Source organism: Odocoileus virginianus, chromosome 5 (assembly GCF_023699985.2).
Source record: "Odocoileus virginianus isolate 20LAN1187 ecotype Illinois chromosome 5, Ovbor_1.2, whole genome shotgun sequence".
Taxonomy (NCBI): Eukaryota; Metazoa; Chordata; class Mammalia; order Artiodactyla; family Cervidae; genus Odocoileus; species Odocoileus virginianus.
In genome coordinates, this window is record NC_069678.1 from 15535944 (window position 1) to 15608032 (window position 72089).

At 37.8% G+C, this 72089-nt stretch overlaps 4 protein-coding genes and 1 pseudogene across 4 annotated transcripts in view; 3 read left to right on the forward strand and 2 right to left on the reverse strand.

Annotated features, from left to right (window-relative positions):
- LOC110144153 (olfactory receptor 10R2) overlaps nucleotides 1-2181 on the forward strand; it is a 5233-nt gene extending 3052 nt beyond the window's left edge. The window contains exon 2 of the mRNA XM_070467143.1: nucleotides 1234-2181. Within this exon, the coding sequence (XP_070323244.1) occupies nucleotides 1234-2181 (948 nt within the window). The remainder of the gene's footprint in view (nucleotides 1-1233) is intronic.
- A 19540-nt stretch (nucleotides 2182-21721) lies between these two features.
- Nucleotides 21722-24671, reverse strand: LOC110122609 (olfactory receptor 10K2-like). Its single transcript, XM_070467590.1, has one exon. The coding sequence runs from the start codon at nucleotides 22795-22797 to the stop codon at nucleotides 21766-21768; it is 1032 nt and encodes a 343-aa protein (XP_070323691.1). The 5' UTR covers nucleotides 22798-24671; the 3' UTR covers nucleotides 21722-21765.
- An 8792-nt stretch (nucleotides 24672-33463) lies between these two features.
- Nucleotides 33464-34479, reverse strand: LOC139035005 (olfactory receptor 10T2-like; annotated as a pseudogene).
- A 6951-nt stretch (nucleotides 34480-41430) lies between these two features.
- Nucleotides 41431-42449, forward strand: LOC110122608 (olfactory receptor 10K1). Its single transcript, XM_020870111.2, has one exon. The coding sequence runs from the start codon at nucleotides 41508-41510 to the stop codon at nucleotides 42447-42449; it is 942 nt and encodes a 313-aa protein (XP_020725770.2). The 5' UTR covers nucleotides 41431-41507.
- Nucleotides 42450-59337: 16888 nt separating this feature from the next.
- LOC110122607 (olfactory receptor 10R2-like) lies at nucleotides 59338-62587 on the forward strand. The gene has a single exon (XM_020870110.2). It carries the CDS (start codon nucleotides 60365-60367, stop codon nucleotides 61331-61333), a length of 969 nt encoding a protein of 322 aa, XP_020725769.2. The 5' UTR covers nucleotides 59338-60364; the 3' UTR covers nucleotides 61334-62587.
- Nucleotides 62588-72089: the final 9502 nt, after the last annotated feature.

Genomic DNA, 72089 nt, shown 5'->3' on the forward strand with positions numbered 1-72089 from the left:
TTCAAAAGTGACTGCATAATATTATACTTCCATCAGCAAAATGTGAAGGTTTCAGCCTCTCTGTCTCCTTACCAGCACCTCTTAGTATCTATCACTTTCATTATAGTCATCTCAGTGCATATGAACAGTAATCACATTGTGGTTTTAATTTGCATTTCCCTAACGGCAAGTGATGCTGAGTGTATCTTTATATACCTCCTAGCCACTGATACGCTTGGATGAAATGTGTATTGAAAACAGTTTGCCCATTTTTAAACTGCATCCTTCTCTTATTTTAATTATGAGTTATATGTATATTCTGGATGCAAATCCCTTATCAGATACATGCTTTGTGAATGCATTTTTTCTGTATGATGTTCTCTTCATTTTCACAATGGTACCCTTTGAAGTGTATATATCTAGACTCTCAATTCTAACCATTATCTATATGTGTATCTATATGCCAATACCATGCTTTCTTGACTACTCCATCATTAAGGTAAAGCTTGCAGTCAGAAAGTATTAATCTCCCATCTTTGCCCTTCATTTTCACAATTATTTTGGTTATTATAGTTCCTTTTCATATTTTGTGATTGCTTTGCCAATTTTTTAGTCTATGATGAATATATGGATCACTGTGCTCATAATTGTCTCATAATAATGTTGAATCTTCTAATCCATGAACATGGTTGTCTTTTCATTTATTTGGATCTTTTGTTTTTCTCAGCAATGTTTGATGGTTTTCTGTGCATAGATGTTGCTCCTCTTTTTGTTAAATTTGATCCTAGTTGTTTTATGCCATTAAAAAGGATTTATTGTCTTTACTTCATTTTTGCATTTTGTATGGTGTGTTCCTACTTGTAGGAGGCAGAATTATGCCTGTTTCAAAGATGTCCACGTATCAATCCCAGAAACATGCAAATGAGTTAGGTTACATGAAAAAGGAGAATTAAGGCTGGAGATAAAATTAAATTTGCTAACCCTGTGACCTTTAGCTAGAGAGATTTGTTTATATTATTTGGGCTTGACCACGTAAACACAGTGTTCTTAAAAGTGAAAGGCAGAATCAGAGTTGGTAAAAGAGATATAATTTTCCTGGGTTTGAAGAAGGAAGAGGGGGACAATGAACCAGAGGCTGCTAGGAACTAGAAAAGGCAAGATCTTTCCAACATCTCAAGAAAGGAATATAAGCCTGTATACCCTAGATTTGTATATTTATGTACTTGAATGCATTTACTTCCCTTTTGTTTTCAGGTCTTGGCAGAAAACCTCACCATGGTCACCGAGTTCCTTTTACTGGGTTTTTCAAGTCTTGGTGACATTCAGCTTGTTCTGTTTGCGGTTTTCCTTTTTCTGTACTTTGTCATTCTCAGTGGCAATGTCACTATTGTTAGTGTCATCCGCCTGGACAAAAGCCTCCACACACCAATGTACTTCTTCCTTGGCATCCTCTCAACATCAGAGACCTGCTATACCTTCGTCATCCTACCCAAGATGCTCATCAATCTTTTTTCCGTGGCCAGGACAATCTCCTTCAACTGTTGCGCCATCCAAATGTTCTTCTTCCTTGGTTTTGCTATTACCAATTGCTTGTTATTGGGAGTTATGGGTTATGATCGTTATGCCGCCATCTGTCACCCTCTACATTACCCTATCCTTATGAGTTGGCAGGTGTGTGGAAAATTGGGAGCCCTCTGTGGGATTGGTGGGTTCTTGGCCTCACTAACAGTAGTATATTTAGTTTTCAGCCTCCCTTTCTGTAGTGCCAACAAAGTCAACCATTACTTCTGTGACATCTCACCAGTTATTCGTCTGGCTTGCACAAATACAGATGCTCACGAATTTGTCATATTCATCTGTGGTGTTCTTGTACTCGTGGTCCCATTTTTATTCATTTGTGTTTCTTATATCTGCATTCTGAGGACTATCTTGAAGATTCCCTCTGCTGAAGGCAGACGGAAAGCCTTTTCCACCTGTGCGTCTCATCTCACTGTTGTCATTATTCACTATGGCTGTGCTTCCTATATCTACTTGAGACCAACAGCAAACTATGTGTCCAACAAGGACAGGTTGGTAACAGTGACATACACTATTGTCACTCCATTATTAAACCCCATGGTATACAGTCTAAGAAACAAGGACGTTCAAGTTGCTATTAGAAAAGTGTTGGGGAAGAAAGGATCCCTAAAATTGTTTGATTGATATATTATTATATTTCAGATTCTGTAATAAATATATCTCTCTGACAAAGAATGTATTTCCATATCTTTTTGACTGAGCATTTCTGTTTTTTGAGAAAAGTTGGCACATTTTCTTCTCTCAGCTTTTGTAACTCAATTGCAATATTGCCATTGAAAAGTTCAGATAGAGCTAATTATGTGATGCTAATGGCTATTTTTATTTTAGAATAAGATGTTACTTTTAGGTTTATTGAGTTTAGAATGTTACTAACTATAAAAATAATCATATATTTGACCTGATCAATGTTATGACCATAGTGAATAAATTAATCATTCTAGTCCACATATTGCAACAGACAGTATTTTTTAAAGCAATATCCAAACATGAAATTAGCTTCATGAATATGAGTGGGGGAAGACTTATTTACAATTTAAGGAGTTAGCAGCATATCTAAATCCATTCACAGACCCAATTCGTTGAGAGTCTTTACTCACGGCCAACCTTATCTAAACCATTTCACTCTATATTACCATTTAATCTTTTTGCATTGTACATTTGAACATTACAATGTTCCTTTTTACCTGTTTTAGAAATTATTTAAATCCTTCTGGCACAGATTTTATGTTTTGTAATTTGAAAATAATGACAGGATAGATTAATTGGCATTCTTGCATCTACTCATAGATATACTCATCTACTACAGAATATGTAGACATTAGGAAATAAAATTCTATAAGTCCAGAAATTGCAGCAATTAAATAGAAAACTCCAGAAGTAGACTTTACACTGAATGCCTTGATCAACTTTCATAAAATGTGGGTGAGTTTTGTGTACCGTAGTCTGACACTAAAGTGATTTTTTCAAGTTTTTATCTGTCCTGCTTTATGGGTTTAATTTTCTGTTATCCTCTTCATGTGGGGACCTCCTGAAAGACTTTTAAATTTAACTCATCTTTTTCTTAGTGTTTCTAGAAGAGAGAGAAATTGTTTTTCTTTGGAGTCAAGTGTGCCTTGCTGTCGCTTCAGTCCTGTCTGACTCTGCAATCCTGTGGACTGTAGCCCTCCATGCTCCTCTGTCCATGGGATTCTCTAGGCAAGAATTCTGGAAGAGGTTGCCATGCCCTCCTCCAGGGGATCTTCCCAATCCAAGGATTGAACCCATGTCTGGTCTTGAAGCTGCTGCCCTGCGGGCAGATTCTTTCCATTGAGTCACCAGAGAAGCCCTGGAGACAAGTGTGCTTTTTGCTTATTCTTTATGTCAAGTCAAAAATTGTGTTAAACAGACAAGGAAGATTTTATTCAAGATTATTTTGGTAATGGAGAAAATACTTTAAGTCTGAATTTGGCAACGCTGTCACAACCAATAGGGATAAGGTTTTCAGTGGCTGAGATGAAGTAATGGAAAAGTACTGGAACACCTTACACCATCTGTGTTTACTACCTGATTTTATCAAAAGGAAAACTAAACATCTCATAGCTTTATTACAGGATGCAATTTTGTGCTTGTAGCAGGTATTCACCAATGTTGGATTCCTTTCATCCCATGCAAAATGGGATATTAAGAACAATGTCTTCCTTAATGATCATGTTTCAAATGGATGCTCCCAGGTCCTTGAGAAAGACATTTCTGGGTTGTTAAACAAACTAGAGAATTTTTAAATGTGTATATATCAGAAGAACAGAAAAGTAATTTACAACTGCATGTTTTCTAAAGCATATGCTCTAAGAAAAGGGAGATCAAGGGTCTAGAGTCAGGAAGAAGCCTCCCCGAAGTTGAATCAAGTTGAAGGCAAAGTTAGGCCTGTCCTGGTCACCTATGCTCTGGGTCCTTATAACACATGCTGCTCTATGTACATTTCCCTGTGGGGACAGAGGGTCAACAGAAATTTTGATACTCTGTCTATTGCCAGAAATTAACTATCCCTTGTCTTTGACCTAGAGTCCTCATCACCTATGGAGTTGTAGAAGACTATCTTTTTAGCTTGCAATGAGTGCAAAATCTCATATTTTTACAGTTCTTCACACCACATCTAATGAACTTAAGTAAACAAAATGATAGTATTTGGAAGGTTTGTGGACTGCTCATGTATATCAAGAAAAATTTGATGATCAGAGGTTTTGAAGGAACTAGAACAACTGCAAAACTTTTATTCATAGGATTTTTTTTTTTTTTTGGCAAAGTAATGTCTCTGCTTTTTATTTTTTTTATTTATTTATTTTTTTCATTTATTTTTATTAGTTGGAGGCTAATTACTTTACATCATTACAGTAGTTTTTGTTATACATTGAAATGAATTAGCCATGGATTTACATGTATTCCCCATCCCAGTCCCCCCTCCCACCTCCCTCTCCATAGGATCTTATAAATCATCTCTTTAGGGAAGTCATTCAATGATTTTCTGGCCTCTCTTTTTACTCATGTTTTTAGTCCTGAGTTAAAGAAAATGGTTTGCCTGAGTGAGGTAACAAGTCCAAACTTGTGGTCAAAATGATAACTTTCTGTAATTCCTTTCTCTGATGGGTTTACATAGAGTCAAACAAAATTCCCTAAAAGTGGGATGCTAAACAAATGAAATTAATAGATCTCTATTAAATTTGACTGCAAAAGTAGTGTATATAAGTATATATATGTAATGCAGCATTGTGAGTAAACTATGTACTCCAATACAAATCAATTAAAAATAAAATAGCAAAACAAAAAAATATGCTTGACTTTCAAGCATGTACACGTTTGTTTGCCTATAAGGAGATATCTTTTTCTTTCTATAATTCCAAAACTATCCATTTTCAGTAAAATAAATTAATATGTCCTGAACACTTACTAAGTGTTAGACACCATTTTAGTTACAGGATACATTAGCAAGCAAAAATAAAGAATCTTGCCTTCATGGCTTTTATATTCTATTGCAGGGAAATGAAACATAAACAACAAACAGGATATATTAGTAAATTATATGTTAGAAGATCATGTATTCCATGGGGGAAAAGGAAGGCAAGGGAGCAGAGGTGTTGGTGACGATGATTTTAACAGGGTGTACAAGATCTCATTAAGAAGGGGCCATTCAAGCAAATACATGAAAGAAGTGAAGAAGAGCATTATGACTGCATAAATTGTCCCTCTTTTTTTGTCACTTTTCATCAGCTAATATCCAGTATACATCCGTGAACAAAAGTATCTCTCAGGGAGTTGGGGGATCCACACCAAAGGATCCAGGGAGAGTTTTTCCCGCCTGTGCACTGGATAACAGGCAGATAAACCTTATTATGGGTTGTGGAACTCACAGGTGTCTGTGGATTGGTTTTGGCCCCTCTTTGTTGCAGCTGGGGAGCACCTGCAAAGCCCTGACTTGGGCATATAGCTGAGGATAAAAGAGCCTTTGTAGAGGTCCTGGTTTACAGAGGAAAGATGCTAGCACTCTGTTAAAGCAAAAAAGCAAAGCAAAGCAAAACAAAACAAAACAAAAACCTACAAAATACTTGCGCTGAATATGTAAGAAGACCTTTTTCAGTGCCACCCCTCCTCTAGGCGGCACAGCTTGGAACTAAACTAGCTGGCAACAACTCTCCTGAGGACAATGGGAGTGAAACGACTGAGTGCCCAGGTTCCCCAGCTGTGTAGGATGCTGCTGGCGGAAAGTTTTTCTCTCCTAGAGCACCCAGGGTACAGGCAAGACTTTCATGACTAGATGGGGAGAGGGGATCAGGAAAGGCAGATACAAATATGAGACAGCATTTAAGGGATCTGGTTTCTGTTGACTGTATTCAAGACTCTAGCAGCAAGTCCACATACAAGCTTTTGGAAATCTCACTTGAAGATCTCCACTAACTGACCCATGGGTACCCTAAATACCCAAGTACCAAGCCCAAATCTCATCTGACTTTTCAGCCAGCTCCTTTTGAATGATCCTGAAATGGCTGTGAAAGTGAGCCCTCACAGACAGAGAAGGCAAGCAGAAAACTGTCTATGGGCAAGGGAGAAAGCACAAAGTTGGGCTATAGCACCACCTTCAGGAAAATGAAAGAGATTTCCAATATCTGATCGGATGTGCTAAAAGATCAAGAGAAGATGCAAAATTAAGAAAAGAGAACAGCATTGAAACATGTATATTATCTAGGGTGAAACAGATCACCAGCCCAGGTTGGGTGCATGAGACAAGTGCTCGGGCCTGGTGCACTGGGAAGACCCAGAGGGATCGGGTGGAGAGGGAGGTGGGAGGTGGGACTGGGATGGGGAATACATGTAAATCCATGGCTAATTCATTTCAATGTATGACAAAAACTACTGTAATGATGTAAAGTAATTAGCCTCCAACTAATAAAAATAAATGGAAGAAAGAAAAAAAAAAGAATGGGACATGGAAAAACAGACTGGTTCCAAATAGGAAAAGGAGTACGTCAAGGCTGTATATTGTCCCCCTGCTTATGTAACTTATATGCAGAGTACCTCATGAGAAATGCTGGGCTGGAGGAAGCACAAGCTGGAATCAAGATTGCTGGGAGAAATATTAGTTACCTCAGATATGCAGATGACACCACCCTTATGGCAGAAAGTGAAGAAGAACTAAAAAGCCTCTTGATGAAAGTGAAAGAGGAGAGTGAAAAAGTTGGTTTAAAGCTCAACATTCAGAAAACTATGATTATAGCATCTGGTTCCATCACTTCAAGGCAAATAGATAGGGAAGCAGTGGAAACAGTGGCTGACTTTATTTTTCTGGGCTCCAAAATCACTGAAGATGTTGATTGCAGCCATGAAATTAAAAGACGCTTACTCCTTGGAAGGAAAGTTATGACCAACCTAGACAGCATATTAAAAGGCAGAGAAATCACTTTGTCACCAAAGGCCCATCTAGTCAAGGCTATGGTTTTCCCAGTAGTCGTGTATGGATGTGAGAGTTGGACTGTGAAGAAAGCTGAGTGCTGAAAAATTGATGCTTTTGAACTGTGGTGTTGGAGAAGACTCTTGAGAGTCCCTTGGACTGCAAGGAGATCCAATCAGTCCTGGGTGTTCATTGGAAGGACTGATGTTGAAGCTGAAACTCCAATACTTTGGCCACCTGATGTGAACTGCTGACTCATTTGAAAAGATTCTGATGCTGGGAAAGATTGAGGGCGGGAGTAGAAGGGGATGACAGAGGGTGAGACGGTTGGATGGCGTGATTGACTCAATGGGCATGGGTTTGTGTGGACTCTGGGAGTTGCTGATGGACGGGGAGGCCTGGCGTGCTGTGGTTCATGGGGTCGCGAAGAGTCGGACATGACTGAGCGACTGAACTGAACTGAAATGGTGATGTACTATGAGTCAATATTTGCTTTTCATATAAATTAACTGCTTGGCCCAGCATCATTTATTAAAACAAAACATCACTTTATTTCTCCAAAAAAAAAAAAAAAGAATTCTGCTACATACAACACAATGGATGATACAAACTACAATATTGGATGAACCTTGAAAACACACTAAGTGAAAAAAGCGTCATGTAGGACCACATCATATGTGATTCCATTAATATGACATGTCCATAATAGGCAAATTTATAAACAGAAAATAGGTTAGTAACTGCCTAGGGAAGAGAGTTGGGTGGGAAGATGGGGGCATGTAGGCTAAAGGTGTGGATTAATTTCTTAGGCTATTAAAATGTTCTAAAACTGATTGTAGTGATGAGTGTATAACTATGTGAACATACTAAAAGCCATTGGATTGTACTCTTTAAATAATTGACCTTTATGGTACATGAATTATATCTCAACAAAGCTGTTAAAAGAAGAATTCTGCTACATGAGGGAGCATGGAGCAGATGTTCCCATGCAAGGTCAGGCAAGTCCTATGTATAAGTAGGACCAGCAAATGTATTTTCCACCTGAAGACAGTTAGTAAGCAATGGGGAGATGTCAGCTCCTTCAAGTGCCAAAGCAGCAATGTACAATTTCAAGATATGCAAAGAGTCAAGGAAACATGACTTGATCAAATGATCACAGTAATCCTCTAGTAACTGAGCCCAAAGGTACAGAGATATGTGATCTGTCCAATAAATAATTCAAAATAACTTTTTTGAAGAAACTTCATGAGCTACAAGAAAACACAGAAAGACAATTCAACAAAATCAAGAGAGCAATACAGAAATGAAATGAGAAATTTAAAGGAGATACACATCATTATAAAAGAGAATCATACGAAATTCTGGTGGTTAGGAATTTAGTGAACGAAATTAAAATGCAATAAAGGACATCAACAGCAGAGCTGATCAAACAGAAGATGGACTCAGTGAGTAAGAGAATAAGAATTTTGAAATAAATCAATCAGAGAACCAAAAAAAGTATGAAAGAGCAAAGAAAGCCTACATGATCTAATGGACATCAAGAGAACAAATATCAGAATCATTGGATTTCTAGAAAGACAATATGAGGAAGAGGAAAAAGTTTATTTAAATAAATAATAGTTGAGATCTTCTCAAGTCTTATGAGAGATTTAGACACCCAAGTTCATGAAGCTACATCCCCTCATTATTTCAATTCAAAATATTGTTCTCTAAGACACATTAAATAAACTTCAAAAAAAATCAAAAGCACAGAGAGAATCCAAAAAGCAAGAAGAAAATAAATATTTCAACCTACAAAATAATACCCATTAGTCTATCAGCAGATTTCTCAGAAGAAACTACTGACCAGAAGAGGGCAAGGTGGTATGTTCAATGTGCTGAATTAAAAAAAAAAAAAAAAGAGAGAGAGAGAGAAAGAAAGAAAACCAGCCAAGAGTACTCTGTCAGGGTTATTCTTCAGAAATAAAGGTGAAATAAAGATTTTACCAAATAAACAGCAGCTGACGGAGTTCATAAATCATCACTAGATCTCCCTTACAAAAAATGTTGAAATATTGAAAGGAGTTCTTTAATCTGAAGAAAGGAGATGCCAAAGAGTGTTCAGATTACCATACAATTGTACTCATTTCACATACTAGCAAGGTAATACTCAAAATCTTTCAAGCTAGTCTTCAATAGTACATGAACTGAGAACTTCCAGATGTACAAGCTGGATTTAGAAAAGGCAGAGGAACCAGAGAACAAATTGCCAGCATCCACTAGATCACAGAAAAAACAAGAGAATTAAAAAAAAAATCTAGTTCTGCTTCATTGATTATGCTAAAGCCTTTGTGTGAATCACAACAAACTCTGGAAAATTCTTTAAGAGATGGGAATGCCAGACCACCTTACCTGTCTCTTGAGAAGCCTGTATGCAGGAAGAGAAGCCGTTAGAACCAGACATGGAACAATAGACTAGTTCTAAATTGGGAAAGGAGTATGTCAAACCTATATATTGTCACCCAGCTTATTTAACTTATATTCAGAGTGTATCATACAGAATGCTGGGCTGGATGGTTCACAACCTGGAATCAAGATTGCTGAGAGGAATATCAATAACCTCAGATATGCAGATGATACCACTTTAATAATAGAAAGTGAAGTGTAATTAAAGAGCCTCTTGATTAAAGTGAAAAAACAGAGTGTAAAAGCTGACTCAAAACTCAACATTCAGAAAACAAAGATCATGGCATCTGGTCCCATCACTTCATGGCAAATAAATGAGGAAAAATTGGAAACAGTGACAGATTTTATTTTCTGGGACTCCAAAACCACTGCAAATGATGACTGCAGCCATGAAATTAAAAGATGCTTGCTCCTTAGAAGAAAAGCTATGACAAACCTAGACAGCATATTAAAAAGCCAAGACACCACCTTGCTGACAAATGTCTGTACAATCAAAGCTTTGATTTTTCCAGTAGTCATGTACAGATATAAGAGTTGGGCCATAAAGAAGACTGAACATCAAAGAATTGAAGCTTTCGAACTGTGGTGCTGGAGAAGACTCTTGAGAGTCCCTTGGACTGACTGCAAGGTAATCAAATCAGTCAATCCTAAAGGAAATCAAACCTGAATATTCATTGGAAAGACTGATGCTGAAGCTGAAGCTCCAATACTTTGGCCACCTGATGTGAAGTGCTAACTCATTGGAAATGAGGATACTGGGGAAGGTTGAAGGCAAGAGAAGAAGGGGCAACAGAAAATGAGATGATTGAATGTCATCATTGACTCAATGAACTTGAGTTTGAGCAAACTTGGTGAAGGACAGGGAAGCCTGGCGTGCTGCAGTTCATTGGGTCGCAAAGATCAGACATGATTTAGAGACTGAACAAAAGTTGAATTGAAAGTGTGATAATTAGTAAAATGAAAATACGTGAAAATATACAGCACAATGGAAAATGTAAATATCATCAGATTTAGAAATTTTGAATTTTGTAATATGATGTGTTAACCATTCAACTGTTATATAAAGGCTAAAAGAGAAGAGAATTAGAATGAGTATGACTACTATCATTTCTTCATGAATATAAAATACAAAAGCATTAACTTTGACATTAAAATTTAAAAGGCAGGGAGTAAAAGGATAGAGGTTTTATGCAAGTCGAGGTATGTTGCTATCAGTGTGAGAAAGGAAATATCATAATTTTAAAAATGGGTAAAAGAGTTAAGTAGACTGTTTTCAAAGAATACATGCAAATCACTAGTTATATATAGAAAAAAATAAGAAGTCAATAGCAGTAGTGATTGAGGAAATGCAAATCAAAACCACAATGACATATCACTTCACATTCTAATAATGCAGACTGGTTCTAAATAGGAAAAGGAGTACATCAAGGCTGTATATTGTCACCCTGCTTATTTAACTTATATGCAGAGTACATCATGAGAAACACTGGGCTGGAAGAAGCACAAACTGGAACCAAGATTGCTGGGAGAAATATCAATAACCTCAGATATGCAGAGGGCACCACCCTTATGGAAGAAAGTGAAGAAGAACTAAAGAGCCTCTTGATGAAAGTGAAAGAGGAGAGTGAAAAAGTTGGCTTAAAACTCAACATTCAGAAAATGAAGATCATGGCATCTGGTCCCATCACTTCATGGCAAATAGATGGGGAAACAGTGGAAACAGTGTCAAACTTTATTTTGGGGGGCTCCAAAATCACTGCAGATTGTGATTGCAGCCATGAAATTAAAAGACACTTACTCCTTGGAAGGAAAGTTATGGCCAACCTAGACACCTTATTAAAAAGCAGAGACATTACTTTGCCAACAAAGGTCTGTCTAGTCAAAGCTATGGTTTTTCCAGTAGTCATTTATGGGTGTGAGAGTTGGATTATAAAGAAAGCTGAGTGCTGAAGAATTGATGCTTTTGAACTGTGGTGTTGGAGAAGACTCCAGAGAGTCCCTTGGACTGCAAGGAGATCCAACCAGTCCATCCTAAAGAAGATCAGTCCTGGGTGTTCATTGGAAGGACTGATGTTGAAGCTGAAACTCCAATACTTTGGCCACTTGATGCAAAGAACTGACTCATTTGAAAAGACCCTGATGCTGGGAAAGATTGAGGGCAGGAGGAGAAGGGGACATCAGAGGATGAGATGGTCGGATGGCGTCACTGACTCGATGGACACGAGTTTGAGTAAGCTCTTGGAGTTGGTGATGGACAGGGAGGCCTGGTGTGCTGCAGTCCATGAGGTCGCAAAGAGTCAGGCATGACTGAGCGACTGAACTGAACTGAACTATTATAGTATGTTAATTATCTCAGTAAATCTGATTCAGTTGTAAATACAGACTTGAAAAAGATGCATAAATATTTGTAGAATAATTTAAAGATTGATAATAGATTATATATCCACCTATCTCTCATCTATCATATTTCTCTCTCTAAGTAATGCATTTTTGTGTGTGCATGTGTATATATTCATAATCAGTTTTACTATAAAGAGTGGAAATTCAAGGAAATAAAGTTGAGGAAGAGAGGACATTTCAGGATCTTTGTTACATATTGACACTTTTTTATTCTGAGGAGCATATATTATTTAGATAGTTTGACATTTATTTTTGAATAACTGAATATATTTTAAATAAAAATGTCCTAAGTAACCACTAAGAAATTTGCTGTTGGAACAGAGAGCTAAGGGTATTGTTTTTCACTGCATCTAAAAAAATAAAATTAGTTATTAGTTTAATAGAAATGGGGGACATTTTTGAACAAGAAACTTTTTATTGAAATATATTTAATATATAAATCTCATAGCCTCTTTTTTAATTTTTTAAAATTTATTTGCTTTTAATTGGAAGACAATTGCGTTATTGTGTCGGTTTTTACCATACATCAACATAAATCAGCCATAGGTATATGTATGTCCCTTGCATCTTGAACCTCCCTCCCACCCCTATGCCTCCCACCCACAACCTATGCCTCTATGATGTCACAGAGCACTGGATATGAGCTCCCTGAATCACATAGCAAATTCCCACTAACCATCTAATTTTGCATACAGTAATGTACATGCTTTAATACTACTCTGTCAATTCACCCCACCCATTCCTGGGGCATTTCAAAATGAAGAATTGTGTTATGGGTTGGATTATGTTCCTCTGAAATTCATATGGTGAAGTCATAACCACAGGTACCTCAGAATATGACTGTCTGGGAAAAACAAGGTTTTTAAATAGGCAATGAAGCTAAAATTAGGTAATTAGAATGGACCTTAATCCAGTATGACTGGCATCTCTATAAGAAGAGGAAGTTTAAATACAGAATTACATAGGAAAGATGACTGAAGACACAGAGAAGATAGCTAAACACAAGTCAAGGAGAGAGGCCACAATAAACCAACCTGATGACATTTTGAATTGGAATTCTAGCTTTCAGACTGTGAAAAAATGAATTCTGTTATTTAACTAGCCAGGTCTATGATACTTTGATATAGCAGCCTTAGCTAACTAATACGGAACATGTGGCATAAATACATTTTGCGTATTTAGGAACTTGATTGGAGGAGCAGGTGTGAGGAGACAGGAATTTGAGGACAGTTCATGGAGGATCTTAAGACCAGCACAAAATGTCTATTTTGTTGGTTGTAAATTGTGAACTTTTGAAGCTTTGAGGAAGAGAGGAATTTGATCTGAAATTTTCTTAGGTTGAGAGCTCATGATGATGCTCATGCATCATCAATTTAGTAGTGGAGAGACCAATAGGAACAGATTTTAGGAGCATTTTAGTGACCCAGGAAGATCAATTACTACCAGATAATTATGACACAACTGTTCATCTTTCTACTTTACTCAATACTGTTCAAAATAATCTCATCTTTATCTACTTTAAATGAAGACATAGATCAACAGAGCAGAAGACACCCATATCCTTATTTTACAATGAATAGTCCGTGGCCCAAACTAAGAAAGTAATTTGCTTAGTAATTTTCTAGGTCAAAGAGGTCACACATTAAATGTGTCCTCTTTCCTTGCAAATTCTCACTTTGTATCACCCCAAACAGTGTGGGCAGTGAGGGGGAAGCAGGGGTGCTGGTTGGTTTATGAGGTCATCCTCAGAACTGACTTCTATGTCATCGCATGGGAAGGGGGTCATGGTGTCCAGGAGGGTGTGTGACAAGATATGGGAAATAGTCTCCACGATTGTTGGGCAATGTTAGTGTCTTAATCACAGCAGGAGGCAGTAGGGACTGGTACTGGACATACCGCTGGAGTGAAAATTCAAATGAGCTCTAGGAAAGGGGTAAGAGTGGTTTCTTTGCCATGTATTTACCTACAGTGTGATAAAATAATTTATGTAATCTCTATTATATCCCATGTTTACAAATGTGGTAAGAGCCAAAAATCTTTACTTAGCTTATCTCAAAAATTTTAAAGTAACAATTCATACACACTTACAGACATATATATTCCTCTATATATGTGTATTCCTGGAGAAGAGCATGGCAACCCACTCCAGTACTCTTGCCTGGACAATCCCATGGACAGAGGGGCCTGGTGGGCTACAGTCCATGGAGTCACAAAGAGTCAGACATGACTGAAGCGACTTAGCATTTGTGCATATATGTGTAAAAAGGTGACTTGGGGGGATTTATGATTAATATTATGCTTGAAACTTGGGAATATTTATCATATTATCAAACAATATTTGAGTGGCATTAATTTGAATTTAAAGATGAAATTAGGACTACTGGTGTGTCTTCAAAGTTGAAGCACCCTCTCCTTGTATACAGAATCTCTATATTTACCCAAGTTTTAATTTGTATCCCTCAAAAAAGTTTCTTTTCAAATTCATTTTAATAGGTTTCAACTAGAAATTATGAAATGTTTCTAGGTGCTTTGCAAGGTAAACAATTAAAGTTCTCTATTTTGCAAATACTTTCCTTTAATCCTTTCACACAGATCTATGTTGAACTTCCAAAGGAACTCATGTATCCCAGAACTAACCCTTTTCTTTCATTTGTAAGCTGTTCAGGGATTTACACCTAAATTTTCCTGTGGGCACACACAGTTTCTATCACATCTTCCTAATCCCCCAGATCACTCTCTGTAGAGTTCACCTCTACAAATTCCTTCTGAGCTGTTGAACCACTGATTGTTACCAATGATGTCTCTTTCATTTCTTGCCAAGCCCAGATAGATACACCTGCTCTGTAGCTGTGTTATCAAATTCCTTAGAATGATTATGACATTTTGTTTTGATACAAGTTTTTTTTTTTTTTTCTCCATCTTACTAATAAAGATTCATCAGGGAAAATGAGCAACTTTCTTGGTTGGGACAGAGGTTTAAAAACTGATATTTAGCCTCCAAAAAAAAAATAATAAAAAAAAAATAAAAACTGATATCATGCAAAAACTGAAATTAGGCTTGAAAAGATTTTCCATAGGGGAAAGTGCAAGATAAATGAAATGGTTGGGAAGTTATCTGAGAAAGTATAGAAGATTTTGAGGGGGAAATGTTGGAAGAAGTATAGGAAATTACTTCACAAGCATTGAAGGAGTTTCAATTAGTGCATGAAAGTTGAATTAGTTAGTACAGAAAGGATGAGGGATATTTTGCTGGAAAATGGGGATTTTTAGAACCCTGTTTTTACCATGAGCTGGTCACCTTCTTCCTACAAGTTATATGTGTTTGCTTGCTAAGTTGCTTTAGTTGTGTGCAACTCTGTGCGACCGTATGGACCGCAGCCTAAGAGGCTCTTCTGTGCATGGCATTCCCCAGGCAAGAATGCTGGAGTGGGTTGCTGTGCCCTCCTCCAGGGGGTCTTCTTGACTCAGGGATGGAACTGGTGTCTCCTCTTCCATCTCCTGAGTTGGCAGGCAGGTTCTTTACCACTAGCGCAACCTGAGAAGCCCTTTTACTGACTGTATTTCTGGTCACTTGTCTCATGCCCTGTTGTGCCACAGTCACATCTTAATTACAAGCAAGGTAGGAAGAGGATGGCTCTATACATATAAAAGTGTACATGTGTGCTTTCCTAAGGAATTATCTTCTCAAATGAAGGATGTCTGGGAGAATTGTACATAACTAAGCTAGTTCAAGTAGAATGAATCTTTTATTTTACAATGGCTGGTTTTCTCAAAATGTGTGAAACTATTAGTAGCTCATTAAACTCATCAGAAAAGGCAAAAAGGCAGTCAGGAATTTAGAAAACAATAATACACTGAAATTTGCTCTCAATATTTCTACCCAATCAACCAACCAATTCTCAATCTTTGTGAAAGCTAAGTTTGTTTTATTTTTGAAAAACTTTTTATTTTGTATAGGAGTATAGCCGATTGACAAGGTTGTGGTAGTTTTAGGTGGACAGTAAAGGGATTGAACCATACATATACATGTATCCAATCTCCCCCAAAATACCTTCTCATTTAGGTTTGTTTTATATCACTGATTAGGGAACCAAAAATCTGTGTGTCTTTCACTGACTTATGTGGAGTATACATTCTCAAAGCAGGAGAATCATTGTGTTTGCTAGGCACAAACTTATTTATCTTTCTCAATGTAGATGTCTATGTGGGTTATTCAACTGCTGTCAACTGTAATTTACTCCTCTATGTATAACTTATGTTGATATCTTTAAAATTACATTTTATTGAATCATAACTGATTCAACTGTTCAATGGTAAAGAGTGTTTTAGAAAATCAGTTCTAACATACAAGGCCAGCCTGATAAGCTACAAATCCAATTTACATGCAACTGTATTATATCATGTGGGTTCCTAGTTGGTGCCAGTTGTAAAGAACCCATTTGCTGATGCAGGAGGCCTAGGAGATGCAGATTTGATCCCTGGGTCTGGAAGATCTTCTGGAGGAGGGCATGGCAACCCACTACAGTATTCTTTCCTGGAGATTTCAAGGACAGAGGAGTCCGGTGGGCTCCAGTCTATGGGGTTGCAGATAGTTGGACACAACTGAAGTGACTTAGGACACAAGCATGCATATTATAATCTGGCCGAGATCACACAGAAACTCCCTAATTCATCCTCAATTTAGGATTTTCCTGCAGTGTATTCAAAAGAGATATATACATAGGATATGTGGGGAAAGAGCAAATTAGCCACGATGGTGTGGTCAGGCTCACTAGCCTCACGGTCTCTTGCTCTTGCCCTTTGTCTTGTAGTGTAACAGCTGAGGTCACTTAGAGCACTGCACATGTGTGCCACGAGATACTCGCTTGGCCACGGGCTACTTTGTGTGGTATGCATATACCAGCTCCACCTAAACAGTGGTGGAATTACTGCTGTGTCATGGCTATGTCCATTGGGTCAGTCACAAGAGGAGAGAATACAGTGTCTACTGCTACAGTTTCTGCATCAGCCAGGAGAGAATTCTGTTATGGCTGCTCTGCCAGCCAGAGGAGAGGTTGTTGTGTTAGGTTATGCTATGGCTGTTGCCAGGACAGGATAAATGTGTCTGCAGTTCCAACGGCTCCTCAAGACTTCTTCCAGTCTCTTAGCTTGAGCCTTGCCTACCCTGGGTTCAGCAAACAGCGTGCACAGTGAGATACAAAGAGGCAATTGGCTTCACAAGCAGGATCAGCAATACAACTGGTGTAGCTGGCAGGATACCCAGCAGGTAGGGAAGCCTGAGGCTCTGCTGGAAGGAGGAAGCCACTGGCCGAACACAGTATGTGGTACCTTGTGGCTGTGATCCTCTAGGTGTGGGCTCCATTGGAAGATTGGGAGGCAGTTGACAGGTCACCGGATAATACCGAAACGGCGTTAGAAGTGGTGAGTTCCCATTTCCCAAACAAGGCAGCATGGACTGCTGCTGGCACTGTGGGGTGGATCTTTCTGACTGCCCTGAAGGAGAATATGGATAGAGCTCTACATAATGCCATGCCAGGGAGAAATGGGCAGAGATGCTTGGAAGAACTAGAGCAACGTATCCTGGCATACAAAGCTTCCCTGGTGGCTCAGATGGTAAAGCGTTTGCCTGCAATGCAGGAGACCTGGGTTCGATCCTGGGTTGGGAAGATCCCCTGGAGAAGGAGATGGCAACCCACTCCAGTATTCTTGCCTGGAAAATCCCATGGATGGAGGAGCCTGGTAGGCTACTGTCCGTGGGATCGCAAAGAGTCGGACATGACTGAGCGACTTCTCTCTCTCCTTTCTCTATCCTGTCATTAGAGCAAGAACCCCGTGGGCCTGAAGAGTCCAGCATCTCTAGCAGTGAGGCGGTAAGTGACAGTGATGATGAACATTATGAGAACGTGGATTCCTGCTTGGCAGCAAGGCCTATGGTACAGTGGAAAATGAAGCAGGAACAGCCTATAGCCTGGTGGAGGGGCATCCTCCAGGGGCCCCCGATGTGACTGAGTTCACGATGAATTGACCATATTGAATTGGTTGACTTGGGTAAGCAATTTCGGCAAATGCAAGGGAAAACCTTGGCAGCTTGGCTTTGCAACTCTGGGGCACAGGGGTGGGCCTGGCACCTGTTGAGGCTTTTGTGGGTCTTTACTGAGAAAAGTAGAAGGATGGCATGCAAGACTATTTTGAAAGTGTGAAGACCCCGAAGAGGGCCTGAGTGGGCAAGGGTACTATCTGGGTTATGGGGATGCAAATGTGGGCTGATTTGTGTGGAGATATGCTCCAAAGGCTGTATCCTATGTAGAACACTGTACTGTAAATACTGTATCCTGTGATGTAGATTTAGGCTGTGTCCTGTGATGTAGGTTTAGAACAATGTACTGTAAAGGCTGTGTCCTGTGATGTTCTACTAACCTCTGATTCTCTTGCAGTTTTAGAACAATATGAAAGCATTTGGTATCTTGTGGGTAGGCTGTGAATGCCACAAAAATCCCCTCCTTGAAGGGGTTGGCCCGGTGCCTACGGGGGTTTTGCGGGTCCTTAATAATAAAAACTCCTCAGGGTTGGAGCCGCCCCTGTGGAGGCTTTTCTGCAATTTGGAGGGGTGGGGTTGGACTGGAGTTGGCCATGGATATAAGGTGGGTGTCTCTTCAAAGGGGAAGATGGAAACAATTTGGGGAATGGGCCACCGTTCGGGGGGGCTGAAGGGAAATGTGGACAGGACTGAAAGATTGGGTCCCGGTCCGTGGGGGCTTTACGCCGCGATGAGGGCGATGGGCTGGGCTGGAGGGAGGGAGACTGAAGGACGGAAGAAGGCCCAGTTGCGGGGCTGGGGCTCAGACTAGGGTGGCTGAAGTAGGGAAGGGACCCAGTGGTGGCCGGCTGGGGCCTTGTAGGAGGGGCGAGAACCATCTGAGGGTGTCTCTTTTGTCACTGTGAGGGCGGAGACTGAGGCATGAGCTCCAGGTGATCCCTGGCGTTGGGTTTTTCTTTGTGTTGGGGATGTGACTGTTTGTTTAGTCTCTACTGCTGTTGCAGGATGCAGGTTCAGGTGGCGGCATTGTGCACTGGGAGGATTCTGCAGAGGGTGGAACCTGCACTGTGGGACGAGGAATCCTGAAGGGGTGGGGTGTAGGGAAAGAGCAAATTAGCCAAGATGGCCTGTCCAGGCTCTCTCACCCCATGGCCTCTCACTCTTGCCCCACGTTTTTTAATGTAATAGTTGAGATCACTTATAGCACTGCGTATGCACATCACAAGGTTTATGTAGCAGCTGAGCTCACTTACAGCACTGTGAATGCATGGCACGAGGTACTCGCTTGGTCATGGGCCCCTTTCGGCCTTATGCATGCATGAGCTCCACCTAAGTAATACCAGAATTATTCCTGCATCACAGCTATGTCCATTGGGTCAGCCACAGGCGGAGAGAATAAACAAACCAATTTATTATTATTGGCTGAATTTATACCTGAAACAAGTGCAGATTTCTCTGTAAGCTCAGCTGAAATAAATGACCTAGTTTGGAGGCTGAAGGGGCTTTCCTTTCTCACTCAAGCCAATCCCAAATTCGACGATCTTACCTCTTTCCTGGAAGTTAGGTATGAATAAAGAGGGGAGCTAAAATTAACCATGGGTCAAAGTTGTGTGAGAGAGAAAGGGACTTTGTTCATGTGTCCATGGAAAGAGGAAGGAGGGCAAGATGTTTAGTTCTAACCCATGAGCACAGGCTCAAGGCCAAATTAATTTTACGGTCATATAGGAAAAAAAAAAAAGGAAGAATAAACTGCCAAAAGGAGAATCATTCTAATATACATGACCTCTTCACACACAGTGATCCTTCCCACTTGTGAGTGTTATGCTATCTGACTCAAAATGATGGCATCCATAAGTCTTGGAAATGGACAAAGCAAAAGGTGGGAGGCTTTCTTGTTCCTCCTCCTTCAACACCGTATTACAGAAGGATAGGGACTAACTACACCGTATGATATAAAGGCCATTTACATCACACTTCTCAGTATATTTTTTAGATGGATGTTAGTGAGTCTACAGTTTTTTTTTTTTAATCTTGTATTGAAGATGAATACTTGTGCATTCTAAACTCTATTAAGAAAGTCATAATCTTCACAAAGGGTCATGCAAGAGCATTGTAGGAGCATTAAAACAGAAAGTGAGTGATGTGGGATCAGTATTAATCCTACTCACTAACAGGAAAGGCATTTTAATTTTCTGAGAGTCAGTTTTCTGATCTATAAAAAGTAGATTATAATATATACTTCCTAGGTCTGCTCTAATGTTCAAGTAAGGTGACATTTTTAAACAGAAGCACATAAGTACATATTGAACAGTTAACACATTTTAAACTGATTCACATGAGAGGTTATCAGTTTATTTTCTTTTTGTGAGACAACTTGGTAGGCTGGAAGTCTGGGATGAACAATGGGACTAAAGAAAAGATGACTTGATGGCCAAATTATATTTGCTTTGGTCTCTGGGGCTTCATAGGTGACACTAGTGGTAAAGAACCCGCTGGTCAGTTTAGGAGACTTTGATTCCTGGGTTGAGAAGATCCCCTGGAGGAGGAAATGACAACCATGCCAGTATTCTTGTCTGGAGAATCCCACGGACAGAGGAGCCTGGTGTGCTACAGTCCACGCCATCACAAAGATTTGCACATGACTGAAGTGACTTGGCATGCACTAGGATCTTCAGGCCCCTCCTTCAGGAAGTTTCAAGCTTCAGAGAAATGCAGTAGGCTTGCATTCTTAGCAGACAAGTTCAGCATCCCACATTAAACCAGGGCTTGTGAATAAAACATTCTAGTTTCTACCCTCTTCCTGCAGTCTCTGAGAGCATATAACATTGATGAGGAATCTTGTGCAAGAAAATAATAAGAAATGGAATGATTCTGTCAGAAGACCTTTATTTACAAGTCAATCTTGGAAACAATATATAAAGCAAGGAGGCAGCTTTCTCCAAGGAGCTCACTTATGTAAGAACATATGTAAAATGTTCAACTCAAAATCTGGCCTGAAGTGCACATGAAGATCCCCAAGCTTCATGAGACAGATGGTGTTTACTCTTTACACAGACTTTTCTATTTAATGAGATGGTTAAACTTAGCCTGCTTTTCTTGCTCAGTCTGTGTGATTTTAGGTCTTCTCTTTAACCAATGTCCTTGTGAATACCTTTAAGGAATTCTAACTAAATTCAGATTTGTACTGGTGCATAAAAAAATAAATTAAAAACAGCTCTCAATACATTAGAAACATAGAAATGGTTAACTTTTTGCATAATTTACTTATTTGAACATTAATTGGCCATCACTTATGCACCAAAAATTGTAACTTTACAAATGCCGTCTCATTTAAAAATTGTGTCGTAAGCTAAGCCAAAGATATTGCGGGGTGTTTGTTCCTTATAAAGACTGAATATTATTTGATGATTTTGTCTACTCACTCTGCTTTATAAATACAAATAATGTTTCCATCTATAGGTTAATATTTACTGGAGAATAGAATAAAAAATTAAGATTTGAAAAAATGATAAAATGATAAAAACTGTGATCTGACTATACTAATAGCCAGAAAAGGGGGCAATAAAGAGAAGGATCTTTCTGGGTTGCTAAACCAGAGAGTTAACATTGTACAGTGTTTTGTACACTTACAATCTGGCTGAGATTGGGTAATAGTGTTTGCAAGAGTATGGAATTCTGATTCTATATGTATTTTCCTACAGTAGCCATCCAGTATTTTTCTGTCAATCAAAAGGACTTCAGTAGGCAATAATTTATGTGACCATGACAAGATACTATTTTTTTTTTAATTTTTATATTTGGAAATAACTGAGAAATATCTATGTTCTTGAACACTGCTCATTACTTGATCAGTTTTACTCAGGAAGTTTTTCCCCACATACTTAAAAATGCAGAATCTAGATTAATGTCATGATAAACAAATTGTTCTTCCCACAACTCTTTGAAGAGCTGATTTGAACTCTTTATTTCTCAAACTGTAAATCATAGGATTGAACAATGGAGTTAGGATTGTGTAGGATACTGATATGAGAACATCCTGGCTAGAGGAATAGTAGGATTTAAGCCTTAAGTAGATAAAGGAGGCACAGCCATAGTGGACAATGACAATAATGAGGTGAGAAGCACAGGTGGAAAAAGCTTTGTACCTGCCTAATGTGGAAGGAAATTGGAGTATGGCAGAGATGATGAGAATATAAGATACCAAAATCAACAGCAGGGGGATAACCAGGACCAATGCGCAGAGCATGATAATGACCATCTGACTAAAGTGGGTATGGTAAGATGCTACCTTCAGAACAGGAGAGATGTCACAGAAGAAGTGGTGTAGTTGGTTGGAGGAGTGAAAGGGCAGGTTAAATACCAAGGATGTGATGATCTGTGCAACAATAAAGCCACAGGCACAGGCAGCAGCCACAAGTCCTGCACACACCCCGAAACCCATGAGCACTGTGTAGCGCAGAGGGTCACAGATGGCCACGTAGCGATCATAACCCATGGCTGCCAGCAGGAAGGAGTGAGAGCAGCCTAGAAAGAGGAAGGAGAACATCTGGATGGCACAGCCCAGAAAGGAGATGGCCTTCTTCTGGGCCAACAGGTCAACCAGCATCTTGGGTACAATGACGAAGGTATAACAAGTCTCAAAACAGGAGAGTACAGCAAGGAAGAAGTACATGGGGGTACGGAGGGCTCTGTCCAGCACAATGGTGGAAACGATGATGGCATTGGTGCCCAGGGTGAACAGGTAGACCAGCAGGAAGACAGCAAAGAGCAGCGGCTGTAGCCCAGCCAGAGAGGAGAAGCCAAGGAAGACAAACTCTGTCACCAAGGTCTCATTGACACACTCCATGGAAGACACATCATCAGGAGACAATCTGAGAGAGAAGACAGTGCCAAGAAAAATCCCTGAAAAATAAAAGAATCCCAAGAAACTGATGATCATAGAACATGTATTCTCAGGTTTTGAGTGTACTCATTATTCTCCTTCCTGGTTTTTGTAAGACATAAAGAAGCATCTAAAATTATTCAAAGCTTGCATCCAACTTTGAGTTTCCCCAAAATTTTTAACATCATAGGAAAACTTTCTTGACACTTCTTTTATACAGATGTATAAAGGTTTCAGGAAACCCAGTGACACCTCCTGATTTCTGGAGAAAAGTGCTGTGCTGTCCCTGATGTTTTCTGCTTGTATAGTTATACCGCCCCATCTCCCCAACTCAAACCTTATGAAATGCACACATCTTTTCTTCCTCCATTTATTCCGATTCTTTGTTCAGTGCCTAACACAATGATTTTTACTGCTTAGAAGGTACATTTATTACTAAATAATTACTATTATCTTTCTAATTCCTGGATCCTCAATTCTCAGGACTATGAATCAGTTCAGTTCAGTTCAGTTGCTCAGTCATGTCCAACTCTTTGTGACCTCATGAATCGCAGCACGCCAGTCCTCCCTGTCTATCACCAACTCCCGGAGTTTACTCAAACTCATGTCCATCTAGTCGGTGATGCTATTCAACCATTTCATCCTCTGTCATCCCCTTCTCCTCCTGCCCCCAATCCCTCCCAGCATCAGGGTCTTTTCCAATGAGTCAACTCTTCGCATGAGGTGGCCAAAGTATTGGAGTTTCAGCTTCAGCATCAGTTCTTCCAATGAACACCCAGGACTGATCTCTTTTAGGATGGACTGGTTGGATCTCCTTGCAGTCCAAGGGACTCTCAAGAGTCTTCTCCAACGCCACAGTTCAAAAGCATCAATTCTTTGGCACTCAGCTTTCTTCACAGTCCAACTTTCACATCCATACATGACCCCTGGAAAAACCATAGCCTTGACTAGACAGACCTTTGTTGGCAAAGTAATATCTCTGCTTTTTAATATGCTATCTAGTTTGGTCATAAGTTTCCTTTCAGGGAGTAAGGGTCTTTTAATTTCATGGCTGCAATCACCATCTGCATACATTTATACAAATATAATCTTAAATTTTATCCTTGCAAACACATGTAAAATTGAGTACTGTAGGAATAAAATGAATTTTGAATTTAGATTGATATGAGCTTTAATCCTGATTCTGGCATGTTCTTGTGGTAAGATCATAAATTTTCTAAGTCCCACTTTCTCATTTGTGTGATGAGAAAAGAAATTCTTGCCTCCCAGGGTTATATAGAAAATTAATTGGAATCATGTATTAAAAAAGAGGCATCCAATACATAGTGCTTAATAAATAACTCCATCTAATCACTTTTTTGTTGTTCTTCAGTAATTAGAAATATTTTCATCAAGGATAAAATGAGCATTTATTTAACTCATGGCAAGTTGTTGTAGCTGCTTTTCTGTACTTTTTCAGGGGTGCAGAGGGGATTTAAGAGAGATTGCCATTCCTCTGAGTTCTCCAAGCTTGAGTAAAAGTAACTTGGTCTTACTGGAGTCCCGTTCTGCACTGGAAGGGAGGCAAGGTGACTGATCTTGAAGTTCCAAGCAAATTCTTTGGTATTTGGTTCTCTGTAGTCTGAATCACACAGGCAGGTTATCTATACCTTGCAGAGAGCATAGGAGGTTTCCCAAAGTTCCTATTTTGGAGGGTGGGGTATATAGGATAAATTTAGAAGACAAAATTGTATTGCATAGTCAGACTTAGTCACATATGAATAACAATTTAGAAGTTTCTCATTGTGGATACTCTATAAATCAATAATGCATACATTATGCATGTTTTAGCCTACATATTTAGAAATCAAAATCAGCTCTTTGAAAATGAAAACATGAAACTGTTAGTCTCTCAGTTGTGTCTAACTCTTCAAGACCTTATGGACTGTAGCCCACCAGGAATCTCTGTCCATGGCATTCTCCAGGCAGGAATGCTGGAGTGGGTAACCATTCCCTTCTTCAGGGGATCTTCCCAACCTAGAGACTGAACCCAGGTCTTCTGCATTGCAGACAGATTCTTTACCATCTGAGACACCAGGGAAGACCTTTATTGAGTTCTTAAAATTAGAGATGAAGCACAGGCTGGAATCAAGATTCCTAGGAGAAATATCAATAACCTCAGATATGCAGATGACACCACCCTTATGACAGCAAAGAAGAACTAAAGAGCCTCTTGATGAAAGTGAAAGAGGAGAGTGACAAAGTTGGCTTAAAACTCAACATTCAGATAACGAAGATCAAGGCATCTGGTCCCATCACTTTATGGCAAATAGATGGGGAAACAGTGGAAACAGTGACACAATTTATTTTGGGGGGCTCCAAAATCACTGCAGATGATGACTGCAGTCATGAAATTAAAAGATGCTTGCTCCTTGGAAGAAAAGTTATGACCAACCTAGACAGCTTATTAAAAAACAGAGACATTACTTTGCCAACAAAGGTCCATATAGTCAAAGCTATGGTTTTTCTAGTAGTCACGAATGGATGTGAGAGTTGAAATATAAAGAAATCTGAGTCCTGAAAAATTGATGCTTTTGAACTGTGGTGTTAGAGAAGACGCTTGAGAGTCTCTTGGACAGCAAGGAGATCCAACCAGTCCACCCTAAAGGAAATCAGTCCTGAATATTCATTGGAAGGACTGATGTTGAAGCTGAAACTCCAATACTTTGGCCACTTGATGCGAAGTACTGACTCATTTGAAAAGACCCTGATGTGGGAAAGATTGAAGACTGGAGGAGAAGGGGATGACAGAGGATGAGATGATTGGATGACATCACTGACTCAATGGACATGAGTTTGAGTAAACGGGAGTTGGTGATGGACAAGGAGGCCTGGTGTTCTGCAGTCCATGGGGTTGCAAAGAGTCAGACATGACTGAGTGACTGAACTGAACTGAACTGAAAGATTAGAGTAGATTACTTAATAATATCCATATTTTATGATTTTATAATTTTTACTATATTTTAAGCATTAAAGTTATAAATATGAATAAAATAATTTTTACTTTCTCATGGAAGAGATAATAAAATAGCCATATTGTAAGACATACTATCATAAATATCATCAAGGAAAAAGCGAAATATCTTGGAAATCTTGAGAAAAAACAAGCAACTTCATGGAAATCTTTGAAGAGCAAATGGCATTTGAATATTTCCTATAAATATTTTGATAAAAATATGGACTGAGTGTCAGTGTCACTCTTTATGTAAACCTTGTGATATAGCTGACTAATTTTCCTTAATGTTGATTAGCACCTCAGAATTGAACAAATACCTGTCATTTTGTTGTCAAGCGTAGAGATACATCCTTTTTACAAAGGAAATATCTAAATTTACACAGTTCTGTGAACTGAGAGACACTTCTTTCTTCTCTTTTTCTTTCTTTTCTTTCTTCACCAAAACTGTCACATTGAGGTCACAAACTCAAAAACAAAGAAAAAACCCTTTTCAGTTAACTTCTTTGGGGATCATCATCCCAAATATTAGTCCATCTGTATTGCTTTTAACATTTCCAGGAAGAAAAAATAGGATATGATTTTGGTATCAGCTTGTCAACCAAAATTTAAATCCATTATATAGAAATGTAACATGAACTATCATTTATCACATGTTTTTCCTAATGCAGAAAAGGTGAAAATACCATTATATTTGGTCTCTCATTTGGTCCTCATCATGATCTCATGAGGTAGGTATTACTTTTGACTTCTTCCCTATAACAGAGAATAATTTGAGAATCAAAGTGTTTGGAGGCTCCTTTCAAATTCACACAGCTAGTGGAACAAGCACCAGACTATGAATATTCTGACTGGCATAGGAGAAAAGTGTGTGTGTGTGTGTGTGTGTGTGTGCGCATGCACACGCGTGTGTATTGGTGAGAAAGGAAGAAATAGTATTCTGTCACCTCCTTACATAGTATAGTATTTTAACAAAAGGATTCTTCCCTAGAGAAGGAAATGGCAACTCACTCCTGTATCCTTGCCTGGGAAATTCCATGGACAGAGAGCCTGGTGACCTGAAGTTTATGGGGTCTCAAAGAGTTGGCCACGACTGAGCACATCTGCACATACTGTGATCTAAAGTAGTTGTTTCCTTTCTGTATTCCTACCAGAAGAGTTTGGGACTTCCAGTTCTTCCATATCCTTACTAATATGTTTAGTCTTTTTAAACTTTTGATGTTTTTAAAAAGAAAAAAAAAAAAAGAAAGGAAAAAAAAGGATTCTTGCTACAGTTTTGTTACAGGCTCAAGTCCCAACCCCACTGTGTGTTAGCTATAGGACTTCAATATGTCTGAAGTATTTTCCTCTCCCTTATAATAGGGTTCATTCTGATACAAGCTAACTTAATTTTCAAGGTTTGTTCAAAATGAATAAGAGAATATCATTGCAAAGCTTAAATATTACATAAATATTAGTTCTGTAATTGTAATTTAGAGTTGAGAAGGGGACAGTTTTGAGAATATTTCTCTCATATTGCTTGGTATACTCCATTGATTTCAGGAAGGGTATATAAGATAAAGATGATTTCCATTCCTAGGACTGAGGAAGGCATATTGCATTTTTGTCCTTGTTTCTTCCTCAAGAGGATCTCCAGAAAACTGGGGTCATAAATGTTATGTATAGCTGTGACAAAGTGAAAATGTTTAATTGCTCATTCATGTCTGATTCTTTGTGACCCAATGGACTGTGGCTCTTCAGGCTCCTGTGTCCATGGAATTCTCCAGGCAAGAATACTGGAGTGGGCTGCCATTTCCTCCTCCAGGGGACCTTCTTGACCCAGGGATTGAATCCAGTCCACGTCTCTTATGTCTCCTGCATTGGCAGACAGGTTCTTTACCACTAGTGCCATGCTAAGTGAAATAAACGAGACACAGAAGGACAAATTCCATTTGCAAACGTTACCTAAAATAATCAAATTCACAGAAAGAAAAAGTCAAATAGTGACTACCAGGGCCTGAGGCAAGGGAGAGAGAGAGGAAGTGGCTGCTCATTGGTGTTAATTTTCAGTTATGTGAGATTAATATGTTCTAGAGATCTGCTATATAATATTGTACCTATAGCTAACATTTTGTTATTATATACTTAAACATTTACTAAGAGGGTAGATCTTGTGTTTGTTCTTACTAAAATGAAACAAAAGTTTTGTGAAGAAAATGTTGTTGAGTGTACTTCTTGAATTAAATCAGAACCAAGACTGTGTCTATGTAAATTTAGGAAGAGCAATGAGATAATTTAAAATATGTGTAAAACTTATATGCATAGTTCTATAAAAGTTCATCTTAAAATGTCATTTATCCTGATTAACATTATTTGGAGTCCTCATTCCTGGCTATGGCTATCTCTGTCTTTCACGGTCACTGCACCAGTGTGGGTCCCTCACCCTTTTCTGTCTCTTACCTGAGCTGAGAAAGCACAGGTCCTGCTGGGGATAGATGTTTACTCTTATTCCCCATCCATTGTTCAGTTGCTCATTGCTGGAGGTGCTCAGTCCACCGTGTTGTCTGTTATTCATAGATGGGCCCCCATTTGCCTCTCCCGCTCCGTAAGAAAAGCCAGAGGCACATTGACTACAGGAGCTAGAATCCAGTTGAAATGGGAAATGGGAAAATATCAAAACAGGGCAGAGGCTACTGATCTCTACTCAGGGGTAGAGATATGATAATGGTCTGGGCACTTAGACCCAGAGCCGAATCAGATGTAACTAGTTTCTTCTTGACATTTTGTGCCAACTGACCAAAGGCCACAAGTCATATCTGATAGTGACCACAGAACTGTTGGCACTTTCATTGCATATATTGGCAATCGGAAGTTTCTCTGTGGGTCTCCTGATGCCAGAGCCATTGCCTTGGAGACGTTGCACTGGGTTTAATTAAACAGCTGAATTGATTGTGGAAAATAGAGGCAAGTTATCAAATGCCAAATTGCTCCAACTTGTACTCAAGCATTAGGGCTTGGGGAGTGGAAGGCTCTAAGCCACTCTCAGATGCAGCAATTTTCAAAAATTGGCTATTTTAAATTGATTTCTCAATTTTTATGTTACCAAAGGATTGAAAAGGTGTAATTCATGATGATGGGTACATTATAAAGCATGTTCGTTCAGTGTAAAATGTGCTTTTGCACTTATAATTGGGAATATAGCCTTCTGTCAGGCTGAGAGGACAAACTGAGCAATGTTGCTTTTACAGTAAAGGCCCAGGTCAGGAGAAGTTGAAAGGAGGTTGATTTCATCATTAACCACTGAGTTCATTTTTTCTGCCTCTTTATTCCATTATCCAGAAACTAATATAGCATACTCTTACACATAGGAGACACTGAAGGTGTGCTAAATGTTGGGTGAATAAATAGTCACAGGCAGCATTATCCCAATTATATGAATGACCTCTTAGTTTAAACAAAAATATCATCATGTATTTTCCAGTTTCCAAAATTTCTGGTTTCCACTTGCCTGTGGCTAAGCTAGAAATGATTAATTTCAAAAGCAACGTCAATAAAAAATGTCAATAAATGTTAAAATCCCCTAACAATGGCTTGATGCATAGTAAGAACTCATCAGCTATCTGATAAATTGAGAAATAATGATATTGAGAACAAACATGAAAACAAAGGAATAACAAAAAATAAGTGAGATAGAGAAATAATGTCCGAAAAGAAGAAAGAAAAGTGAAATTTTAGATATCTGATTCTGAATGCCAAGCATTTTTTTTGTTGTTGTTATTGATGTCCATCATTTACTCCAAATGAAAGTAGTTGTTTTTTTTAATTTTTTAAAAGTTTTTTTTTTAAATTAAGGTATGATAGAGATGGGAAAAGCTGTAAATATTTAATGCAAACTACTTGATGAATTTCATATAAGTACACACCCATGACCAAACAACCTTATCTGCCTCCTGTGGAAACTGTATGCAGAACAAGAAGCAACCATTAGAACCAGACATGGGAAAAGGCACTGGTTCTAAATCAGGAAAGGAGTACATCAAGGCTGTATATTGTCACCCTGCTTATTTAACTTATATGCAGAGTACATCATGAGAAGTGCCAGGCTGGATGAAACACAAGCTAGAATAAGATTGCTGGGAGAAATATCAATAACTTCTGATATGCAAATGACACCACCCTTATAGCGGAAAGCGAAGAACTAAGAGCCTCTTGATGACAGTGAAAGAGGAGAGTGAAAAAGTTGGCTTAAAACTCAACATTCAAAAAATGAAGATCATGGCATCCAGCCCCATCCCTTCATGGCAAATAGAAGGGGAACCAGTGGAAATAGTGGCAGACTTAATTTTTTTCAGCTTCAAAATCACTGCAGATGTTGACTGCAGCCATGAAATTAAAAGACGCTTGCTCCTTGGAAGAAAAGCTATGACCAACCTAGACAGCATATTAAAAAGCATTGCTAACAAATGTCCATATAGTCAAAGCTATGGTTTTTCCAGTAGTCATGTATGGATGTGAGAGTTATAACACAAAGAAGGCTGAGAACCAAGTAATTGATATTTTCAAACTGTGGTGTTGGAGAAGACTCTTGAGAGTCCCTTGGACTACAAGGAGAGCAAACCAATCAATCCTAAAGGAAATCAATTCTGAATATTCATTGGTGGGATTGATGCTTAACTTGAAGCTCTGATACTTTGGCCACCCGATGGGAAACACTGACCCATTAGAAAAGGCCCTAATCCTGGGAAAGATTGGAGGCAGGAGGAGAAGGGAATGACAGAGGATGAGATGGTTGGATGGCATCATCCAATGGACTCAATGGACATGAGTTTGAGCAAGTTCCAGGAGATGGTGAAGGACAGGGAAGACTGGTGTGCTGCAGTCCATGGGGTCACAAAGAGTTGGACACAACTGAGCAACAAACAACAATATATATCCATGAAACAATCACCACCATCAAAACCATAGACATATTCATAATCTCCCCAAATTTTCTCTAGTTAACTTTATTATCATTTATTATTAATTGTGATAAGAAGACATAAGGCCTATCCTCTAAGCAAATTTTAAGTATGCAATACATTACTGTCATCTCAAAGTACTACACTGTATGGTACATCTCCAGTTATCTTGCTAATTGAAATTTTGTAGCCTTTAACCAACATCTCCACATTTCCTTTATTCCCATCATCCTATTGTCTGCTTCTATGAGTTTAACTATTTCAGATTCCACACATAAGGAGATCATGCAGTATTTGTCTTTCTGTGTCTGGCTTATTTCTCTTAGCATAATGCTCTTGAAATTCACCCAAGTTGTGGCAAATGTTAGGCTTTCCTTTTTTTTAAGGCCGAATAATATTGTGCTCTCTCTCTCTCTCTATATATATATATATACCACAATTTTTTCTTTATTTTCATTGATACATACCATTAGGTTGTTTTCATATCTTTGCTATTGTGAATGGTGCTGCAATTAATATGGGAATTCAAGTATCACTTTGTGATTCTAATTTCAATTCCTTTCGATAAATGCCTCAAAAGTGGGATATCTAGATCACATGGTAGTTTTAAAAGAACTTCCATGCTGTTTTTCCTAATGGTTGTATCAATTTGTATTTCCACCACCAGTGTACCAGAGTTCCCCTTTCTCCACATCCTTGCCAACATATTATCTTTTCATTGATAAACGTCATTCTAACAGATGTGAGATGATATATCACTATGGCTATAGTTTGCATATCCCTGATGGTTAATGATTTTGAGTATATTTTATATACCTTTGACTATTTGTATTGTTTTCAAATTGGGGAAAGCATAGCCTCTATTAATGGTTCTAGGAAACACTGGATAGCAACATTTAAAATAATAAAATAGGACCCTTTCACCACACCATACATAAAGATGAACTCAAAATGGATTAAAAACTTAAACATAAGGCCTGAAACTATAAAATTCTTAGTAAAAAAAGCAGAGAAAAAGCTTCTTAACATTTGCCATTGCAGGGTTTGTTAATATGCCCCCAAAAGTACATGGAATAAAAACAAAAATAAGTAAGTAGATTTAGGTAAAACAACTTCTGCACAGCAAAGAAACAATCAACAAATTAAAAAGACAATCTGTGAAATGCAAAAATAGTTTTGCAAACAATCTATCTGGTAAAAGATTATCCAAAATATATAAGGAACTCAGACAATTTAATAGCAAAAACAAACAAACAAAAAAAAATTTTGATTAAAATTGGGTAAAGAAGCTGAGTAGAGATTTTTCCAGAAATAAGTACATATGGGCACTCCCATTACTTGGAGTAATACCCCAATTTTATTATATTTTAAATGTTGTTCTCATGTTCATCAAATTGTTTCATCCTGAAATTTCAGGAGGAGCAGGTAATATTTACTAAGTCAGTCAGGACATTGGATTTTTTCTGTAGTGTTTGATTCAAGATGAGCATGTGATCCAAATCTCTTCAATGAGGATCAACAAGATTCAGTCTCCCAACTTTTGTTTTTACATCCAAGGAAGTGAATTATTTTTTCCTCTGGACTAGATTTTGTGAGCTAAATTTGTTAGAGACTGCTGAGTTTAGGCTCAAAAGGAGCCAAGACTGAAGAAGCAGATCTATGAGATGCATCCAGGTAACTCAGGATGACTGTTTGAACTCTGTATCAAATGTGGTGCCAGAACCACAGCAGCACTGGACTTTTCAAGCTTACATGAACTGTGTTATATTTTTTGCTAATGCCAGTTTGAGTTGGATTATCTTTTATTTGCAGCCCAAAGAATCTTAAATTATAAGACCTGATTGCATTCTATGACAGATTAAAGATGACTTAGAGTATGTCCTATTAAGGAAAGCATTATTGTGTAAAAATATAAGACATTAGAACAAAAGTAAATAATGATAAGGTGAATTTGAGAGGAGCCATTACATAGAAGTGTATACAGTGAACCAACAAATGTATTAAATTTAATCTTAAAATTAAACAGCAAGATTCATACTAGCTAATTCAAAACATACATAATTGAGTCTTGTTCTTCTCAGATATAAAATATCTAAAGGATGTGATTTCCAATAGTACTTCAAATAGAAGTATTGATCATATTGGTTAAATCATAAATAATTATTGGCTATCCAGGCAGAATAAAAGATCTACAAAACAATGTGACCACATCACACATTTAAATATCAGCCTAATAGCCTAAATGAAAAGTGTAAGTTTATCTACTCTCAGCCCACTCAGGTCTCTGATTTATATGAACCATCACTATGGATTTAAGAGTGGAGTCTCTATTTTGTACAACCCTCTGATTTTCCTGAAAGTAAGCTTTGCTGGCTTTCAAAGCCAAACATTCTTGAGGTCATCATTCTGTTGTAAAAGACCCCCAGTTTGGGGCTCAGCTCAGGCTTCTTACTTCTTATGGAGAATCTCTGTGATTGTAATAATAATCTGTCTGTGAGTTGCACACTCAGGTCATCAGTTGTGATTCTCCTTGTGGTTGTGGTTCATTCTTTATATCTTTGGTTGCAGAAGATCTTTTCTGCTAGTTTTCCAGTCTTTCTCATCAGTAGTTGTAACTGATGAGATTATAAATACTGTAATTTTGGTGTGCCCATGGAAGGTGTTAAGTTCAGAGTCTTCCTACTCCACCATCTTGTCCAATCCACTCACAATGACTTTCCAATAAAAAAAAGATTCAGGTAGATTTAAGTCTTTCTTTCTATCTTTCTTTTTTTGACAAAAAAAAATTATTTGTCTACCAAATTGCAGTTTCACCCAGGACACTTTGATGAATATAACTTTGCCAACTTATCAACTCACACATATCATTTTGGGAAATGAGTACTAGTAAGAACCTTTTCAGAGCAGTCTTCACTTCCTTATTCCTCAATGTGTGGGCAAGTTTGAGTAGAGAGGTGATCACTATATAGGTCACTGCCACAAGCCGGTGTATGAGGAGTACAGGGATGTGAACCTCAATAGATAAATGAGGCACAACCATAGTAGACAATGACCACTATGAAGTGGGAGGACCAGGTGGTAAAGCCTTTACACCTCCTTACAGAGAGATCTTGAGGCTGGTGGAAACAATGAAGACATAGGAGATGAAGATCAACACTAAGGGAACCAACAACACCAGAATGCTGAGGAAGAAGATAACCATCTCCTTCAGATTGGTGTCTGTGCAGCCCAGTTTTATGACTGGAGAAATGCTACCGAAGAAGTGGTTGATCTGACTGGAGTCACAGAAGGGTACACTAAACACCAAGGTGTTGACAACCACAGAGATCAGGAAACCACAGAAGCTTGAGGCTGAAACCAACATGCAGGTGGCACAGCTTACAATGAGTGTGTAGTTGAGAGGGTTGCAGATGGCAGTATAGTGATCATAGCCCATCACAGCATTTAGAAAACAGTTGGTATATGCCAAGCCCACAAAGAAATAGAACAGGGAAGTAACTATATTCTGAGAAAGAAATAGTATTGTAGAAAGCAGCTGGTCAGCATTTTGGTACAATGAGCAAGATGCAACAGGTTTCAGAGCAGGAGAAGACAAAGAAAAAGAAGTAGATAGGAGTGTACAAAGCCTGATCCAAAGGAATGACAGTCATGATGGTGGCTTTGGCCATTAAAGTGGTCAGGTAGACCAGGAGGAAAAGAAGAAGAGAAGGATCTGCAGATGTACAGCTTTGAGAAGCCCATATGGATGGACTTGGTGGTCATATTCTGGTTCTACCTCACCAACAGGCACTGGGAATTGAACTCACACATTCTTACACCCAGAAAAGAAAGAATATGGCAAAAGTGAGGTGCTTCCATGGAAACCACAAATGCACTTCTGTACAAAGCTAATGATACTGATATGAAAAAATTAGTAACAAGTTAAGCACACTAACAAAGGAAAGAGCGGAAAGCAGGAGGCATGAGAAGCAATGACATAAGTTTTAAAATATTCCAAGTCAATGATATCTGAATAAGTTTATTTCTGTAACTTGTTCTCATTCTTTGTATTATGATTTGCACAGATGTTTCATACAAAGCACATTAAATCAATAAGTGATTTTAAGCTTATCCTGCCATTTTATGGAAGAAGAAAATGATTTGCTTAATTGACTCATTAACCCAAAGCTAATGAAAGGAGTAAAATAATGAACTTAAGAAATCAATCAAATATAGACTAAGGAAAAAGACATAAGAATCAATAAAACTAAAAGCTGTTTTTTAAAAAAAATTAAATTGACAAAGTCTTAGCTAAATTAAGTAGGAAAAAAGAGAAGACTCAAATAAAATTAAAGAAACAAAAGAACATTATAATGTATGCCTCAGAATGTTAAAAGGATAATAAAGGAATATTATCACCAATTGTGTACCTCTAAATTGGGTAATTTAGAAGAAATTAATAAATTTATAGAAACATTAATCTACCAAAACTGTATCAAGAAGAAACAGAAAGTTTAAGTAGACAAGCAACAGGTAAAGATATTACTCAGTAATCAAAAATCTCCCAATAAAGAAGAACCCAAGATCAGATGGTTTTGTGAGCTAATTTTACCAAGCATGGAAAGAAGAATTGATACACACCCTTATTAAACACTTCCAAAAAATAGAAGAGGAAGGAACACTTTCAAATTTAAATAATGAGGTTAACATCATCCTGATACCAATACCAGATAAAGACAACAGAAAAACTACAACCAACATCCCTAAAGAGCATAGATGGAAAAATCCTCAACAAAATACTAGGAAAGTAAATAAAAGAGAACATTACATTTATTATATTTTATTCTTAAGATACAAGGGCGGTTGAAGATATACAAATCAATCAATGTGCTGTATCACATTAATGAAATAAAAAGCATCATCAAATCAATATATGTAGAAAAAGTATTTGACAAAGTTCAACATCCAATCATGATCAAAACTCTCTCCAAATAGTTATAGAATTTACTTTGACACAGTAAAGTTGGTATATAAAAAGCCCACAGCTAAATAATAGTCAATGAAAGAAAATTTAAAGCTTGTTATCTAAGACTGGGTACAGTGGAAAGGATTCCCACTTTCATCACTCCTATTCAGCATAGTACTAGAAGTCCTAGTCAGAACAATTAGACAAGGAAAAGAAATAAAAGGCAACCAAATCAGAATGAGAAAAGCAAAAGTATTTCTATTTGCAGATGATGCAACCATACACATAGAAAACTCTAACAATTCAATCAGAAAATGTGTATTGAAACTAATAAACATTTAGTAAAGTAGCAAGAAACATAATCAACCTAAAACCAGGTATGTTTCTATACATTGTCAATAAATTATCCAAAAAGGAAATTAAAATAACCCCATTCATAATAGCAACAGACAGAATAAAATATTTAGGAATTAACTTAGCCAAAGAGGTGAAAAACTTATACACTGGTAATTGTAAAATACTGAAGAAGGAAATGAATGAGGAAACATAAAAGACATCTAACCAGCAGATAAGCAGAAAGACATGCAGCATTCACAGGCTGAAAGTATTGATATTGTTAAAATGTCTATACTACCCAATGAAATCTACAAACTAAGTTCAATTCCTATGAAAATCCTATAGACATTTTTTTAAAGAAATAGGAAAATAAAACCTTGAAATTAAATATAGACCCACAAAGGACATTGAATAGCCAAAGTAATCTTGAAGAACAAAGCTTGAGGCCTCACTCTTTAAGATTTAAAAATATATTACAAAGCTACCATATTCAAAATGGTATGCTATTGGCAAAATCAAACACATAGACCAGAGGAATTGAATAGAAAGCACAGAACTAAATCCATCCATTTATGGTCTATGCATAACTTGCAGATCTATAATTTACATTTAAATTTTTGTATTAAGCAAAAAATTTTCAGAAAAATAAAATCAATTATGTAGTAATTATAAAAAGTAGGATCAATGTCCTAACTAGTGTAAAAATCTCCTTTCCATTTGTGGATGATTTGTAAATAGGACAAAGTAGACTCAAGTAACCAAGGGCAAGTTTCAACTTCTGTTTTTGTGTTTCCTGATAGAAGCAACACTCCTTGGAAAAAGAACACCTCTAAACTATGGAGCACAATATTATGTAAGTCATTAGAGGTAATAATGAAAAGAATCATTTCCACCCCCCCATTACATTGTTTCTCAGACTTAACATATTCTTGTTGGAGAATAGTCACAATACATTGTTTTCTAGTTCAGAGTATACACTGCTTTGAGTAGACCTCTGGGGTTGCATCATGTATTGTCACACAAGTGGTGCTTTGCCTGAGCCTTCAGTAAACCATTTAATTTTATATTACGACACCTACTTCTAAGCGATGTGTACATAGAGAGAGTCTAGTTTCTCAGTATTATTTACTAATTACAATGGTCTTACTGATTTGTGAGGTAATTAGTCAAAGACAAATTTTACAAATATACATAGATCAATTTCAGAGATCTCCTTTCTGCCTCTTTGTAATATTCAACTCTTCCTATTCTAGAAGAAAGCTCTTTTTTTTTTTTTTATCACTAAAGCATCTGACTATTGGGAAAAGTGAAACTCTATATCACTTGTCCTTTTTCAAAAGTGTCTTATTATTCCATGTAAACTTTATAAATTTGTATTGTTAGGTTGCTTTCACAATTTATGCTGGAGTTTGGATTAGAATTATATTGATTTTGGATTAGCTTGGATGAAATTGACAACTATATATATCTAGTTATTCTAGTAAAAATTTGTAAAATAACAAGAAATTTAATGATAATGCTCAACTAGATTTTAACAAGACACTTGTCAAAAATTTAGATTTTTGCAGAACACTCCTATGTTCCTACTTAGAATTTTTATGAACAAGGACCTGAGAAGATAAATTTGCAATTATACCCTCTTTTGACTCATAAATAAAGCTGAGAATCAGTGGAAGAACATACTAGTTTCCTGACTTAAAATTCAATGAAAAATTTCCACTTGGTCTTTGCATGACATTCTTAATTGTGGTGATTTCTCTTCAGAATCCCTAACAGATGGACTCAACTTCCAGTGAAGGCATGGGCCAATTATCCTTGTGGCTTCTACTCCCCAGGTTCCTCAACTAAAGCTACCTTGTGACATTATTTTTCCGTAATGACCTTAACTTCTAATAAACCCCAGGACAATGTCTCCAAGGCAATAGATCAAGCCTCAGGAGTCCAACAATCACAGCATATACTTCTAATAACCACACCCCATGTTGGTCACCAGATTTTCTAAAGATAAAGACTTTGCCTGGAGATGCTGAGAGTCCTTATGAACAGGGGAGGCTACCTCTGTTGATACAGAGGAGAGCTTCTGTCTCAAGGCAGGTTCGCACTCTTCTCCTGATATTTCTTCAAGTTCTGATCTTTGGCTTAGCATGTACTTGTCAAGGGATCCTAGATCCTGAATTGCTGCTTCTGTCTGAATGTAAAGGAGGAGAGCAATGTAGGTATTTATTGAGCAGTGAGAAATATTGATCTAGCTAGTCTTGGGCTTTGTGGGGTCTAAACCTTGGTGAGTGGTAGTATTGTCAACACCTCTTCCCACTGCAATTCTGGCAAGTGACAGGCTTAAGAAGGAAGACCAGGGTCTGCTTTTAACTCCAGGTACCAAGAGTGACTGGAATTGGTTCACATAGTTCTTCAATTTTTCCTTAATGGTCAGACTGGGTCAGTTTTGCTCTCAGCTATATCTCCTTTTCTTTTTTTTTTTTAAACTGGTTGCCTCATGAACTAAGTGAAACACATACTTACCAAACCTGTACTTCTCTATTTGCTGTGTACTTATGGATATGTTTTTAGCTATAATTGAAACCTGATACTTAAGCTCCATTTTAGTAAGGCAATTCAGGATTTTCATGTGTATCTAAGAATACAAAAATTCCATTTCTTTAACATCTGAGGTTGTGTACATGATTTCTCTTGTAATTGATTGATTAATATTTTCCCTAAGTATTTGAAAATATCAAATTTTTGCTTCTGAAAAATTATAGATTTACCCCTTTTTGAGGTAAATCCTCAAAAATAATCCAGTACCCTAGATTATTGGTTTAGTATTTAATCCTAAATTATATAAAAATTCCTTAAAGCGTTTAAAGAGTTACAAAAATAGGTGCAGAAATGTCATCTCTAAGGATCATAACCTGAATTCCATCCCTAGGTTCTAAAATATCATAAAGGGAGTTTGGCCTGGCCTGGCAGTCACTCAGTCGTATCTGACTCTTTGCAACCCCATGGATTGTAGCCCACCAGGCTCCTCTGTCCATGGGATTCTCCAGGCAAGAATACTGGAGTGGGTTGCCATTTCCTTCTTCAGGGAATCTTCCCAACCCAGGGATTGAACCCAGGTCTCCTGCATTGCAGGCAGGCGCTTTAAACTCTGAGCCACCAGGGAAGACCATGGGCGGCAGGGGGAGTTTAGGGATCATCTAACTAGAGAGTTTTGCACTTTCTTAGGTGAAATGCCTCTTGAGGGTCAGTAATAAACTCTTAGCTTAAGTCAAAACTTCTACAGGATATTATTTTAAGAGGCTCTGTTTAAGTACGTTATGTTTATTACAGTTATTGCCTGCTTACATTTAATTTTAAAAATAAAGAAACTGAATATACATGTTAAGTACTTTGGCAAAGTCACACAAAACTATACCTGAAATATAAATCTCCAATTGAGGCATCTTTAACCTTAATTTTACAGCCTGTGAGTTTTCAGCTGGAATATCTTTTTAATCTTCTACTCCTATATCTTTCTATCCCTAATACTGATATAACACACTGTGGTGTTCTTTGATGTTTTCTTGGGCAGAGGGGTCTGCCTTCTAGGATATACTTTGCCAGTGGGTCTCCGTACATCATGAAAAAGGCAAACATATCAATCACGTAACTCATTTAGAACATGGAGTTATACTAATAGTATAAAAAATGTCACCTAATTGAAATCAGCTGCCCTTATGAGTCTGAGTGATAAATGATAGGTTGTTGTTGTTGTTTTTTTTTTTTTGGAATTGGATAGATACAGGTGCTCCTTCAGTATCAGATAATTCTAACTTCTTTGGTCTACTCTACAATTTATACTCAGTGGCATGAGAATTAGATATGGATTAGTTGACAGTAGATCTAGAAAAATCTTGGGAAAATGATAAGCAGTGATCATAAATTGAGATTTTCCTCAGTGTTTCAAAAGAGACAGAAATCTCTCTACCCAGATAGGATATTATACAGAGAAACTGCCTCACTGGTTTGCAATTTCTTCATGTAGAAAACATATATATTTAAGTATACACATCCATTTATATGTATATAATGGTGATATACATGATATTTACATTATTTGTCTTTCTATGTAATAAAAATACCTCTACAGTTACAAAAAAAAAAAAATCACTGTCATTTGTGTTAAGGGACTTTAAAATCAGCATATATATCTTAATATGAACTTCAAGTAATTATATCTACTAAGTTTATGATCAATTTATAGTCATTGAGAAAGAAAAATCTTATCTTTTCGGAAATTTCCTTTTCTAACTTAAGGTCTAGAAACTCAAGATTTGCTATTGTCATGAAAAAGGTAAAAACAAAAATTTCTGGTAGTAGATGCAAGTAATTCCTCAACACAAAATGATGTAAAAGTTTAAATATACTGGAAAACTGCATAAATGAAGGCTGGTTACAACCAATAAAATGCTAAATGATTTTGTACCCCAAAAGCATTCTGTTTCCTTCTTAGGCTTTTACAATTGGGAAATACACCCTTGATAAAATTATGTGACATAAGCCCTAAAAATGACTTTAAAATAGCAGTTTGCAAACTGGATGTAGTAACAGAATATTAAAAATGAATCTTATTGTCATAATGATATGAAAAATATATAAAGCCTATGATTTGATTAGGAGATGTAATCCTGGAAAACTGTCCAATTGTCTCATTCTCTGTCACTCTGTATGACATTTTTGAAAAGCTCTATTGTTCTGAGGCATCTCAGAATGGGGAAAGTGAAGTGTGTTTAGAATGCCACAAAGTACATGAGATTCTTTTTAACAGTCTGATGATTCTTTTCAAAAAAAAGGATAAACTTTTCTTTAAATTTATGTTGTCTTCTGTTCCACTCTTGGCTCAGTGCTCTAGTTTGTGGAACTTCTGGCAATGTTCCTAATTGGTCTGAAAACTTTTTTCTTTTTTTTTTCATATTGTTTTGTCTATTGACACAAAATTTGACATAAAATTGTCATGATGAGTAACTGACATAAGGTATATGATAGTCTTACTGCATATTTTATAACAAGCTGTCAATGATACAAATCCCTCCCACACTTTTGCTCAGAAATCATCTAATTCTTCCTGTCCCTTCCCATTTTGTGGTTGGTTATCTAAAGTTCACATACTGTGTCTAAACATCGCATTCTTTATTCTAATTTCTGATCAAGCTCATATAGCTGAATTTAACATGTTTTTCACTTTTGGAGAGCTGCTTTCCTTTGGCTTGTAGTGAGCAAGAAAAACACAGTAGTTCATAAGTGTAAAGCACAAGGGAAAAATAGTTTCATATAATTCCTTAGTTCTTAGCTAGAGAGATAACATGGTCTTGACAAAAAGTCTGTTAATTGTTTGTCAGTTACTCTGTTCCACATTTAGCCTTAATTCTTATTTTGGCAGGTATTTTTTGGAGGGAATCAATGAGTTCCATCAAACATTTGGAGATACCTGCCACCCTCAGACTTTGTGCTGAGCTCCCCATGCACTTCTCCATCTCTGAATTCTGGCCTCTGACTCTAGCTCTCCTATATTGCAGTGACTATGGAGTGGGTCAATGAGACCTTGGTGAGAGAATTTGTCTTCCTCGGCTTCTCATCTCTGGCTAGACTGCAGCGGCTGCTCTTTGCTGTCTTCCTGCTGGTCTACCTGTTCACCCTGGGCACCAATGCCATCATCGTTTCCACCATTGTGCTGGACAGAGCCCTCCGTACCCCCATGTACTTCTTCCTTGCTGTACTCTCCTGTTTTGAGACTTGTTATACCTTCGTCATTGTACCCAAGATGCTGGTTGACCTGCTGGCCCAGAAGAAGGCCATCTCCTTTCTTGGCTGTGCCATCCAGATGTTCTCCTTCCTCTTTCTAGGTTGCTCTCACTCCTTCCTGCTGGCAGCCATGGGTTATGATCGCTACGTGGCCATCTGTGACCCTCTGCGCTACACAGTGCTCATGGGTTACGGGGTGTGTGTGGGACTTGTGGCTGCTGCCTGTGCCTGTGGCTTCTCTGTCTCACTGGTCACCACCTCTCTGGTATTTCACCTGCCATTCCACTCCTCCAACCAGCTCCATCACTTCTTCTGTGACATCTCTCCTGTCCTCAAGCTGGCATCTCACCACTCTCGTCTCAGTCAGTTGGTCATATTCATGCTTGGTGTGTTCGTCTTGGTTATTCCCCTGTTACTTATCCTGGTCTCCTATGTCCTTATCATCTCTGCCATTCTAAAAATCCCATCCTCTGTTGGAAGATACAAGGCCTTCTCTACCTGTGCCTCCCATCTCATTGTGGTAACTGTTCATTATGGTTGTGCCTCTTTCATCTACTTAAGGCCCAAATCCAATTACTCTTCAAGTCAAGATGCCCTAATATCTGTGTCTTATACAATCCTCACTCCATTGTTCAATCCAATGATTTACAGTCTAAGAAATAAGGAATTCAAATCAGCTCTTCAAAAAGCAATGGTTCAGATGTCATATCCTGTTAATTGAAGAGCTATTTTCCCCCCCATTTATTTTTATTAGTCGGAGGCTAATTGCTTTACAATATTGTAGTGGTTTTTGCCATACACTGACATGAATCAGCCATGGATTTACATGTGTTCCCCATCCCGATCCCCGCTCCCGCCTCCCTCCACATCCCATCCCTCTGGGTCCTCCCAGTGCACCAGTCCTGAGCACTTGTCTCATGCATCCAACCTGGGCTGGTGACCCGTTTCATCCTTGATAGTACACTTGTTTCAATGCCATTCTCTCAGAACATCCCACCCTTGCCTTCTCCCACAGAGTCTAAAAGTCTGTTCTGTACCTCTGTGTCAATTTTTCTGTTTTGCATATGGGGTTATCATTACTATCTTTTAAAATTCCATATATATGTGTTGGTATACTGTATTGGTCTTTATCTTTCCGGCTTACTTCACTCTGTATAATGGGCTCCAGTTTCATCTATCTCATTAGAGCTAGTTTTTTAAACTCTTCAGTTAATTGTAAGCCTTTTTTTTTTCTTTTTTTTTCCATTTATTTTTATTAGTTGGAGGCTAATTACTTTACATCTTTACAGTAGTTTTTGTCATACATTGAAATGAATTAGCCATGGATTTACATGTATTCCCCATCCCGGTCCCCCCTCCCACCTCCCTCTCCACCCGATCCATCTGGGTCTTCCCAGTGCACCAGGCCCGAGCACTTGTCTCATGCACCCAACCTGGGCTGGTGATCTGTTTCACCCTAGATAATATACATGCTTCAATGCGAAGTAAGCCAGAAAGATAAAGACCATTGCAGTATACTAACACATATATATGGACTTTAGAAAGATGGTAACGATAACCCTATATACAAAACAGAAAAAGAGACTCAGATGTATAGAACAGACTTGTGGACTCTGGGAGCAGGCGAGGGTGGGATGTTTCAAGAGAATTGTAAACCTTTTATGTGCCAAGTAAAATGTGCTTTCAGATTTTTTTATTTAAATGTAGAATGTGCTGAAAAGACATTTTTCATATGAAAAGAATGGGACTCAAAGAAGTTGAGATATTCTGGTTATCTGCCGTGAGTAATACTCTAAGAAGGCCATGCAGACATGAAAATAAAATTCATTTATGGAATAAATTTCATTTTATTTCACTCTTGTAAATATTAATCATTCAAAAACAAATATATCAGTTAATGAGAGCAAAGATGCACCCAAGCTATCTAGTTCAAAGAGCAGAAGAAAAGATAACTATCTATTCTTACCCCTCCTACTATCAGTTCTCCCTTTCCTGAAGACAACAGGTAACCTTGGTCCCTTTCATTCTACAACAAACTTTAGTGCTCCTTTTTGTTTTCTGATTCTTCCACTCCCAGCTCAATCTACATATTGAAATGGCTTTGCCTTTACTTGGGATTGTTCTGTCCTTTGCTTGTTGGAGATTGGAACCTTATTACGGAGTTTCCTTCTTATGTATGTTTATGCTATTTTAATATTATCCTATCGTAGCCCCCAAATTTATACCCTGAACGCTATACCTATCTATTCTCTTCAAGGCAGCTACTAACACTGAATAATTGCTGAAGTATCTCAAGTAATCTAAACAAAGGAGTTGAGTTAATATTAATAGGGTGAAGAGCATGAGTTTTCTAATGACCAGAAAATCCATGGAAAATTCCTTCAGTGACTTCACTTTCCATAGATGATGTCAAGAATTCCCTGTTAGCAAGAGTTTGTCACCTAATCCCTGCCTGCTTCTGTGGTATTATTATTTCTAATATTATTACTATCCATTTCTCAGATGGGCCTCATCATGAACTTTGAAGTTAGTGTATTATTTACTGGTCCTCAAAGTGAGACTATTCTGTGTTCTGCCATGGTTTCTCATGTGCTGCTTCTTCTCTGGAATAATAATAAAAAGGAGCAATGGAACCACTTTTAGGTACATAGTTGCCTGTGTGGATGAGCTGACATTCACCAAGACAGGGCATGAAGGTAGCTGAGCAGGTTTGGAAGCAAAAGATGATAGAATAGGCAAGGATCTTGTACAAACATCCCTTTGGTTCCAGGCATTATATGAGGAACAGTGTAGACAAGGTCATGTTTGATATAATGAATCTGAACTTCCTGAAGACCACAGATTTTTAATACAACATTGTCAACACTTCTTGGTTTTCTTCAATATTTTCATTGAAATGATTCTGAGATGAAATACAAAGGAATTTTTCCTTCAGCAGAAGGGTGGAAAATCTAAGCCAGCAAGATCCCAGAATTTTATTTTATTTTCATTGGATTAATTTTGCTTAGCCCTGTTCAATAGCTTGAATAGCCCCATTCAATAGACTCCTTGACAACACTTTTTTAGTCATTACAGCAAATTATGCCTTTGTTCAAAAAGGGATGGAAGGTAACATGAAGGCATATGCATAAATCCATGTTTAATATGAATAACATCACTCAAAGAATAAACCATGCATTTGAATTCCTGTGAAAAAAGGAATTATCACAAATTTCTATTTCAGATAATGTGGGATTAAAAGTTAAAACTTACTGGGCATAGACTTAAGTATTTCTTAACTCTAACAGAAAATCTTACAGTTTTACAGTGACAATCTTGAGGTTTTACTCTGAGGCAATAGTTTCCTGAAGTACCTTGAATTGGATTTTTCCCTTGAAGCCATTTCTTGTTTTCAGAATCTTTGCTGGAGAGATTAGGGATAGTATGAGGAAAAGTTTTATTTTCAAGCCTGGAACTTTCTTTCACCTTCCTAGAAATTTCTCATGAGTTTACTAAATATTTTTTTTCTGTATTCCAAGCTATAACAATGCAAACTTTCCAAGAAAGCACATAAATGCTCCCCTTTTGTTGTTTGATTGTTGTTTCTGACTCTTTGCAACCCCATGGACTGAGCCCTCCAAGCTCCTCTGTCCATGGGATATCACATACAAGAATACTGGAGTAAATTGCCATTTCCTCTCCAGGAGATCTTCATGACCCAGGGATCAAATCTGTGTCTCCTGCTTGGCATTTATCACTGAGCCACCTGGGAACCTTGTTTTGTCCCAAACTATATAACCACTTTCTCTCTGTCCTTCAACTGCTTGCCATCGGTTGACTCAAGGTTCTTCTACCTTTCAGTGATAGATACCTAAAGAAATTACATTTTCATACCATCAACTGCAAACTCAATGCCATATTTTTAAGTTATAATATCACCTTGACTTTAGATAACAAATTCTGTTTTAGTTATTTATTACCATTTAAAAAAACTAGCCAGAAGTTGAGCTAAGATAACAAGAGTTACTTATTTTACAAACAAATCCACTTGGCAGACCTTCATGTAACAACTTGTATCTACTCTTTGTGAGGTCACCTTGGTTGGCCCAACTATGGCTGAAGAGTCATTTACAAAATTGCTCACTTATGTGGCTAGTTAGTTCATATTAAATGCTGATTGTGTGGAAATCTGGGGCTGTTCAGTCTTGGTTTCTTACCGCAAGGATTTTATAAGGCTGCTTGGGCTTGCTCAAAACATGGTGCCTAGAAAAGGAGATCAAGATGGCAGAGTAGTAGAAAGCCCAGGGATAAACCCATGCACCTATGAGAAATTTATCTTTAACAAAGGAGGCAAGAGTTTACAATCAAGAGCCTCTTCAATAAATGGTGCTGAGAAAAATGGACTGCTAAGTGTGAAAGAATGAAATTAGAACACTTCCTAACACTATACACACACACACACACACACACACACACACAACTCAAAATGTGTTAAAGACCTAAATATAAGGCCAGAAACTATAAAGGTCTTAGAGGAAAACATGGACAGTACACTTTTTGACATAAATCTCAGCAAGATCCTCTTTGAACCAACTCCAGGAATAATGAAAATAAAAATGAACAAATGGGGCCTAATTAAAATTCAAAACTTTTGTACAGCAAAGGAAACAATAAACAAGATGAAAAAACAACCCTCAGAATGGTAGAAAATAATTGCAAACAGTGGAACTTACAAAAGATTAATCTCCAAAATATATAAGCAGCTCATGAAGCTCAATATCAGAAAAGCAAATAAGCCAATCAAAAAATGGGCAGAAGACCTAGACAGATATTTCTTCAAAGAGGACATACAGATGACCAAAAAAACGCATGAAGAGATGCTCAATATCACTAATTATTCAGTTCAGTTCAGTCACTCAGCCATGTCCAACTCATTGCGACCCCTTGAATCACAGCACGCCAGGCCTCCCTGTCCATCACCAACTCCCAGAGTTTACTCAAACCCATGTCCATTGAGTCGGCGATGCCAGCCAACCATCTCATCCTCTGTTGTCCCCTCCTCCTCCTGCCCCCAATCCCTCCCAGTATCAGGGTCTTTTCCAATGAGTCAACTCTTCGCATCAGGTGGCCAAAGTACTGGAGTTTCAGCTTCAGCGTCAGTCCTCCCAATGAACACCCAGGACTCAACTCCTTTAGGATGGACTGGTTGGATCTCCTTGCAGCCCAAGGGACTCTCAAGAGTCTTCTCCAACACCACAGTTCAAAAGCATCAATTTTTTCGGCACTCAGCTTTCTTCACAGTCCAACTCTCACATCCATACATGACCACTGGAAAAACCATAACCTTGACTAGACGGACCTTTGTTGGCAAAGTAATGTCTCTGCTTTTTAATATGCTATCTAGGTTGGTCATAACTTTCCTTCCAAGTTGTAAGTGTGTTTTAATTTCAAGGCTGCAATTGCCAGCTGCAGTGATTTTGGAGCCTCCCAAAATTAAGTCTGACACTGTTTCCACTGTCTCCCCATCTATTTCCCATGAGGTGGTGGGATCAGATGCCATGATCTTAGTTTTCTGAACGTTAAGCTTTAAGTCAACTTTTTCACTCTCCTCTTTCACTTTCATCAAGAGGCTTTTTAGTTCTTCTTCACTCTCTGCCATAAGGGTGGTGTCATCTGCATATCTGAGGTTATTGATATTTCTCCCAGCAATCTTGATTCCAGCTTGTGCTTCTTCCAGCCCAGAGTTTCTCATGATGTACTCTGCATATAAGTTAAATAAGCAGGGTGACAATATACAGCCTTGACGTACTCCTTTTCCTATTTGGAACCCGTCTGTTGTTCCATGTCCAGTTCTAACTGTTGCTTCCTGACCTGCATACAGGTTTCTCAAGAGGCAAGTCAGGTGGTCTGGTATTCCCATCTCTTTCAGAATTTTCCACAGTTTATTGTGATCCACACAGTCGAAGGCTTTGGTGTAGTCAATAAAGCAGAAAGTAAATTAGAGAAAATAAATTAGAGACCAACAAACAATAAAAAGGATAAATGAAAGAAAAACCTGTTTTTTTTTTTTTTTCCAGATGTTCAAGCTGGTTTTATTTATTTATTTTTTTATACTTTTTTCCATTTATTTTTATTACTTGGAGGCTAATTACTTTACAATATTGTAGTGTTTTTGTCATACATTGACATGAATCAGCCATGGATTTACATGTATTCCCCATCCCAATCCCCCTTCCCACCTCCCTCTCCACCCGATTCCTCTGGGTCTTCCCCGTGCACCAGGCCCGAGCACTTGTCTCATGCATCCAACCTGGGCTGGTGATCTGTTTCACCCTAGATAATATACATGTTTTGATGCTGTTCTCTCAAAACATCCCACCCTCACCTTCTCCCACAGAGTCCAAAAGTCTGTTCTGTACATCTGTGTCTCTTTTTCTGTTTTGTATATAGGGTTATTGTTACCATCTTTCTAAATTCCATATATATGTGTTAGTATACTGTATTGGTCTTTATCTTTCTGACTTACTTCGCTCTGTATAATGGGCTCCAGTTTCATCCATCTCATTAGAACTGATTCAAATGAATTCTTTTTAATGGCTGAGTAATATTCCATGGTGTATATGTACCACAGCTTCCTTATCCATTCGTCTGCTGATGGGCATCTAGGTTGCTTCCATGTCCTGGCTATTATAAACAGTGCTGTGATGAACATTGGGGTGCACATGTCTCTTTCAGATCTAGTTTCCTCGGTGTGTATGCCCTGAAGTGGGACTGCTGGGTCATATAGCAGTTCTATTTCCAGTGTTTTAAGAAATCTTGATCTTATCTCTTTTTAGTTATTGAGCTTGGTGTGGGAATTTTTTGTAATCTTAAAAAAAAAAAAAAAAAAACAGGTTTTAAGACCGTGTTTTTTTTTTTTAAAGATTGCAAAAAATTAACACACCAAGCTCAATAACTAAAAAGAAAGATCAAAATAAACAAAATCAAAGATGGAATAAGAGAAATAGCAACCAATAGCACAGAGATATGAAAAAACTTCATGAGACTACTACAAACAATTATATGCCATCAAATGTGCTAACCTAAAAGAACTGGATGTATTTCTAGAAATATACATTTCTTAATACTGACTCAGAAAGAATTATACAGTCTAAACAAACTTACCATTAGAAACAAAATTAAGTTTATAATTTTATAAAGAAACAAAACCTCCCAACAAACAGAAATCCAGGACAGGATAAATTCACAGGGCAAATTCTATCAAACACATAAAGAAGAACTAATGTTTATTATCAAATTATTCCCTCAAATTGAAGGGGTGGAAATACCCCCAATCTTATATATTATTGAAGACCCCCCATTACCCTAATACCAAAACCAGAAATAAAGAAAATTATAGGCCAGTATCTCTGATGAATGTAGAGACAAAAATTCCCGACAAAATTTAGTAAACGTAACTCAAAAATATATAAACTGACTCATACACTTTGATCAAGTGGGATTTATTCCAGAGATACAAGGATGGTACAATATTTGCAAATTCATCATTGTTATACACCATGTTAACAAAACTAAAGGACAGAAATCACATGGTGATCTCAGTAGATGCAGAAAAATAACTGGGAAAAAAATAATATTTATTCATGAAAAAAACTCTCATCAACATTGGTATAGACAGAGTATATCTTAACATAATAAATCCCATTTATAACAAACCCACAGCTAACATGATATTCAATGGTGAAAAGCTGAAAGCTTTTCCTCTAAAGTCAGGAACAAGACAAGGCTATCCATTCTTAACACTTCTATTTAACATAATGTTGAAAGTTGTAGCCACAGCAAACAATAACAAGAAATAAAATTCATCCAAATTAGAAGATAAGAGGTAAATTGTCACTATCTGCAGTTGACATGATACTAAATATAGGAAATGCTAAAGTCTCCACAAAAATATTAGACCTAATAAATAAATTTAGTAAAGGTGCAGGATACAAGATTAATTCACTGAAATCTGTTGTTTTTATATACACCAAAATAAATGAACTGTCAGAAGGGAAAAGCAAGAAGACAATTCTGTTTAAAATCACATCAAAAAGAATAAAATACCTAGAAATAAATTTAACCAAGATGTGAAAGACTAGTACTTTGAATACTGTAAAACAATGAAGGCAATTGAAGATGATACAAAAAAATGAAAATGTATCTTGTGTTTACAGATTAGAAGAACTAATATTGTTAAAATGTCCTTTCTACTGGAAGCAATATACAGAGTAAGTACAATTCTTACCAAAATATTTTTACAGAAGTAGAACAAGTAAGCTTAAAATTTATGTAGAACCATAAAAGACCCTCAATAGCCAAAGCAATGTTGAAATGAAAGAACAAAGCTGGAGGTATCACACTCCTGACTTTAGATCATATTACAAAGTTATAGTCATCAAAACAGTATGTGCTGTTTTGAAATATACCCATATACTTATGATCAGTTAATCTATAACAAACAAAGCAAGAATATACACTGGAGAAAAGACAGTCTCTTCAATTAATAGTTTTGAGAGAAGTGGAAAACTAGCTACATATTAAAGGAAAAAATCAGAACATTTTCTTACACCATACAAAAATAAATTAAAAATTGATTAAAAACCTAAATGTAAGACTGGAAGCTATAAAACTTCTAGAAAAAAAAAAAATCAAATCAGGACATGCTTCTACAGAAATCATAGCAATTTTTTTTTTTTTTTTTTTTGCTCTGTCTCCTACCTCCTTCTGTTCCACAGGGAACAAAAGGAAAAATGAAACCAGAACACTTTCTGACACCATACAGAGAAATAAACTCAAAATGGATTAAAGCTTTAAATGTAAGGCCAGAAATTATAGAGCCCTTAGGGGAAAACATAGGCAGTACATCACAGCAAGATCCTCTTTGACTCACCTTCTAGAGTAATGGAAATAAAAAATAAAAATAAACAAGTGAGACTTAATCAAATGTAAAAGTTTTCACAAACCAAAGGAAAAATCAAACAAGATTAAAAGACAACTCTCAGAATGGGAGAATATAATTGCAAACTAAACAACTGACAGGATTAATCTTCAAAATGTTCAAGTAACTTATGCCTCTCAGTGAACTACTTGAGCTCATTAGTTGGGTTGAAAAACAAACAACCCAATTAAGAATAGGTTGGAAGACCTAAACAGACATTTTTCCAAAGAAGACAAACAGATGGCCAACAAACACATGAGAAGACGCTCAACATTACTCATTATTAGAGAGATACAAATCAAAACTACAATGAAGTATCACTTTACACTGGTCAGAATGCCCATCGTTTAAAAAAAGCTACAAACAACAAATGGTGGAGAGGGTATGGAGAACAGTATGGAGAAACTTCAAATACTAGGAATAGAACTACCATTTGCTGTTGTTCAGTCACTAAATCATGTCTGACTCTTTGTGACCCTGTGAACTGCAGCATTCCAGGCTTCCCTGTCCTTCACTATCTCCCTGAGTTTGCTCAAACTCATGCCCATCGAGTCAATGATGCCAACCAACCATTTCATCCTCTTTGCCCTCTCCTCTTGCTCTCAATCTTTCCCAGCATGAGGGTCTTTCCCAGTGAGTCACTTCTTCCTGTCAGATGGCCAAAGTATAGGAGCTTTAGCTTCAGCATGAGTCCTTCCAATCAATATTCAGGACTGATTTCTTTTAGGTTTGACTGGTTTGATCTCCTTGCTGTCTAAAGGACGCTCAAGAGTATTCTCCAGCACCATAATTTGAAAGTATCAAATCTTCGGCACTCAACCTTCTTTATGGTGTACCTCTCACATCCATACATGATTACTGGAAAAGCCATAGCTTTAATCACATGGACTTCGGTGAGCAAAGTGATGTCTCTGTTTTTTAATATGCTGTATAGGTTTGCGTAGCTTTTCTTTCAAGGAGCAAGTGTCTTTTAATTCCATGGCTGCAGTCACTGTAGTGACTTTGAAACCCAAGGAAATGAAATCTGTCACTGCTTCTATTGCTTTCTCATCCATTTGTCATGAAGTGATGGGACCAGATGCTACTATCTTACTGTTTTAAATGCTGAGTTTTAAGCCAGTTTTTTCACTCTCCTCTTTTACATTCATCAGGAGGCTCTTTAGTTTCTCTTTGTTTTCTGCCATTAATGTGGTATCATCTGCATGTCTGAGGTTGTTGATATTTCTCCCAACAATCTTGACCCAGTTTGTGCTTCATCTAGCCCCACATTTTGTATGATGTACTCTGCAGATAAATTAAATAAACAGAGCTACCATATGACTCAACAGTCCCACTACTGGGCACATAACCTGAGAAAACTATAATTGAGAGACACATGTACCTCAATATTTTCACACCACTTTTTACAATAGCTAGGACATGGAAGCAACCTAGATCTCCATCAGCAGATGAATGGATACAGAAATTGTGGTACACATATACAATGGAATATTACCTAGCAATAAAACAAATGCATTCAAATCAGTCCTAATGAGGTGGATGAACCTGAGCCTATTATAGAGAATAAAATAAGTCAGAAGGATAAAGACAAATATTGCATTTTAACACATGTGTATAGAATCTAGAAAGATGGTATTGATGAACCTATTTGCAGGATAGTAGTGGAGATGCAGATGTAGAGAACAGACTTGTGGGCACAGTGGGGAAAGGAAAAGGTAGGATGAATTGTGAGAATACCATGGAAACATATACATTACTGTATATAAAATAGATAGCAAATGGGAATTTACTGTGTAACATGGTGAGCTCAGCTCAGTGCTCTGTGACAAGCTAGAGGGGTGGAATGTGGTGGGAAAGAGGAGGGGTTTCAAGAGGGAGAAAACATAGGTATACCTGTGACTGACTCATGTTGATGTGTGGCAGAGGCCAACACAATATTCAAAAGCAATTATCCTCTAATTAATAAAAAAATATAAGCAGAATATGCTTTGACAGAAATCATAGCATTTTCTTTATGTCTCCTACCCCATACAGAACAAAAGCAAAAATAAGCAAGTGGACCCAATTAAACATTTAAAAAAGCTTGCACAGAAAGGGAAACCAGTGACAAAATGTTTTCCCTGCTGAATAGGAGAAAATATATGCAAATGATGTGACTGGTAAGGGGTTAATATTCAAAATATATAAATAGCTCATACAACTCAATATAAAAAAAGATTAAAAAATGAGTAGAAGATCTGAATAGACAGTTTTCCAAAGAAGATATACAGATGAGAGACACATGAAAGTATGCTCAATATCACTAATAAAGTAATGTCAGAATTAATATCATCAAAAGTCTATGAATAACAAATGTTGGCAAGTATAAGGGAAAAAGAGAAACCTAGCACACTGTTTATGAGAGTCTAACTATTGGGTTTCATAAAAAAAAAAAAAAATTAAAATAGAACTACCACACGATCTAGCAATTCCACTCAACATATATCTAAAGTAAATGAAAACAGTAATTAAAAAAGATACATGCATCCTAATTTTAATAGTAGCTTTATTTATAATAGCCAAGGTACAGAATCTTTCTCTCTCTCTCTCTCTCTCTCTTTCTCTTTCTCTCTAGGGATTCACTGTTACTGAGTGAATATATACATATATACCCACACATATACAATGGGATGTTAGTCATGAAAAGAATGAAAATTTGCCATTTGCAATATTTGAATGAACTTGGAAAGCATTATACTTAATGAAATTAGACAGACAAAGACAAATATTGTATGCTATATTTATATGCAGATTCTAAAAAAAAAAAAAAAAGAATTCACAGATACAGTGAACAATCCAGTAGATACCAATGAAACAGGGAAGGTGGAATGGGAAAGATGGAGATAGAAGATTAAGAGATTCAATTTACTATGTATAAAACAAATAAACTGCCAATGTGTGTGTGTGTGTGTGTGTGTGTGTGTATATGTATATATATGTTGTGTGTGTGTGAGTCAGTTGCTCAGTTTTGTCCAACTCTGCGACCCCATGGACTGCAGCCTGCTAGGCTCCTCTGTCCATGAAATAATCCAGGCAAAAATACTAGAGTGAGTTAACATTCACTTCTCCAGGGGATTTTCCTGACCCAGGGATCAGACCCAGGGATTAAACCCATGTCTCCTGCATTGTGGGCAGATTCTTTACCACCTGAGTCACCAATATATATTGTAAACAGAGGGAATATAGCCAGTATTTTACAATAATCATAAAGGGAGTATAAGCCATGACAAAATTGAATCACTATGTTGTATACTTGAAACTAACCTAATATCAACTATGTTTCAATTTAAAAAGTGCTGTCTAGGGAACAAAAGTTGATATTCCAAATTAGAAATTAGAAACTGTCAGACTCTAGAGATCAAAGTTTGTAAACCACTATACCATCACATTTGCTATAATCTATTGATTTAAGTAGTCATTTGGTCTACCCAGATTCAGTGGAAAGATATAGACTGCCAATGAATTTTTTACTAATGGATTTCCTGAAAATCTAGCCATGGTCCCAATCTATGACATAACTGAAAGAGTAAATTCACTAAATCCTAGTCATCAAATTCTTATTTAATACCTTGGAATTTCCTCCTCCTTTTCCATCCCTGTAACATCTCTGATGTAACTTATATAAGATTGGGTCACATGAGACTCTAAGAGAGACATCTTTGAGTATTTAGTACAATATTTTCCCATTTCTAGTCCAAAGTATATGGACTCACTGGCAGAGGGAATAAATATGCAATATGAAATTAGAAGGTAATCCTACTAAGGGAGAAGTCTCAGCTAACACCTGTAACAGGGCACTGTGACATTTTACTCTACAACCCAAATTTTCTTTACTTGTTTATTGAACAAATATCAATCATGGTCACATTATATTCCAGGAAAAGAATGAGTTTCCCATGTGTCTGAGAGATTATGTTGCCTCTGATACTCTATATTATGTTCTCTATTCTTTGTGTCTTTATTCCCCTTCTAAGTTTCAGAAATGAGAATATGAAGTGAATATTTTTTTTTGCCAGATTGAGTACAAAAATTTAGCCATTAGGTAGGGATACTCACAGGAAATAGTTCTACTATGCCTGTTTTAACAAATAAGACCAAGAAAATCTTTAACGCTCTAATAAGTCCCCAGAGAATTTCTAAGAGGAAACCAAGTAATCTCCACAATGTGTTAGAAAGGGCCTTGGCTTCGACCAACTAATTCTCATAGTGTATTGCTATAGTTCTACTTGCTAACTGGGAATATTATGGACAAGTATTGGACAGAATGTGGTAATTAGCTCCCTATGGAGATAGCGATCTCAATAATAAACAAAGAATTGAGATCACTGCTGATGTAAAAAGGAAATACCATTGTCATACTCATTGAGGACACACCTAAACTATCCAAGGTACAGGTGAAATTTTTGTGTTGAGCAATGTATAAAATTCTCTTATACTGGTCTAGAGTTTGTAGAAAATGGAAGAAGAGCCCTGGGACATTATGATAGGGAAGATAATTTTGGCAAATTTCACCAGAAAGTTTCATAAAAGATTCCAAGATGTGTCTGAGAGTAAAGACATCAGCATGTCACTGGGCATTAAACTCTGACTTGAAACAATATGAACATTTTATTTTTATTTAGGGACTTTTATTTTCTTATTGAGAAGAGAAGTGACAATCTCATCATTTATTTTTATGTCAAATTTTTAAACTGTAGGGTTTTTCATGGAGCTAATGATCTGTTCCCCCCTAGTTGTTAGTATTGGAAAATAGAAAAAGTGGTCAAATTATCAACAAGGCAGTTGGATGCTGAAAAATATAAGGATAAAAATAAAGACCACAGTAAGAAGAAGGTAGGGCTGCAGGATAAGTTTTGAATTTTTTCATGAAATTTTTCATATTTCATGCAATATAAGAAAGAAAGATGACAAATTTAAATGGAATATGGAACATATGGAAACACAGTAATTTTATCTAGGAGGCACATGATGGTACAAAGGGGGCCAAGCTGCTCTAAAGTAAGCTAACAGATCATTACTATAAATAATTTATTAATGAACTATTTATTCATCAAGTCTTTGTATTTCACATATTCCATATATTTAAATATAGATTACGTTTTGATGATACACAAGACATATGTTGTGGAATTTTTCCTTGAGGTTGTCTAGTCTATTGGAGAGACAATCAGGAGAAAATAAAGATACATGAAACAACCTCTAAATATACTAAGCTTTAGATACACTAGAAACAACAAATTCTCCCTAAACAGATTAGAGAAAGTTCAATAACTGGTGCCTGTAAAAAGCATGAGGAATGAGTGGGCCACAGATGAAAATTAAAAGATATTCAAGGCTGAGATTTCCCTCTTTCCCTTTCTATGAAGTCTTGAAATAGAAAATCATGTGCAGAAAACTGTGCATTTTAATGCCAGTTTATGTTATTAAGATTTAGATTGCAAATGTTGATAGAGGATAAAATTAGTTGCCTTCTTAGTCAACTTAAGAAATTTGCTTTACTGTGTAGATGATGAAACAAAATAATGAAAAATCAGCTTTCTTTTTCCACTTTTTGAGAAGGCAGTTTAATTATCCTATATGTTCTTTTCCATCTTTTCTTTTTTTCCCGAGGTTTCTTTGAGCACAAACTATCCCCCTCTCCAAATTAAAAAACAAAACCAAACCCAGCAATACCACTTGTTTGCCTGCATACCCCAAGGACTGTGTCAGCAGCCCCCCTATGGTTCTTTTGTAAAATATATAATGTAATGTAGTGATCTGAAGGGCCTTTATTTTCTTTCTTGTCCAAGTCTTCACGTCCAAATTCAAAATAAATTCCCTAACTCATTTCAACTATCATCTCTCTGCCATGCAGCTATCTCAGATCCCAGACTCTGTAAGTAGCAAAACTCCCCCCACCCCTTACAGAATTCCCATATTCATTTCATGGTGCTTCATGTTCTACTTTGTGTAAATGTCTTATCTCCAATAGACTATAAGCTACTTGTAACCAAGGAACTTGTCATTTCTTCTTTTATTTACCCACAGTTCTTAGGATAGTACCTGACATGTTACAGAAACTCCATAAATATTTGTCAAATAAATAAATCAATAACTATATTTAAAGCATTTTTCCTGTTTACCAAATACCAATATTTTGTACAATATCCCAGACTGGGTTAAGTACAGCCAACATTTTCCAAAGTAAATTTCTTTTCCAACTTCAGTTACCACACAAGTTCTGAGGATGAGTTTGAAAAATTATGTGATATGTTGAGGCAGTTGGCAGGGAGGGTCATGAAATAGCCATTGAATAATGTGGATTTTCTTTCCTTTCAGAAGCTCTGTCTTTCTTTGAATAGCTAGTCACTATTCTTTCTGAAGATGATCCTATAAAAGAGAAAATAAAGAAAGGAGACCAGGAAATTGGAAAGGTAGAGATTATATCCAAGGAGGAATAATACAGGAGCATTTGTTCTGGTCAAAAGCACAGTGTGTACTTCTTATTTATAAAGTTTACAGATAAGGCTTCCATGGTGGCCAATGCAGGAGATGTGGGTTCGATCCCTAGGTTGGGAAGTTCCTCTGGAGAAGGAAATGGCAACCCATGCCAGTATGCTTGCATGGGAAATCCCATGGATGGAGGAACCTGGTGAACTACAGTCCATGTGGTTGCAAAAGAGACAAGACTTAATGACCAAAACCAACAGAAACAAACAGACAAGGTAATTCAAAAGTCCCATTTCAAAATTTTACCAGAGTTTTGTCTAAGCAAAAGAACAAAAATTTTAGACATTTTGCTGTTTGTAGAGTACTTTGAGATCAATTATTGTTGTTTAGTTTCTAAGTAGCTTCTGACTCTCTTGTGACTCCATGGACTATAGCCTGCTACCCAGGCAAAAATATTGGGGTGGGTTGACCAATAATAAAGTGCTATTAAAATTAAAAGTTTAATTAGTGAGACAATGGAGAAAACTACCCAATAATCAGAAAGAAAATGAGAAAGCAGCACTTTTTCTTCCAGTTTTACTGAAATATGACTGACATGCAATACTATATAAGCATAAGATATATGGCATAATAATCTGATTTACATACATCTTGAATGATTATCACAAGTTTAATGAACTCCCATCATCTCAAATAGGTAAAAACTTAAAGAACTAGAGAAAAATATTAATAATTATATATTTTTCTTCTGATGAGAACTCTTAGGGTTTAATTTCTTGTGTGTGCATGCTCAGTTGCTCAGTTGTGTCTGACTCTTTGTGATCCCATGGGCAGTAGCCCACCAGGTTCTGCAGTCCATGGAATTCTCCAGGCAAGAATCCTGGAATGGATTGCCACTTCCTGCTCCAGGGACCCTCCCTGACCCAGAGGTAGAATGTGCATCTCTTGAATCTATTGCATTGACAGGTGGATTCTTTACCATTGCACCACCTGGGAAGCCCATTTACTCTCTTAATAACCATCATATATAACATAGAGCAGAATTAATTATAGTTTGGGGGATGACAGCAATTTTTAATGAAGCATTAGTCTCTGCATTTAGAGAACAATGTTAGAGAGATTTTTCATCATGAAATGTTAAAGCAGAAGGTTAACATTGTATACTAGATTAACAGCAAGGGAACAAGTTTAGAAAATCCCTGAAATCAAATGCCATCTACCTGGGAGTTTTCCAAAATAATTTAGAAGAGAAACTGGGGTTATAGTTATTGGTCACTTTGTTTCTTTAACAAGTTATCAAGTGCTATTATATACTAGACAGTATGTCATGTGTGGGTATGCAATTTCTGTCTCTGGAAAGTTTTAATTTGTGGAACTAGAGATAAGCTTAAAATACTAATGGCAAAGCCAATATGATTTTAATGATTGCTAAAGCCCTGATAAAATAATATAGCAAAATTAAGAAGTTGTAGGAAGGATCAATGAGTACATGCCACTTTGAGAATTTAAAGTGGGTTGCCCAATTAAAAGAAGAAGAATAAAATGACAAGAAATATGCACTCCCCTGGTGGCTCAGATGATAAAGAGTCTTCCTGCAGTGCATGAGAACAAGTTCGATCCCTGGGTCAGGAAGATCCCCTGAAGAAGGAAATGGCAACCCACCCCAGTACTCTTGCTGGGAAAACTCCATGGATGGAGGAGCCTGGTAGGCTACAGTCCATGGGGTAGGAAAGAGTTGGACACAACTGACCAACTTCACTTCAAATATGCACTATTTCCAGATGTAGGGGGTAGTATGTAAAAGGAAATGGTTGTTCAAATTTTCTCTATACTAAAGTTCATTTGAAGTAATATGCATATTGACAGTTGTGAGAGGAAAGGTATGTTTGGAAACAGTATGAAAGACAATACAATTATTTTAACTTTATAAATAATTGAAGGCTATTTAGTTTTGTTAATAGGATAGAATTTGTCCTATAAAAAGACAACTGTACTGCTATTATGAAGGTGACAAAATGGGAAGAGACAGACTCCTTGGAGTCCATTCAAAATGCTTTTGTAATAATGCAGATTAAGAGTTAATTTCTGGAAAAATGGGGAAAAATGTATCATAGATGTGTTACACACACACACACACACACACACACACACACACACAAGAAAAAAAAGATCCGATGTGGAGGGTGAGAATTTTCATGTGTTTTAATATGCCCCATAAGTATACAGCTTGGATGACTAAGAAGCTTTGGAAACTTCTTATTGAGATATAGAACTCAGGCAAAGGAACAGATTTGGGTGATAAGTTGGAAAGGATAAGAATGTTCCAAATAAAAACACATAATCTAGTACCAGCAGTAAGAACTGTATCAGAGTCATCAGGGAAAGTATCTGAGCCTCCCTGCTCAAGAATTCAGAGATGGAGCCTGGGAACAACAGTCTGTTGGGTTTCCAAGTCAAGTATATAAAGAATAAGATATATAACCAAGTGGGAAAACAGTGAATGCTGAAAAAAAAAAAAAAAAAAAACTAATGCTAGAGTTTGTAGCGGAACCATACACTAATCCTAAAACAGTAGTTGTAGTTTTAAGCCAAATTAACTTCAAAAAATGACTGCATGGAAATGGAGTGTGTTGTTAGTAGTGAAAGAGAATTCTGTTTTTTAAGGACAAGCAACAAAAAGACAAATCAATGATTACTGACTGACCTAGATGAAGAAACTATTAAAATCAGGTGGGATGGTAGATCTTCATACATTGGTGGTATTGCTTGTGGAATATATGTATCAGTAATATGGATAAAATTATGGCCACTTAAATCAAAATTAATGTAGATAAAAGTTTTTTTGAGGATTAGATTATCAACAAACTAAGCAGAGATTATATAAGTCTACAAGCAGGGACTATATTTCTCAGGCGCCAGAGGAATAGAATTTTTGTGAGCAAATGTCTGTCCATTTCATTTGAACACTTGTCCCCAAATTCTCTGCTAAAATCTTTGGCAGAAAATTAGCAATGTGGGCACATATTAATTTAGGATAAATTTTTCTTAGTTTATTGTAAAATGCTTTATTATTTTATCTTTGTTTCCCCTTTTTCTCTCCCATTCCTGTTGTTTCTCTTTCATACCAGACTGGTGCCTTTATGAAGGTTAAATCTCCCTGATTTCTTAGTTTCAAAGAACTGTGGACTTGATCATATTGACTTTACTCCATGGGATCACCTCTCATGGCCAATTCCTCCTGTGTTACTGAATTCTTCCTGCTGGGTTTCTCCAGTCTTGGGGAATTGCAACTTATCCTCTTTGTGGTCTTTCTCTGCCTTTATTTGATCATCTTGAGTGGAAATATCACCATCATCTCAGTCATCTGCTTGGATCACAGCCTCCACACACCCATGTACTTCTTTCTATGTGTCCTTTCTACCTCTGAAACTTTCTACACAATTGTCATTCTGCCCAAGATGCTTATCAATCTGCTCTCGGTGTTCAGGACACTGTCCTTTGTGAGTTGTGCTTCACAGATGTACTTCTTTCTTGGTTTTGCTGTCACCAATTCCCTGCTTCTGGGAGTGATGGGCTATGATCGCTATGCTGCCATCTGTCAGCCTTTGCACTACCCCATTCTCATGAGCTGGAGAGTTTGTGGGCAACTGGCAGTGACTTGTATTATCAGTGGTTTCCTAATATCTCTACTGGGAACAACTTTGGTCTTTAGCCTCACTTTCTGTGGCTCCAACAAGGTCAACCATTATTTTTGTGACATTTCACCAGTCATCCGCCTCGCTTATGCTGAAACCTACATTAATGAACTTGTCATCTTCATTGGTGGGGTCTTGGTCCTTGTTGTGCCCTTGATCTTCATCTGCATCTCTTATGGATTTATCACCTCTGCTATCCTGAAGATCTCATCAGCTGAAGGCAAGCGAAAAGCATTCTCCACCTGTGCCTCCCATCTCATTGTGGTCATTGTCCACTACGGCTGTGCTTCTTTTGTCTACCTGCGACCCTCAGCCAAATATACATCAGGAAAAGACAGGCTGGTGACGGTAACCTATACAGTCATCACCCCACTGTTGAACCCTATGGTATATAGCCTTAGGAACAAAGATGTACAGCTGGCTATTAGGAAGATGATTGAGAAGGCTAGGTTAAGATTTTATAATTCTGTTAAGACTTTATAATTAATTTCTTTTTCAATAGTACACACACATTTGGATCAAACATATCACTAATGTTTAAGTCATGAAAGTTTCTAGTCTATTCATCTGTATAACTCTGTGGCCTTGGATGAGTTTTTTTGACATTGTGAGGCTTTAGTGTTCCTATGTAAAACAGACAGTAGTATGTTCATCTCAAGGCTTTTGCCAAATTAAGGGCAAAGTTTCCTTGTCAAGGCAACTATCACTAAAAGACAACTCCGCTGCTCCTACTCTTCCTCCTGAGACAGTTCTCAAAAGGATCTTAACAGCCATTATCTCTTACCCTATGTTTGGCTTGCGAGCCACAAATCTCTGATTGTCTCCTTTGTTTAAGATTATGTCCAGCTGAAAATGAGTTTCTGAGGCCTGAATATAGTGTGGATATAGGAGGAACACATGATTGGGGGGAAAGTTACTGTACTAGTAATTAGAAAATTATTTAGGTCATGACTTTAAGAAAACTATGGTTGTTCCCCAAATCTAAACTTAATATATAGAATATAGGGATAATATAATTTTCCTTTTATACTTTGCAAGGTTTTTGTTTGTATCTAATGGATAAGATGAAAGTAAGCATAAGTAAAATGCAATGCTGGATAGAACTTAAGACTCTTAGGACTTAAGAGTCAGTCTAAGACTTTAAGTCTTAAGACTCTTAAGACTTAAAATCAATTTAAGACTTTACACATCTCTGCATGACCTTCTGTTTCTTTCAGATTCTCCAAAAATTATATTTCCAAGTGTCATTTCTGACCAGTCATTTGAACTACTCCTTATATAACAGGGAATGTGCTACATCAAAAACACATCTACATGTGAAACAACTCCTTCAGAACACCTTATGAAAGTTGGCAGAAGACCCCAGACTTCCAAAAAGACAAACTAATCTCCACAGAATGAAATAGGGCAAAATATATAAGAAAATAAAGAGACAAAGGATTTGGAACAAGCACCTGTGCCTCGGAGAGGGCTCCACGAAGGAGGAAAGTTTCCTCACACTTGGAAACCCTCTCATGGGTGGGGAAAGGGGAAGCTCTGGAACCTCTGAGGAGAATATAGCAACAGGTGCTCGGAAGGCAAAATGGAGACAATTCATCACAAGGATTGGTGTTGACAAGCACTTCCCAGCTGAGACGCTGTTCTCAAGCCCATCATGGCAAACAGGGACTCGGTGCTGAGGCTCGGGCTTCAGGGATTGGGCTTCAACGGTTGGACTTCAGGGAGATGACTGGGGTTGACTGCCATGAAGGTGAGGAGGCTACTTTAACACAGCTGAGGGAGTGCAGAGAAAAGCCTGAGCCTGGCAGAGAGGCAAGAGAGCATTGTCACAGGGACCACGTCCCTTCACACACTCACAGATCACAGGACCCTGCCTTTGCAAGTGCCGTAGGTGGGGTGAGCCGTGGTGTGGACTGCAGCCTCAGAGGTAGACTGCCAAAGCTGCCATGAGTGCCAGAGGTGGGACTACCTGCGACTGCAGTTTGAGATCCCAAAGGGGTGAATGCAGGTCAAATGGTCACTTCCAAAGCCAGGGCAAGTTCCAGAGGTGGGGGAAAAATGGCTCTGTGGTTCCAAACCCAGAAGTAGCAGCTGCCACCAAGCCAGGCACAGGTCTTCCCCACACATTCCTGGGAACCTATGCAGCTTGGCTCTGTTGAGGAAAACACAACTAGGGGCCAACACCCCTAGAGGAGCACACAAACCAGCTTGAACTGTAGCAACTTCCTACAGGCCTTGGCTGCAGCAGGCACCATTCAGTTCAGTTCAGTCGCTCAGTCATGTCCGACTCTTTGTGACCCCGTGAATCGCAGTACACCAGGCCTCCCTGTCCATCACCAACTCCCAGAGTTTACTCAAACTCATGCCCATCGAGTCAGTGATGCCATCCAGCCATCTCATTCTCTGTCATCCTCTTCTCCTCCTGCCCCCAATCCCTCCCAGCTTCAGGGTCTTTTCCAATGAGTCAACTTTTTGCATGAGGTGGCCAAAGTATTGGAGTTTCAGCCTCAGCATCAGTCCTTTCAATGAACACTCAGAACTGATCTCCTTTAGGATGCACTGGTTAGATCTCCTTGCAGTCCAAGGGACTCTCAAGAGTCTTCTCCAACACCACAGTTCAAACGCATCAATTTTTCAGCACTCAGCTTTCTTCAGAGTCCGACTCTCACATCCATACATGACTACTGGAAAAACCATAGCCTTGACCAGATGGACCTTTGTTGGCAAAGTAATGTCTCTGCTTTTTAATATGCTGTCTAGGTTGGCCATAACTTTCCTTCCACCATAGCACATCCCAATTGTGTCTAATGTATCCCTTCCTCTCCCCAGGCTGATGGAGCAAATAAGCCCTCATAAGCTGTCACTTTCACCCTTTCTTGTCTGGGTAGGGAGTAGACGTTGGAGGGAGGCCTACAAGCAGAGGGAGGACAAAAAATCAAAGCTGCTCACACCAGGGGCTGTGTGACCACAGGATAGAGTAAGTTGTTCCTGCAGCTAAAGGTACAGAAAACTTACCCCTCAATTAGCCTGGTGCTGGGGACTTTGGGAACAATTGTGGACATTGGAAGCAAGTGCAATCTGGAGTAAGGCCAGATATGAGTCTGAGCTGACCTCACAACACCCACAGCAGGCCCAGAAACCTTCCTAGACATACTAGAGGACTTCCTGAGTAGGCAGGTTGGCTCATGCTCAATGTGTGGTGAAGACAATGGAGGACATGGAAGAATACTCTTCTCACTACCACTCTATTGCTATATATATTTTATGTTTTTTTTGTTTTTGTTTTTTGTATTGTTCTATTGTTCTTTTTAAAATTATTATTCCATTCATTTTTACTTTTAACTTAATTTTTCCTTTATAAAAAGCTTTTTCTTACAAAAATTTATTTTATCTTTTCCATCCTAGTTCTCTCTAGTTATAATGCATTTTCCCATGTTTTTGATTTTGTATATTTGCTAGACTAGTCTTTAGTATTCATTTTTACTTAGAGGTTTGATGATTGGCTTGATTGCTCTTTTCTTCTCTGGTTTCTGTTTTTGCTCTTTTTTCCTCTCTTCTTTCCGCTTTGTGAGTGTATAAGTTTCTTTGGGTGTTCTTGTCTGTAGAGTGTTGCTTTCACCATTTGCTTTGGGGTTTATCTGTCTGTTCTTTTTTGTTTTGTTTGTTTACATGGCTTTCCCCCCCCCCCTTTTCTCCCCCCTCCGATATATCTTTCTCTTTATCTTCTGTGCTGGGTGGCTTGTGGAGTCTAACTCCTAGAGTAGGGGGTTGGGCCTGAACCTCTGAGGTGGGAGACCTGAGTCAAGGAACTTGGGCCACCAGAGAACCCCCAATACCATGGAACATTAATTGGCAAGAGCTCTCCCAAAGGTCTCCATCTCAACACTAAGACCAGACCCCATCCAAAGGCCAGCTAGCAGTGCCGGACCCCTCATGCCAAACCATCAGTAAAATACGAACACAGTCCTTCCTACTAGTAGACAGCCTATTCAAAACCATACAAAATCCACAGGCATCCCAAAACAAACCACTGGATACAGCATTACCCTTCAGAGAGACAAGATTCAGCTCCACCCACCAGAACGCAGGCACCAGTCCTTCCCACCAGAAAGGTTCAAAAGGTACTGGTGCAACCCCACCCACAAGGGGCAGACACCATGATTTAGAGGAACTATGGCCTTCCAGCCTGCAGATAGAGGACCCCAAATACAGTAACTTAAGCAAAATGAAAAGACAGAGAAACAAGCAGCAGGTGAAGGAATATAGTAAAAGTCCACAGGACCAAATAAATGAAGAAGACAGAGGCAGTCTACCTGGAAAAGAATTCAGAGTAATGATAGTAAAGAAAATCCAAAATCTTGGAAATAAAATGAAGGTACAAATAAATAGAATGGAGGCAAGGATTAAGAAGATACAAAAAATGTTTAACAAGGACCTAGAAAAAATAGAGAATAGACAATCATCAATGGACAATACAATAACTGAGATAAAAATAAACTGGAGGGAAGCAATAGCAGAATAACTGAGGCAGAAGAATGGGTAATGAAGCTGCAAGATAGAATGGTGGAAATAACTGAAATAGAGCAGAATAAAGAAAAAAGAATTGAAAGAAATTAGGACACTCTCAGAGATCTCTGGAGAATTCTCTGGACAGAGGAGCTGGTGGGCTATACTCCATGGGACCAAAAGAGGCACAATGGAGCAACTAACAGTGGAACAACATTAAGTGCTCCAACATTCAAATTATAGTGGTCTCAGAAGAAGAAAATGAAAATAAAGTGTATGAAAAATTACTTGAGGAGATTATAGCTGAAAAATTTTCTAACATAAGAAAGGAAATAACTATTCAGCTCCAGGAAGACCAAGAGTCTCATACAAGATAAACCCAAGGGGAAACATGTCAAGACATGTATTAACCAAACTAACAAAAATTAAAAGTAAAGGAAAAATATTGAAAGCAGCAAGAGAAAAGCAATAAATAACATATAAGGAGATCCTGCAATGATGTAAAGTAATTAGCTTCCAACTAATAAAAATAAATGAAAAAAAAAAAAACATATAAGGAGATCCCCATAAGGCTAACAGCTAATCTTTCAACAGAAATTCTGCAGTCCAGAAAGGAGTAGAAAGATATACTAAAAGTGATGAAAGAAAAAAAATCTACAACCAAGATTCCTCTATTTAACAGGATATCCTACAGATTCAAAGGAGAAATCAAAAGCTTTACAGAGAAGCAAAAGTTAAGAGAATTTAGCACCACAAAACAAAGACTATAACACATGCAAAAGTAGCTTCTCTAGATAGGAAACACAAGAGAAAGAAAAACCTGCAAAAACAAAGCCAAAATGATAAAGTAAATGGTAACAGGATTGTGCATATCAATCAATTCAGTTCAGTTCAGTCGTTCAGTTTTGTCTGATTCTTTGTGACTGTAGCACGAATGGCCTCCCTGTCCATCACCAACTCCCAGAGTTTACTCAAACTCATGTCTGAGTTGGTAATGTCATCCAACCATCTCATCCTCTGTCATCCCCTTCTCCTGCTGCCTTCAATATTTCCCAGCATCAGGGTCTTTTCAAATGAGTCAGCTCTTCGCATTAGGTGGCCAAAGTGTTGGAGTTTCAGCTACAGCATCAGTCCTTCCAATGAACATTCAAGACTGATTTCCTTTAAGATGGACTGGTTGGATCTCCTTGCTGTCCAAGGGACTCTCAAGAGTCTTCTCCAAAAACACAGTTCAAAAGCATCAATTCTTCAGCACTCAGCTTTCTTGATAGTCTAACTCTCACATCCATACATGACCACTGGAAAAACAACAGCCATGACTAGATGGAGCATTGTTGGCAAAGTAATGTCTCTGCTATTTAATATGCCATCTAGGTTGGTCATAACTTTTCTTCCAAAGAGTAAGCATCTTTTAATTTCATGATGCAGTCACCATCAGCAGTGATTTTGGAGCACCCCCCCCCCCAAATAAAGTCTGACACTGTTTGCACTGTTTCTCCATCTATATCCCATGAAGTGATGGGACCAGATGTCATGATCTTTGCTTTCTGAATGTTGAGCTTTAAGCCAACATTTTCATTCTCCTCTTTCACTTTTATCAAGAGGCTCTTTAGTTCTTCTTCACTTTCTGCCATAAGGATGGTGTCATCTGCATATCTGAAGTTATTGATATTTCTCCCGGCAATCTTGATGTCAGCTTGTGCTTCATCCAGCCCAGCGTTTCTCATGATGTACTCTGCATATAAGTTAAATAAGCAGGGTGACAATATACAGCCTTGCCATACTCCTTTTCCTATTTGGAACCAGTCTGTTGTTCCATGTCCAGTTCTAACTGCTGCTTCCTGACCTGCATACCAGTTTCTCAAGAGGCAGGTCAGGTGGTCTGGTATTCCCATCACTTTCAGAATTTTCCACAGTTTATTGTGATCCACAGAGTCAAAAGTTTTGGCATAGTCAACAAAGCAGAAATAGATGTTTTTCTGGAACTCTCTTGCTTTTTCAATGATCCAACAAATGTTGGCAATTTGATCTCTGGTTCCTCTGCCTTCTCTAAAGCTAGCTTGAACATCTAGAAGTTCACGGTTTCCATATTGCTGAAGTCTGGCTTGGAGAATTTTGAGCATTACTTTGCTAACATGTGAGTTGAGTGCAATTGTGTGATAGTTTAAACATTCTTTGACGTTGCTTTTCTTAGGGATTGGAATGAAAACTGACCTTTCCCAGTCCTATGGCCACTGCTGAGTTTTCCAGTTTTGCTGACATATTGAGTGCAGCACTTTCACAGCATCATCTTTTAGTACTTGAAATGGCTCAACTGGAATTCCATCACCTCCACTAGCTTTGTTTGTAGTGATGCTTCCTAAGGGTTACTTGACATTGCATTCCCAGATGTCTGGCTCTAGGTGAGTGATCACAACCATCGTGATTACCTAGGTCGTGAAGATCTTTTTTGTACAGTTCTTCTGTGCATTCTTTGCACCTCTTCTTAATATGTTCTGCTTCTGTTAGGTCCATACCAATTCTGTCCTTTATTGAGCCCATCTTTGCATGAAATATTCCCTTGGTATCTCTAATTTTCTTGAAGAGATCTCTAGTCTTTGTCATTCTGTTGTTTTCCTCTATTTCTTTGCACTGATCACTGAGGAAGGCTTTCTTATCTCTCCTTGTTATTCTTTGGAACTCTGCATTTAAATGGGTATATCTTTCCTTTTCTACTTTGCTTTTGGCTTCTCTTCTTTTCACAGCTACTTGTAAGGCCTCCTCGGACAACCATTTTGCTTTTTTGCATTTCTTTTTCTTGAGGCTGGTCTTGCTCCCTGTCTCCTATACAATGTCACAACCTCAATCCATAGTTCATCAGGCACTCTATCTATCAGATCTAGTCCCTTAAAACTATTTCTCACTTCCACTGTATAATCATTAGGGCTTTCATTTAGGTCATACCTGAATGTTCTAATGGTTTTCCCTACTTTCTTCAACTTAAGTCTAAATTTGGCAATAAGGAGCTCATGATCTGAGCCACAGTCAGCACATAGTCTTGTTTTTGCTGACTGTATAGAGCTTCTCCATCTTTGGCTGGAAAGAATATAATCAATCTGATTTTGGTGTTGACCATCTGTGATGTCCATGTGTAGAGTCTTCTCTTGTGTTGTTGGAAGAGGGCATTTGAAATGACCAGTGCATTCTCTTGGCACAGTTCTATTAGCCTTTGCCTGCTTCATCATGTACTCTAAGGCCAAATTTCCCTGTTACTGCAGGTGTTTCTTGACTTCCTACTTTTGCATGCCAGTCCCCTATAATGAAAAGGACATCTTTTAGTGTGTGTTAATTCTAGAAAGTCTTGTAGGTCTTCATACCCCATCAGGAAGCTTTCATAAGCCTCTTATCCTTCTCCTTCAGAGGGCAGACAGACTGAAAACTACCATCACAAAAAATTAACCAAACTAATCACATGTAGATATCAATAATTTCCCATAAATTTAAATAGACTAAATGATCCAGTCAAAAAACACAGATTAGCTGAATGAATACAAAAACAAGACCCCTATGTATGCTGTGTACATGAGACCCCCTTCAGACTGAGGGACAAATACAAAGTGAAAATGAGAGGCTGGATAAAAGTATTCCATGCAAACAGAAATCAAAAAGTGTGAGTAGCAATGCTCATATTAGATAAAACAGACTTTTGAAAAATACCATTACAAGAGACAAGGAAGGACACTACATAATGACCAAGGGATCAATCCAAGAAGAAGATATAACAATTATAATTATATATGCACCTAAAATAGGAGAACCTCAATACATAAGGCAAATGCTAACAACCATTAAAGGGGAAATTGACAATAGCATGATAATAGTGGGGGACTTTAACATCCCACTCATACCAATGGATAGATAATCCAGGCAGAAAATTAATAAGGAAAAACAAGCTTTAAATGATAGCTTGGATCAGATGCACCTCATTGAACCTTCCTGGAGGTTCAGACAGTGAAGGTTCTGCCTGCACTGCAGAAGACCTGGGTTCAGAAATCATAAAGCAGAAATAAATTAAAAAGAAATGAAGGAGACAATAGCAAGGATTAATAAATCTAAAAGCTGGTTCTTTGAGAAGATAGAGAAAATTGACAGATCATTCACCAGATTTATCAAGGGGAAAAAAAAAGACTCAAGTCAATAAAATTAGAAATAAAAAAGGACAAGTTTCAGCAGACAACACAGAAATACAAATGATTAAAAGAGACTACTTTGAGTAACTATATGCCAATAAAATGAATAACTTGGAAGAAATGGACAAATTCTTAGAAAAGTATAACATTCCAAGACTGATCCAGGAAGAAATGGAAAATATGAACAGACCATCACAATCACTGAAGATGAAACTGTGATCAAAATCTTCCAACAAAAAAATGTCCAGGGCCAGATGGCTTCACAGGCGATTCTACCAAACATTCTGAGAAGAACTAAAACCGATATGGTTCAAACTCTCCAGAAAATTTGCAGAGGGAGAAGAACGTCAAAATCCATTCTACGAGGCCACCGTTACCCTGATACCAAAACTGGAGAAGGATACCTCCAAAAAAAAAGAAAATTACAAGCTAATATCATTGATCAACATAGATACAAAAATGCTCAACAGAATTCTTGCAAACAATCCAACATACAATAAAAGGATCATATATCATGATCAAATGGACTTTATCCTAGGGATATGAAGATTCTTCAATATATAAATCAAAGAATGTGATACATCATATTAACAAATTGAGAGATAAAAGCCATTTGATAATCTCAATAGTGCAGGGAAAGCTTTTGACAAAATTCAAAACCTGCTTATGATAAAAACTCTCCAGAAAGTGGGCATAGATAGAATATACATCAATATGGTAAAAGTCACGTATGACAAACCCACAGCACACACTATTCTGAACAGTGAAAAACTTTAAAGCATTTCCTCTAAGATCAGGAATAATACAAGGGTACACAATCTCACTACTATTATTCAACATATTTTTGAAAGTCCTGTGGACATCAACAGATGCTCAATATTGAAATCGGGTTGATCATATTCATTGCAGCCGAAGATGGAGAAGCTCTGTACAGCCAGCAAAAACAAAACCAGGAGCTGACTGTGTCTCAGATCATGAACTTCTTATTGCAAAATTCAGACTTAAAATAAAGAAAGTAGGGAAAACCACTAGACCATTCAGGTGTGACCTAAGTCAAATCCCTTAAGATTACACAGTGACAGAGACAAATAGATTCAAGGGATTAGATCTGATAGACAGAGTGCCTGAATAACTATGGACAGAAGTTCATGACATTGCACAGGAGATGATGACCAATACCATCCCAAACAAAAACAAATGAAAAAAAGGCAAAATGGCTGTATGAGGAGGCCTTACAAATAGCTGAGAAAAGAAAAGAAGTGAAGTCAAAGGAGAAAAGGAAAGAGAAAAGCATCTGAATGCAGAGTTCCAAAGAATAACAAGGAGAACACAATAACGAACACAATAACGAACAGAAACAGTATGGACCTAACAGAAGCAGAAGATGTTAAGAGGAGGTGGCAAGAATACATAGAAGAACTATACAAGAAACATCTTAATGACCCAGATTACTATGATGGTGTGATTAATCACCAAGAGCCAGACATCCTAGAGTGCAAAGTTAGTTGGGCCTTAGGAAGCATCACTATGAACAAAGCTGGTGAAGCTGATAGAATTCCAGCTGAGTTATTTCCTAAAAGATGATGCTGTGAAAATTCTGCACTCAATGTGCCAGCTAATTTGGAAACATCAATGGCCACAAGACTGGAAAAGATCAGTTTACATTCCAATCCCAAAGAAAGGCAATGACAAAGAATGTTCAAACTACCACACAATTGCACTCATCTCACATGTTAGCAAAGTAATGCTCAAAATTCTTCAAGCCAGGCTTCAACAGTACATGAGCTGTGAACTTCCAGATGTTCAGACTGTTTTTAGAAAAGGCAGAGGAACCAGAGATCAAATTGCCAACATCCAGTGGATCATTGAAATAGCAAACGAGTTCCTGAAAAACATCTGCTTTATTGACTATGCCAAAGTCTTTGACTGTATGGGTCACAACACACTGTGAAAATTTCTTAAAGATATAGAAATACCAGACCACCTTATCTGCCTCCTGAGAAATTTGTATGCAGGTCAAGAAGCAACAGTTAGAACTGGACATGGAACAACAGATTGGTTCTAAATCAGGAAAAGAGTACATCAAGGCTGTATATTGTCACCCTGATTATTTAACTTATATGCAGAGTATATTATGTGAAATGCCAGGCTGGATGAAGCACAAACTGGAATCAAGATTACTGGGAGAAATATCAATAACCTCAGATATGCAGATGACACCATACTTATGGCAGAAAGTGAAGTAGAACTAAAGAGCCTCTTGATGAAAGTGAAAGAGGAGAGTGAAAATGTTGGCTTAAAGCTCAACTTCATATAGGTTATCGTTACCATCTTTCTAAATTCCATATATAAGAAAAAGAGACACAGATGTACAGAACAGACTTTTGGACTCTGTGGGAGAAGGAAAGGGTGGGATGTTTCTAGAGAACAGCATCAAAACATGTATATTTTCTAGGGTGAAACAGATCATCAGCCCAGGTTGGATGCATGAGACAAGTGCTCGGGTCTGGTGCACTGGGAAGACCCAGAGGGATAGGGTGGAGAGGGACGTGGGAGGGGGGATA

What these genes read in the sequence shown, in the direction of transcription:
- LOC110122609 (XM_070467590.1), bottom strand. Translation starts at nt 22,797, where the DNA reads ATGATCATCAGTTTCTTGGGATTCTTTTATTTTTCAGGGATTTTTCTT.
- LOC110122608 (XM_020870111.2), top strand. Translation starts at nt 41,508, where the DNA reads ATGGAGTGGGTCAATGAGACCTTGGTGAGAGAATTTGTCTTCCTCGGC.
- LOC110122607 (XM_020870110.2), top strand. Translation starts at nt 60,365, where the DNA reads ATGGGATCACCTCTCATGGCCAATTCCTCCTGTGTTACTGAATTCTTC.